The sequence below is a fragment of the Suncus etruscus genome, chromosome 15 (genome assembly GCF_024139225.1).
Source record: "Suncus etruscus isolate mSunEtr1 chromosome 15, mSunEtr1.pri.cur, whole genome shotgun sequence".
Lineage (NCBI taxonomy): Eukaryota > Metazoa > Chordata > Mammalia > Eulipotyphla > Soricidae > Suncus > Suncus etruscus.
In genome coordinates, this window is record NC_064862.1 from 53798407 (window position 1) to 53869841 (window position 71435).

Here is a 71435-nt window from a genome sequence, read left to right on the forward strand (position 1 = left end):
AACCAAAAAAAAAAAAAGTCACTCATGAATGGGGAGGCTATTTTGGAAGGAGAGGGGCTCAGGAAAACTCCCACAGGGGATCCAGAGGGAGGAAGTGGTTTGAGCCCAGATGTAGAAGCTGAACTAGCCGGCTGAGGAGGAAGGCAACGTTGTAGACCTAGACAGTTGGGGGGTTCTGAGTCCCAGACTCATCTGCCCAGTGAGAAAGCAGCCATCTAGGGAGAGGAAGACTCTCAACCCTCAGACAGTATCTACTGGAGTCCAGCCCCATGCACAGTCCTGCCTCTCTGGGTCTCAGTTTCTCTGCCAACACCCATCTCATTCCTTGCTCCACCTTTATTCAAGGCAGCAGCATCTTCCTGACCCAGCAAGACACAGGATCCCCTCCCATGCACAGGGGTGAGACTGGAAAGCTCTGAGGGGCGTGGGGCTGACCTAGCAGACCCTCAGTGTCTGAAGTCAGAGGTTTGAGTTGAGCCTTTACTCCCAAATACACAGAACCCCTCCCACTTTTTGGATGTATCTTTGCCCTTCCTGTTTGGGAGCAGAGTGCAGTTGCTTCCAAGATGCCACTTCCCGAGATTCTTGGCTAATTGGAGGTTCAATGTGGGGGCCAGGAGTGTGGTATTGCTTGGAGCCCACAGTTGTGTTGACACCTTTAGGGCCACACAGAGCAATGCTGAGAGTCTCCAAACCCCCCCTGGTGGTGCTCAGAGATGACAGGGTTGTATCCACAGTACACTTGGGTCACAAATTGCTGGAGTCCACAGGAAGATAGGGGACATGCAAAACATGCCCCTAAGCCCCTGTACCTGTCTTCCCATCCCACAGCTTCCCATACTAACAGTAATAGTAATAGCAGCAGCAGTAGTAGTAGATGTTGTTGTTATTGCAGTTACCAGAGACATACACATTGGGTTGCACTGCTCACCTCAGAGTTACACCCGCAGCAGTGCCAGACACATATACACACACACACCAGAAATCACATTTCACATTGGCACCAGGACTTTATTCCAGTTCCCCACAAGGTAGAGCTCAGTGCCTGTGGAAGCACATCACCCCTGTGCCCTCCTGCAGCCCCAGGGTGAGCAGCTGAACTCTTTCAAGCTCAGCCCCGACTGCTATGCCCCATTCAGCTAGAAGGTTCTGAGTCAGAGTCCCCTGGTCTCTCTGTCTCTCCTCTCTCTGTCTCTCTGTCTCTGTCTCTATCTCTATCTTTCTCATTCTCTCTCTCTCTCTCTCTCTCTCTCTCTCTCTCTCTCTCTCTCTCTCTCTCTCTCTCTCTCTCTCTCTCTCTCTCTCTCTCAGACCAGCCTTGTCAGCCACCACTAAGGTCCTATACAGTAGGGCTACTTCCTTTCATCTCAAATGCAGTTCCCTTTACCCCGGCCCAGACCCCCATCAGTCCTGGCTGTTAAACTGATTAATTGATCGACCGTCTCCCCTCTGCTCCCATGTCTCCAAATGCATCCTGAGGACTCAAAACGCAGCCTCTGATTATGTAACCAACCCCACTCTGACTCCCCCATGATACTCCCACTATAACTCATATAATCACTTTCACAAGGTTTGGAGTCCAGACACTCTGCCCAACCCAGAAGCTCCTGTCTGGAATGCTGCTCCCTCTCCTGCCTCCACGTCTCTCCAGTCTCACTCCCATGTGCATTGCGCCCACTGGTCTCAGGACCTTTGCATACACTCTTTCTCTGCCCTGAATGTCCTGTCCTCCTTTGCCACTAGTTAATCCCCGCTCACTTTTGGGCCAGTCTTCCAGCTGTAACTTTCTTGCTTGCCCTGTCCACCCTAATGGCTTCAACCTCCCTGCTGTTGCTCTGTCTTTGCCTCCTTCACACACTTCTGGCTGTGTGCTGTGCCAAATCTGTGTGATTCTTAGATTAGCCTGTTTCCCTCAACCATGAGTTCTCAGGAAACTAAATCCTAGTCTGATTTTTCCCCTTCATTCTATCCTCTGCCATGTGTTTGGTACTTACAAATGACATTACGTTCACAAATTATTATTTGATTATTCATTTGAATGGGAGTTGGAAAATGAACAGCCCATGGAAAATGGGGCAGCAAAGCCTTTCCCAGCATGGCTGTTCCAGGGGAGATCTTGAAACTCTCCCTTGAAAGTGCTGAGATACCCCCTATCAGCCTGTCATGGAAACCCCAGTGGGCTGATTTCAGTGGGGGAGAGTTGCCTTCAGCTGCCCCAAACCTTGCAATGCTATTTTTAAAATGCCAAACCCCATCGCAGCTGCCACTTGTTGCACTTGGTAATCTTCTGCTGCCTCCGCTGCCTTGCAGCCAACATCCTTTGCACTTTCTGACAGTTGTGGGGTCGTGGCCAGAAATGCCAGCAGGTGGCACCTGATTCACAAAGAACCCCCCCAGAGGCCAACACACTGGCTGGTCCCACCCTCATCTCTGAGCAACCACATCGTCCTTTTTGTTTTCCTCCATAATGCTGAAAATGTGTTTGTTGTCTGAGCAATACGTAAAGTGTCAGATGCTCATTTGAGGAGGGATAAACTGAGGCCCGAGAACTGGGGTGACATACCCCCTCTTCCTGTGTCCTGGCTGCCAGCCAGGATGTTATATGGCATCACCCACCACTCTTGGCCACAGTAGAAGCACAGAGATACCTTCTGCCTGCTTCCCCAGCTTCCTATGGAATCTTAATAAGCCTATTGTGCTGAATGGGGTTCCAGGCCAGCTGGGTTAGTACTATCCACAGATGTCTGCTATGACTGGGACTTCTCATCCTAGGGGGACCCAGGCTTACCCAACCAGAAACTCAACCATTCCTATGCTGTGAGCCAAGCCTGGCACTTGAGTGCCTGCTCCAGGCAAAGCACTACCCTTAGGAGCAAAGGATCGACCAGCCAAGCCCAGTAAGGCTGAGATCAAACGCAAATGGTCTCTGTGAGCTGTTCCTGGGAAACAGTGTCTGCCGCCCTCCCAGCCAGGATCAGGGATCAGAAGAACTCTGCTCAGGCAGAGCTCCAGGAGATACATCTGTGGCCATTCTCCCTGGCCTTCTCCTGCTCCACAGTCATCCAGGGCACTCTGCAGGCTCCCTTAAGCACAGGGATTTGTCCTGCATTACAGAGCAGCTGCTACCCCTGAGAGCTGTGAGCCATGAGATCAGGTAGAAGTTACACCAGTTCTGCCTGCTGGGGACAGCATTCATTGGAGAGGTGCCAAGGACCTCCTTATCATGCCTGAGTGCCTGGAAGGCCTTTGGTCCTTGGGGAGCAGTCTCTATTATTGCCTCACCCGAAACTCTACTTCTAAGATTGCAACAGCAGCTTCTCAAAGCCAAAGACCGCTGTGCCCCCCCCCCCCCGCCCTACGTCTCTGGAGTGAAGAGAGGCAGAAACAAGAAACCTGCTGTCTCCTGGAGCCCCCTAGGTGGACAGACAGGCTCCCAGAGAGCTGAGAAAAAGCTAGTTCCCACCAGGTTTTGCCCTTTTAGATGTGGGCAGTGGGTATATTGGAAGGGAGGGGCAGGCATCTTTCAAGAGAGGCAGGTCTCTGTTCTGATGATCTTCTCTCTGGATCAGTCAGGTTACGTGTAACCAAACCTAAATAAGTAAATAAGCAAATAAGTGCATTGCCCTCTCCTGGCAAGGGCCCCTGGCCCTGGATGGAAACCCAGTTTTTCTCCCACTCCCCACTCCCAGAGTCACCCAATAGCCCCATTTCTTCATCTTTTTACTCTAATACATTGGGTGGTTCAACTCCCCCGTGTCTGCACTATTATCTGGCCCATGTGTTCACCAGGTGCAAGGGGGAAAGGGGAGTCTTTTCTTGCACCTCCTTTTTTGGAGGGGGCCATACCTGGCAGGACTCAGGGGTTACTCCTGGCTCTGGACTCAGGAATTAATTCTGGCAGGCTTGAGGGACCATATAGGATGTCAGGGATCAAACCCAAATCAGCCATGTGCAAGAAAAATGCCCTCTCTGCTGTGCTATCACTCTAGCCCCATTGCTCCTTTTTTTTTTTAAAGAGCATATTATACAGATTTTAAACCTAGGCAAAAGGAAGATAAGAGCAGAAGACACTCTGCCTATTTCCCTGTAGCCCACCACCAAGCACTAGCCTAGCACATGGGCCATCTGTTTCATTTTACCCTTCCCCTCACATCACTTCCCCTCGTAATGGTCACTGGAGAGCAAAGCCAAGACACCAACTGCTGCATAGTTACAGTAGCGAATAGATCAAGGTTCTTTCATCTGTGGAAGGCCCACAGCATGGAGGGTGTGTGAATGATGGTGGGACTGCAGTGTGGGGTGCAATGTGGGGGCTGCAGACCAGGCTCTCAGCCTCACCCATTCCAGCAGTACCCATATACCCAGACCCACCAAGGTGTACAAATTGGGGGTTAAATAGCAGGACGCCATGGAGAGCCTGTCTGCACCATAGCAATAAGAGTAGGATTGAGGCACATATGTGGTGTTGGGAGCTGCTGTCATGCCTGGCTGACCCCACCAGGGGTATCATGTCCTTTCTTTAGGGCTCAATGCCAACATGAAGCAGATCTTCATATCTTTTTACTAGAACCCCTGTGAGGAAGGTCTTGGCCACATTTGGAGTGTGAGGTTCAGAGAAGCTACGTGACCAGACAGAAGTCGTGGGGACAGATAAGTGATAGGCCAAGGACTTGACACCCCAAATCTGCACACTACCGGGTCTGCAATCTAGAGATGCAGATGGCGCCTCACAGCACAGCACATATTGGGTCAAGTCTGTGACCACAGACCTAAGAGGGCAGAAAATTCTTTACCACCACTTCTCCCCACTGGGCACTTGGGTAGCAAGTGAGGCTGATTCCCATCAGCTCCCCAGTCATTCTCGGTGACAAACATGGGGGTCACTCCCGCCCCACCACAAACACTTCTCCTTTTATCACTAAGTCCCAGCAGCTGGAGCCAGCTGGGATCCACATCACCTCACTGTCACCCCCACAGAGCATGACTCTTGGCAGAGCCTCTGGTTCAATTAGCCAAGTCCGAGTTAGGAAGTTTGGGGAGCTGAAACAGTGTTGGAAGTTGCTCCTGGGGTACTGACTCAGTCAACAAATGGTTTCTAAGGGCACAGAAAGCAGCTGGCCCTTGTGAAGGGGGTGCATAACATAGCGGGGACAGGGTCATGGAGAGAACAAAGTGCCTAGAGAATGAGCAAGCACCAGGAGGGCCAAGTTCCGGAGTAAGCTAAAAATGAGACCTTAGATTGAAGGTTAATGTAAATTTAAAATAAAACCCACAAGTTGTGAGATTATCCTGGGCACCATATTTCTAACCCCCATACAGCCATGCAGATGGGTCTGAAGAGCAGCGGTGAAGGATTAATAAACCAGGACAGTCAGGAAAGAATAATGGAGTCAGTGGCTTCTCATGTAATCTCAGCCCGAGCCAAAAGCCAGAACTCCTCTTTCTTTATTAAACCCAGTACAAAATTGACCAGGAGGGGGACAGTCAAGAGAGAGAGATAAAAAAGTACCTATCCAAAATGAAGCAAAACAAAGAGTGCCTTCTCTCCCATCCTCAAACGTGGAAAGTCAGCATAGAATACTGGTTTAAAATAAGACTCTTAAGTCAGATGGTCTGGATTTGAACCCTTCACTCTGCCACTCATTATCTGAATGCCATGTGCTAGTGATTTGCCCTTTCTGTTGTCCCCCTCCCACCTAAATGAGTATAATAAAATGAAAGAAATAAAAAAAAAAGTACCTATCCAAAAGATAGGTTTTAAGGAAAGAGGAACGTGGGGGGAAATGCCTTTATTTTGGGTTAATTGCTAGGTGATATCTTACAAGTTCACCCTTTTTGTTTAAAGCAAAAAAAAAAATTGAGAAAAGCTATGAAAGCTTTGTTCTACAGTTCTCTGTCAGAGGCAGTAAACCCAAATCAGAACTTATAAAAGTGGTTTTTATTTTGCAACAGGCACAGTGAAAGCTGGCTATAAAAGGCATCAAAGACCAGATTGTGCATACATATCCTCAAAACAATCAGCTTTTTCCATACCTTTATTTTATACCTATCACAAAATATTTTCATAAACTGTTCCTATGAAGTCTAAACATTAGAGCCTTTTTGCAGATACACATAATTAGAAATTTTTTAAACATTCTTACACCAAGCACTGTAACACGAGTCTAGAATGCCCAAATTACTTTTTCATAAACTTCTCTAAACAAAATTATAAGAACATTTCTACAGATATATATGCAGTTTAAAATTAAGTTTGCTAAAATATTCTTATAATGAACATTGTAAAAAGAGTTTATAGTACCCAAGTTCCTTTTCCATTGACTCCTTTGGATGAAGTCACAGAACATTTTTACAGACATAATTTGAGAATATATTGCTACATAACATACATAATAAAGCATCACAGCAATTAGGAAACATTCACTAGGATAGATAGCTGAGATCTATTAAAATCTAACAACATTATGCATCACCCTGGAACTGTGCAAACTAATATTAAACCACTAAAGTTGGATACAAACTTTTCTGTTTGCAGTGGGCATAGAACAAATGAGTAGTTAACTATTAAGAGCTATACAGGTAGAACACACTATTTAACCAACAATATAGTGACCCATGCAAAAAGGATTGAGATATTAATCTAGAAGAAAGTTACAGGAGGTTCTGAAAGCAGCTACTCGGTTGTATTTCAGCTGGGCTTGAATCCTCCATCTTCTCCTTCTGTAGAAGGCTGCTGAGGTCATCTGGGGTAGAAAGACCTTTGGTTCCTGAGCCAGAATCTGAGTGTGGGCCCCGCTCATCTCTCTGCTGTTGTCCTTAAGTGGGGCTTTCTCTTGGCTTCTACCCCATCAGTGACCTTGATAAGTTGCTACAGGTTGGGGGGGGGGCAAGATCCTCACACAAAGCACCTTTGGTAGAAGAAAGGTGGTGGCCATCAGCCACTGCTCAGAGTCTTCATCTCTCCCGTCACTGCCTGCTTCTTCCCACATGAGGGGACCTCTGCCATGTTCAGAACAGGGGCCATGTGCACCAATGTTCCAGTGAAAAGCATTGCACGCTCAGTCCTGTGGAAGGAGGCTGTCATAGTGATTAGCCACCAGAGGGTCAAGGCATTCACCATTAATGGAGTCTTCTTGGGTTCTTGGGTCCTTGCTTGGGTGCCAGTTGTAAAATAAAACCCACTAGTTGTAGGATCACCCCAGGCACCGTATTTCAAACCCCTACTTATACAGACAGGTCTAAAGAAGCAGGGTTTTTGGCGAAACTAATCAAGAAAGAATAATGGAGTCAGTGGCTTTTCATGGCTTCTCTCTTGTGGTTTCTGCCAGAGCCAAAAGTCAAAACTCATCTTTATTAAACCCAGTACAAAATTCATCAGAAATTGTCTCTTTCAAGAGAGAGAGACAGAGAGAGAGAGAGAGAGAGAGAGAGAGAGAGAGAGAGAGAGAGAGAGAGAGAGAGAGGTACCTATCCAGGTGGGCTTTTATATATCAAAAGATAAATTTGGGGGCCAAAGAGATGGTATGGAGGCAGGGCATTTGACTTCATGCACAAAGACGGTGGTTGGAATCACGGAATCCCATATGGTCCCCCGAGCCCGCCAGGAGTGATTTCTGAGAGTAGAGCCAAGAATAACCCCTGAGTGCTGCCTGGTGTGATCCAAACCCCCCCCCCCAAAAAATACAAAGATAGATTTTAAGGAAAGAGGAAGATGGGGGAATGCCTTTATTTGGGGTTAATTACTGGGTGTCATCTTACAGGTTGGAAGCTGCAAAACCGCACCTCCCATGCACTGAGCCTGCCTGAGTCAGGCCAGCTGGCCTGGGCTGAGCATCCTCCCACTCCCAAATGACCAGCCTTGCTTCAGGTTCCAAATAGGGCCTTAGGACTCTCCAACCATAGGCCTGTGAAGCAGCTGAAGCTGGGCCCTCTCTGGGGGTGACCACATTCCACGGTGAGCCAGCTACCTCTCTGCAGGACACGGGAAGGTCGGAGCTGCCTCCACCTGTTTCTGTGGTGCTGCCTTTTTTGGTCCATGCCTGTCACAAAGCACATGGTCCAACTGAAAAGGTTGGAGTATTCTATATATGCAGGGGCCCCAAGTTCAAGCTCTAACAAGGCATATCCTTCTCCACCAGCACTACCAGGAGTGATCCCTGAGCACTGATTTGGAAGTAGACTCTGAGCACTTATGCCACCAGAGTCATGTGGATTTATCTATCACCTACAGGACAAACTGCCACAGGATCAGGTCCTCTGCTTTGGGCACCCAGTAGTGATCTGGGCTCCAATTGCACCCTCCTCCCCCAGCTATCAGTGTTAGAGACCCCTTGGACCCCTCCTCCTCCTCCTCTTGCTATGTGAACAATAACCCCAATGATAACACACACCCCCATGATCTCATGAGTAGGAGAATACTTCCTAAAAGCTTGGAGGAGAATATTAGTCTATGGGGATTTTTCTTGTTGCTGCCCCCACCTGACGGTCCCCCTTTCCTCTGCTAGAAAGTCAGAGCACCATGCTGTGATGTTTCTGGAAGGGCTCTGCACTCCCCATTTCTGTGTCTCAGGGCCTCACAGCAGCTAAGCACCACTTTCCAGGGACAGTGCTGAAGAGACCAACAGATGCTATGGTTTGTGTCACCACCAAAGGATCCCAAGTCTAGGAACTGCCTAGCAAGCAGGTGTCCCTCTGATCCAGGACTCTAGATCTTGGTCTTTCCTGCCTATTGGCAAAGCAGTTTCCTGGGATTTAAGTGTCTCTTAGTGGAACCTTCCATGGGCCTAGAGACAATCTAACACACACACACACACACACACACACACACACACACACACACACTACATCTTGGGGCAACCCACAAGGATTTCTTGGCCAAATTTCTCTACCTCACACTGCCCTCTTTTGGTGCACTAACAAAATAAAATGGCCCTGTGGTTTGAGTCTATCCTTCCCAAGCTCCTCTGTCCTCCCCTCTACAGCTGCAATTCTGTTCCCACCCATTTCCTTTGGCTCTTGGGATCTTTGTCTGAAAAGACAAAGCTGTTTGGCTGGTGAGTTTCATGGTTGTATAGGGGTGTTTCACGGGTTATGGAGAGAACTCATTTGCTTCTGGTTTAAAAGGCACTCTCCAGAATGCATGGCAGATAGCAAGTGTTAAACTGGGGATAGTTTTATTTTAACAATTATTGTTAATACCTACCCACTTTGTTATTCCTAGACACAAGCTATTTCCTTGATTAGACTCTCTCCTCTTCCTCTTCCTCTTCCTCTTCCTCTCTCTCTCTCTCTCTCTCTCTCTCTCTCTCTCTCTCTCTCTCTCTCTCTCTCTCTCTGTGTCTCTAGGTGTGTCTTTCTTTTTTTTGTTTTTGTTTTAGACACTGTGGTTTGTAATGCTGTGACTTAAACAATATCATGCATCTCACGTAACCTGCTTCAGCATTCAGTTCTTGTCAAGAGTGATTATTTCCCACTATCATCGTCATTGCACTTTTTTTTGTTTTTCGAGGTTTTTTGTTGTTGTTGTTGTTGTTTGGTCACACCCAGCAGCGCTCAGGCTCTACGCTCAGAAATCGCCCCTGGCAGGCACCGGGGATATGAGATGTTGGGATTCGAACCACCGTCCTTCTGCATGCAAAGCAAACGCCTTACTGCTGTGCTATCTCTCCGGACCCGAATATCGCACTTTTTTTTTTTTTTTTTTTTTTTTTTTGGTTTTTGGGCCACACCCGGTAACGCTCAGGGGTTACTCCTGGCGATGTGCTCAGAAGTCGCTCCTGGCTTGGGGGACCATATGGGACGCCGGGGGATCGAACCGCGGTCCGTCTCCTAGGCTAGCGCAGGTAAGGCAGGCACCTTACCTCCAGCGCCACCGCCCGGCCCCCGAATATCGCACTTTTTAATTTAGATCTCTTACTTCACGCCAAGATCTTTCCATATCTTTTATCATTTCTTGTCTGTTGCAAAACTCCAATGATAAACATGGTTGGGTAGATATTACTATCTGCTTTATGTTTGTGGCTTCTGAGGCTACAGAAAGCAGACATCCTCTGTCTCAAGTAGCCAAAGCTTATTAAGCGATAAGCAATACCAGCAGAGAGATACTGGTGCAGTTTGGCTTCTAAGATGGACACCTCATGCCTGGGGCTCAGACTTCTCTCTTTTAGGGTAGACTCAGGACAAACTCCTGCACTCTGTATTCCCTGGAGCTCTCTGGCCCCTTCAGGACTTGGCAGTTCCTGCACATGGTGCATTCCTAGCACAGACTATATCACTAAGTCACATACACACAACAGAAGAAAGGTCAAGGCCCATGCAGGACTCTGGGTGTTAGGAAGAAATGTTTCAGCTACAAGACAGATGGAAAAATCTCAGGCACGGCTCAATTTCTTCCAAAGGAGCATGAGTCAGCTTCTTAGTCAGAGATTGTTTGGCCCTTTTTCCATTCAGGTTGGAGCTCAGTGACACATTGATGTTTTCACAAGCCCTTGGCCACTAAGAAGCCCATCGCAAAACTTCCATGCATGGCCAAACACAAACCACAGAACATTCATAAAACCCACATTTATTTTCAAACCTCCTTCTTCTGAGCTCTGCCCTCCTGCTCTCTTGCTGGACATTCAGATCTGTTGTTCTTGATAGAAATATCAGATCACATGGCCTATAATTGCATTTCCAGATGCTGGAATTTCACTGTCTGTGAATTACAGGGTAGCTATATGTGAAGTGGCTGCCAAGGAGAAAACTGGTCTTGCACTCCAGTGCTGGTCTGGGTCCCTGCTTTGCCCCCTTGCTCAGTCAGTGATGTCAGACAAATTCTTCTTTCTGGGCCTCAGTCTTTCCAGGAAATCAAATGATTCTGCTTGTGTCCCCAGACTGTTAGTTGTACATGGAAGAACATGGAAAAGGGCTGGAGCCGTAAGACAGTGGGCAAGGCACTTACTTGCCTTGCACACATTCGACCTGGGCTCAATCCCCAGAACCCCCACATGATCCCCTGAGACCCACCAGGAGTGATTCTTAAGCACAGATCCAGAAGCAAACCCTGAGCACAGCTGGGTGTGGCCTCCCCCATAAAAAATAATGAGACATACCAACATTCGCCAATCTTGGTATGATATGATGTAGAAGTTCTAATAAATATGTTTAAATATTATGAATTTTTCAGATATTTCATCATGAAATTTGGAAAATGAAACAAAGAGTTTGTTGTTGTTGTTTTATATAAAAAAAAAAAGAACACATTGTTGAAAGGAAAAATTAACTAAATAAAATGCTAGTTGTTTGACCACATAGTCTAGTAGAGGGAAACAGATTCACCCAGGCATTGATGGCAGGAGGAAAAATTGGTTTCATGCTACAGAGGCATGTATGTATGTATGCACTTATAGGTGTATGTTGTGTGTATACAAACATGCCTATATGTAAATTTGTGCAAATACAAATTAAACTTGCATCAAGTGTTTTCCCCAGAAATTTAACTTCAGCAAATTGCTAGATAAACCTATGTTTCCCAAGTGAGCTGTCCTCAAGTGACTCAATAACAACTTTGTTAGAATAAAATATGAAAGCCACCCAAAAATATCTATCACTAGGAGGCTGGTCAAAACAACTATGTTTCCTGCAAATAATGAAATATTAGACCATAGTTTATTTTATTTTATTTGGTTTGGGGGAAGCATCTGGCAATGTTCAGGGCTTACTCCTGGCTCTGCACTCAGGAATTACTCCTGGCAGTGTTCAGGAGTCCACATGGGATGCCAGGCTGGATGCCTGGTTGGATGCTTACAAAGCAAGTGCCGTACCCTTTGTACTGTTGCTCCAACCCCTAGACAACAGTTTTAAAAAGTAGATAATAAAGTGCTGATATGAAAAGGTATCCAAGGCACATTGTTTTATAACAAAATCATATACCAGGCAAGAGTATAATTAACTTTCTTTTGTGTGATAAGGGAGAAAATAAAAAAAAATTGCACTCAGTATTTGTTCATATTGTGTGAAGAAAAAAACGCACAAAGATAGCCAAAGAAACTAAAAAATTAAGCTGAAAGTAGCACCTGTGTGAGAAGAGACCTCATGATATACCATGTTTGGGATGCATGTGACATCCTGGTTTGATTTCTGGTATTTCATAAAAATAAAATTAAATAAAAGGGGTGCCTGTGGAACGGCCCGTGGGAACAGGGGCATGACCAAGATTATTTATAGCAGCTTTTTAAAAATTCCACATGGTTCTCTGAGTCTTGCCTGAAGTAATTCCTGAGCTCAGAGGAAGAAGTAAGCCCTGAGCTATAGCTGTGAGTGGTGAAATAACAACAATAACAACAACAAACAAAAAATTAACAACACAGAAAATAAAAGTTCAATGAATAGACTAAATAGTAGACTAGACACAACTAAAGCAAGAATTGGTAAACTAGAAGAAAGAACTGGTCAGAGTAAGAATCTAGTACAAAGCCAGAGCCATAATATAGTGAGCAGAGTGTTTGCCTTGCATGTGTTCAATCCAGGTTCGCTCTCAGCCTCCCAGAGAAGCCCCGAAACCCCATCAGAAGTGATCACTGAGTACAGACCCACAAGTAAACCCTGAGCACAGTTGGGTGTGGCCCCAAAACAAACAGACAAGATTAGTATTAAAAATGCAAGTGGGGGTGGGCAGGAGAAGAATATATACCAAGAGAGAAAATGTAGAAGAATATAAAAAGAGTTTAGTAGATTTGAAAGAGAGAATAAAAGGGCCTTTATATTTCTCAGTTGGCCTTCCCAAAGGCCAAAGTAGAGAGAACACAGGAGATGGGAGAGAGAAAGGCAGAATGACCAAGCTTTTTTAGAATGATATTAGATGTAGGCCATCAAATTCAGGAAGAGCCAGCCCTAACAAGATAAATGAAAAGAAATGCATATCTTGACACATGTAAGGCAGAAAATTTTGGAAAATCAAAATGAAAATATCTTTAAAATGCTTTCTTGGGACCAGGGTGTTAGTATAGTGGTTAAGGCACTTAATTTGCTCTTTGCTCATCGTAGACCAATTCTTTTTTTTTTTTTTTTTTTGGTTTTTGGGCCACACCCGGTAACGCTCAGGGGTTACTCCTGGCGATGTGCTCAGAAGTTGCTCCTGGCTTGGGGGACCATATGGGACACCGGGGGATCGAACCGAGGTCCGTCCAAGGCTAGCGCAGACAAAGCAGGCACCTTACCTTTAGCGCCACCGCCCGGCCCCTATAGACCAATTCTTGATGCCACATATGGCCCCTGAGCATCACTAAGAGTGAGCCCTAAGCACAGAGCCAGGAGTAAACCCAGATCACTGCTGGGAGTGGTTCCCCCCAAAAAATTTTAACAAAACACTGTCTTGATTTCTATCAAAAGACCTACCTAATTGTCTATAATTAGAATGACAAGCAGCAGAAACAGTGGAGGCCCAACTACAATGAAATTAAACCAACGTGCTGAGAGGTGTCAACCATGAACATCTTCAGTGTTAACCCACTGAAATTGATGGTTCCAAACAAGAAGAAATAAAGAAAAAACAAAAAACAGAGCATGCGTGTTGTCAGGAACACTGCTAAGAGCTCTTCTGATGGTAGCTTTTCTGATGCAAAAAAGGGAGACTGGTCCCCAAAGGAAGCTTGAAGCATAGTGAAAGAACAGTGAGTAAACACATTGGAGCTAGCTGGAGCAATATAGCACAGCAGGTATGGTCCCTCACATACTGTCAGAAGTAACCCCTGAGTACAGAGTCAGGAGTAATTCCTGAGCACAGAGCCAGGAGTAACCCCTGAGAGCAGAGCCAGGAGTAACCTCTCAGTACAGACCAGAAGTAACCCCTGAGTATCAACAGGTGTGAACCAAAAATCACATAAATAAATAAATATTTGTAAAAAAAATTAGTAAACATGTATATAAATGTACACAGATGTTGATTGTACCAAGAAACAATATCAAAAAATTATTTAGTAAAAGAAATATACTATAGAACTAAAATGCAGGCCAAAATTAGCCCTCGGCATAAGAAAAGATGTTTATTTTACTATCAAACAACTTTTTTGCTCCCAGGAAGGGAAACAGTAAATAGCAAATGAGTGGACACCTTGTGAAGAAAGTCTTGTGAGTAGAAAGCCTGGGACAGGTAGTAGCAAAGCTCCTGCTTTGTAAGTATGCTGAGAGATATATTCCTAAAACCACCCCACAGGTGCCAAGCACCATCCCAGAAGCTCTGATATTTGGGAGTCCCCCTGGCACCACCACAAAGCATGCCAATCTCCACACTATCTCCAGCATGCCGCAGTGATTGTAACTTAGTGCCTATGTCTTCTCCTTCCCTGCCTCCCCTTGCTCATCACAGGAACAAGTAAGGGAAGGGAATTAGGGGGGAAAGAAGAAGGAAAAGAAAATGCTTGAAGTCTGTATGTTCAATTTGTGAAAGAAAATGCTTGAAGTCTGTATGTTCAATTTGTGAAAGTAATCTCCAGATTTCAACATCTAGAGAAAATAATGAAATCATTAAAGAGTTCAGTTCATGTTAAAAAATTAGGCAGGTAGGGGCCAGAGAGATAGCATGGAGGTAAGGTGTTTGCCTCTCATGCAGAAGGTCGGTGGTTCAAATCCCGGCATCCCATATGAACCCTGAGCCTGCCAGGAGCAATTTCTGAGCATAGAATCAGGAGTAACCCCTGAGCGCTGCCGGGTGTGATTGAAAAACCAAAAAAAAAAAAAAAAATAGACAGGTAAACAATGTAGGCAGAATGCTCACTTCGGCAGCACATATACTAAAATTGGAATGATACAGAGAAGATTAGCATGGTCTCTGCACAAGGATGATACACAAATTCGTGAAGCGTTCTATATTTTTAAAAAAATGTAGGCAGACAATGGGGGGGGGTGAGAAAAAATATCACAATAAAAACACAATGTAGGGAGCAGAAAGAAATTTTAAGGAACAGGGTCCCGAGAGATAACACAGCGGTGTTTGCCTTGCAAGCAGCCGATTCAGGACCTAAGGTGGTTGGTTCGAATCCCAGTGTCCCATATGGTCCCCCGTGCCTGCCAGGGGCTATTTCTGAGCAGAGTCCCCTGCTGAGTGTGGCCCAAAAATAAAAAAAAAAAAAAAAAAAAAGAAATTCTAAGGAACATTAGCCATCATCGATGTAGTGATCTTCATGCACAGTTTACAATTACTCAGACTGGATGGCAGATATAAAAATGACATTTAACAGACACCCATCAAAGTGCAAAAACACAGGGAGTCTGAAATGAGCTGGAGGAGAATGACAGGAGGACTGAGAGTCACGGGAATATTGACACTGTTGGAGAAATAGGCAGAGCATTTGATGACATTGAATCTACAGGCATCGTCCATGATTCGATGCCCTTAACCATGCCAGGCAAAGCAAAGATAAATCAATGAATGGGACCACATCAACCTGAGAAAGAAGTTTCTGCACTGCAAAAAGAAACAATGACAAAAAGAGCCCACAGGCTGGGAGAGAATATTTCCCTACCATTCACATGATAAAGAATTAATATCCATGAGAAAGAAAACACTGGTAGAAACAGAGAAGAAAAAGGGCCAAGTGGTAATACAGAAGGGAGGGCATTTGCTGTGCACTAGGCCGACATAACTGTGATCCAGGCGTTTCATCTAGTACCCTGAGCACTTCCAGAAGTGGTTCCTGAATACAAAGTCAGGAGTAAGCACTAAGCACTGCCAGATGTGGTCCCCAAATCAAACAAAACAAAAAAGAACTATTGAGACTCAGAAGGTCCAAATCTACATACTTAAAATTAAGTTTTGTCAATCTTCTACCAAACTGAAAAACAGAAAAAGGAGTGAGACTTTGATTCCTTTTATAAGACTAAGGTCAAAACTTGGAGAAACCTGGATGTCATTGTAGGTCAGACATTTGGGGGGTGAGGAAGAAGCATCTTCCAAAATTTCACAGACTCATGAAGAAAAGGAAAAGAAGAGGGACACCAGGGACAAGGGCATCCCCATTGTGCCTGCACAGTGACCTCGAGAACATGTACAGGACCATCATGACAGCCCAATCCCTTGTTGAAACTCTTCTTGGACTGCAGTAGGCACTAGGATTGCAGTAGTTTCTTTCTTTTTTCTTTTTTTTTTCTTTTTTTTTAGTTTTTGGGTCACATCCAGCAGCACTCAGGGGTCACTCCTGGCTCTATGCTCAGAAATCACCCCTGGCAGGCACGGGGGACCATATGGGATGCCAGGATTCCAACCACCGACCTTCTGCATGCAAGGCAAATGCCTTACCTTCATGCTATCTCTCTGGCCCCGGATTGCAGTAGTTTCTGTAGGAGATATCATCTATGCAAAGAGGTTTCTTGGATTTATCTTGGGTGATGTCTGGGTAGAATATCCATGTGCTTCCCTGCCAAGAGTATTTTGTCAACTCAGAAATAAGCAAACACAGAAAGTAGGGAGAGAGCCCAGGAGTTTAGGCAAACCTCTGCCAAAAGTTCCATTCCTAGTGCTATCTTAGACTTCTCTGAGCACACACCCAACTGAACTGCTGAATTTCTGGTCCCGGAAGTGGGTCAGTGGGTCCAGGTCACACCACAAAATAAGGAGTGGGGTGGTGAGCACCATCACTAAAGGGTGTGAGCCCCAGAAGCACTGAGCAATCACCCCCAAGTCAATGGAGTGTGACCTCCAGGGAGTACCACACCTAAACATGTGAAGACCACAACCAGAAGTATATGAGAATCATAGTAATTTCAAGAACAGGGCTGGAAAGTGGGGGACAGAAGGGTAAGAGAGGGGAAATGAAACCATATTGACACACAAAAGAATGAAATCAGGGGCACAGGGAGAGAGTACAGCAGGTAGGGCTGTTGCCTTGTGTGTAGCTGACTTGTGTTTGCTTCCCAGCACCCAATATAATTCTGGGAACCCCACCAGGTTTATCACTGAGTGAAGAACCAGGAGTAAGCCCTAAGCACCTCTGGGTGTGGTTCAAAAACCAACCAAATAAAAAAGAATGAAATTGGAAACCTATGGAGGTACAGAAATAAATTCCAAAGTGGCTCATAGACCTAAACATAAAAGTGAAAATTATAAACTATTTAAAAAATTAGAGGTGTAACAGAGTTAGGAGAGTGCAGTTAGGGCAGAGAAGGAACCATTATGATATATTATAGTGAAAGATGGAAATGTTGAGAATGGTCACTATGGACAAGAACCAGGTGCTGAAAGGAGGGAAAGTACGCCACGTTATAATGATATTGAAAACAGTGTCTAAAATGGGAAAAAGGAGAGAGAGGAGAAAGGGGAGAGGGAGAGGGAGGGAAAGGGAGAGATAGAGAAAAAAAATGTCTGGCAGGGACCAGAGCAAGAAGGAAACTGTGGACATTACTGGGAAAAATGAGCCCTTGTAAAAGATGTTGGACTTTGTATGAATAAAACTCAATCATCAACAACTTTGTAATTGTGATTTAATAATTTATTTAATTAATTAAAAATAATCCAAAATTGGGCCAGAGGGATAGCATGGAGGTAGGGCTTTTGCCTTGCAGGCAAAGGCATGATGGTTCAAATCCCGACATCCCATATGGTCCCCTGAACCTGCCAGGAGCGATTTCTGAGTGTAGAGCCAGGAGTAACCCTGAGCGCTGCCGGGTGTGACACAAAAACAAAATCAAAAAAAACAAAAACAAAAAAAATCGAAAATAGAGGGCCGGGTGGTGGCGCTAAAGGTAAGGTGCCTGCCTTGCCTGCGCTAGCCTTGGACGAACCGCGGTTCGATCCCCCAGTGTCCCATATGGTCCCCCAAGCCAGGAGCAACTTCTGAGTACATAGCCAGGAGTAACCCCTGAGCATTACCGGGTGTGGCCCAAAAACCAAAAAAAAAAAAAAATCCAAACTAGAAATTTTGGAATTTTGAAATTTCATGAGCTTGGTTTAGGCAAAGACTTGACATAAAGTATAAGCAACTGTATATTAAATCATGATGTTTCAATTAAAATTATTAAAAATAAGAGAATGAGGGGCAGGAGTGATAGTACAGATGATAGGGCATTTGCTTTGCACATGGCTGACCCTGAATTGATCCCCAGCATTTTATGCGATTTCCTGAGCCTGCCAGGAGTAATTTCTGAATGCAAGAGCCAGGAGTAACCCCAGAGCACTACCAGGTGTGTGGCTCAAAAACAAAACAAGAAGAAAAAGAATGAGGTAAATTGCTCTTCATCAAAATAAAAGACTTTTGTTCTGCGAAGTAAACTACAAAGAAAGTGAAAGACCATTCACAGAATAGGAAAAAATAATCACAAGCACATATGAGCCTAGAATGCAAAATAACTACTAAAGCTCAACAAGATACAGAAAAACAACTCCATTAAAAAATAAACATAAGAGTTGAAAAGATATTTCTCCAGGCCCGGAGAGATAGCACAGCGGCGTTTGCCTTGCAAGCAGCCGATCCAGGACCAAAGGTGGTTGGTTCAAATCCCGGTGTCCCATATGGTCCCCCGTGCCTGCCAGGAGCTATTTCTGAGCAGACAGCCAGGAGTAACCCCTGAGCATCGCCGAGTGTGGCCCGAAAACCAAAAAAAAAAAAAAAAAAAAAAGATATTTCTCCAAAGAATATACACATGATCCAAAAGGAACTGAAAAGATGTTCAACATATTCAATATAAGTAGCCTTTGGTTGATTCCAGTTCAAAACCAAGGGAGATCCCACTTTACAAGTTTAAAATTTAAAAAGTCAGAGAGGTTGAAATGATATGGAGAAGGGGTTGGAGAAATTGTCCAGTGGGTAGGCCATTTGCCTGACATATAGCTGACCTGGATTTGATCCCCGGCATCCCATACCGTCCCTTGAGTCTGCCAAGAGTGATCCCTGAGTGCAGAGCCAGGAATAAGCCCTGAGCACTACGAAACCAAAATTATATGGAGAAATTGGAAACCTCATACAGTACTGGAAGTGCCATCATTGTTATTTAATGATTGCTAGGAAATTAAACCTAGAGCCAGCAATTTCATTTCTAGATCTATACCAAAAAAAAAAAAAAAAAACCTGAAAATCTTTGTCCACATAAAAGAATACACTTGGGCTGGAGAGATAGCATGGAGGAAGGCATTTGCCTTTCATGCAGAAGGACGGTGGTTCGAATCCCAGCTTCCCATATGGTCCCCTGTGCCTGCCAGGGGCGATTTCTGAGCCTAGAGCCAGGGGTAACCCCTGAGCACTGCCAGGTGTGATGCAAAAACAAACAAACAAAAAAAAAGTATATACTTAAGGGACTGGAGGTATAGCACAGAAGGGAGGGCATATTTGCCTTCTATTCAGCCAACATGGGTTCAATCCCCTGCATTCCATATGGACCCCAGAGCCTACCAAAGGTTATTCCTGAGCAAAGAGCTAAGAGTAACTACTGGGCAATGCTAGGTGTGACAAAACACACACACACACACACACACAAAATAAGCATAGACATGAATGCTCAAGCTGCATTGTTTCTAATAGCCCCCAAATGAAAGCAACTCATAATATCTATCAATTGGTGAAAGAAAAAATCTCATTTTACATTTCTTTTTCATTTCTAGCAAGTGAATATTTGAAGTAGAAGCCTCATGCCCCAATCCCACAGGTCTGGAAGCAAGCACCAACACAGGAAATAATCCACACAAGATTGAAGAGAATAAAACAAGTTCAGGAAAATTCCACCACAAGCTTTCCACTCTCTAGCAAAAAAATATCAGCAGTCAGGGAGACTAGCTGTGGAATCCGAAACTGCAAGTAGCTTCTCCCTGTGACCAGAAGTCTTTATTGGGAAGAGAAAGCCCCCCCCCCCCCCACACACACACATACTTTGGATGGAGAACAGGTAGGATAAGGGACCAGATGTACTTCTAGTCACTTCTAGTGACAAGCACAAGCAAAGAAAAATTATCCTGAATAGAATGAAAATCGCTACTCCAACAACTTCCCCTTCTTAATTTTAAAGAAAACACATAAATATGAGGTAAAACACGGGGCCGGAGAGATAGCACAGAGGTAAGGCATTTGCCTTTCATGCAGAAGGTCATTGGTTCAAATCCTGGTGTCCCATATGGTCCCCATGCCTGCCAGGAGCAATTTCTGAGCCTGGAGCCAGGAATAACTCCTGAGCACTAGCCGGGTGTGACACAAAACACACACACACACACACACACACACACACACAAATTGAAAAAGTAATTCATGTCCTAAGAATTCATGCAAGGGACAGGAGCTCCTATCTGAAATGTAAAAAAGGGTGACAGTTTCTTGCATAGGCACAACAAAAGTTGGATAGAGAGAAAAAAGTCTTTGGCCTAAAAACAGGATGTGCTTATCCATAAAGCATCCTGCCATAAGACCAACTATAGGCTCTAGGCAGACTCATTTGTTCTGACCCCAAGAACTTTCTTCACAATTCCAAGAAAATTCTTCCTAAATCACAATTTTCACAGTCAGGCTTCAGTAAATAGAGATCTTGGTTTTTGCACAAATCCTATGTTGAAGTCAGGGCATCACAAAACATCTCCTGGTATCATCCCACTGTTAGTTGGTGTAGCAAGAAAATGCACACTTGAAGCAAGGCTTGCCAACGTAGCTCTAGGACCTGCCCTAGTAGATGGTCATTTTCTAGTGAAGTAATGAAGGCCTTTACCTCCCAGGCAACCCCAGCAGCCTACCACAGAAGATGCAGGGTGTTTGGCTCTTTGATGGTGGTGCAGAAACCATGCCAGTTCCAAAGATAGGACCCAAGGTTCAAGGGTGAATGGTGGATGTCCAAGCAACTGAAACATAAATCAAGTCTCTATGACAAATGTCCAGGGTGGAAGGCCTCCATGCAACAAAAAATTTCAGAGTTCCTATCCCTGGTAGATAGAAACTTCTCTCTCTACCTAAGGTTCCCCCCATTTTATTGAGCCTATGCAAAAAGTAACAATGCCACATGATACTATTGGTATACATGGGTGTAATAATAGCAAGCTAAAAAATCCATATAACCTGGCACTAGCACAAACACAGAACCCAAGATATACATATCTACTAGAGTTTCCTACTAAACAAATAAAAAAGGGGTGGGGGAAACTACATCTACATAAGGAAGAACACAATAAAGAATTATACATGGGGCCCGGAGAGATAGCACAGAGGTGTTTGCCTTGCAAGCAGCCAATCCAGCACCTAAGGTGGTTGGTTCAAATCCTGGTGTCCCATATGGTTCCCCATGCCTGCCAGGAGCTACTTCTGAGCAGATAGCCAGGAGTAACCTCTGAGCACCAGGTGTGGCCCAAAAAACAAACAAACAAACAAACAAAAAGAATTATACATTTCAGGGCCGGAGAGATAGCACAGCAGTAGGGTATTTGCCTTGCATGCAGTGACCCAGGACGGATGGTGGTTCGAATCCCGGCATCCTACATCCTACATCCCCAAGCCTGCCAGGAGCAATTTCTGAGCACAGAGCCAGGAATAACCCCTGAGCACTGCCGGGTGTGACCCCCCCCCAAAAAATATACATCTCAAAGAAATACACCTAAAGAAATATACAAAGAAAATATACATATCCCCTATAAGTATTTTGAAATAGTCTGGAGGGATAAAATACAGAGTACAGCTTCAGCCAGAGACATGGTATTGTGGCAGTCTGAAAAATGGCTCACAGCACTCATGGATCAGGATATGTCCTAGAACTAAGGTTCTCTCAAAAGCAGAATCCGGTTGCAAGTAAGTCTTCAGAAGGGAGGTGGAGAAATAGGCCACCAAAGCGGCAGCTTCTTCCCAGGGCCTGGGCGAGAGGAAGACAGGGATGGGGATAAGGAGACTGTTCCAGTTCTTGGGGAGTGAAGAAACTGAAGGTTAAAAGAGTTAAATTGGAGTAATAACAAAATCAGGGAGGAGAGAGCAAAAGGAAACAGATTTGTAAAGTGGTAAGCAGGGAAAGGGAAAAAGAGAAGGGCTATATACAACAGAGGGGAGGACTATATACAAAATAGACAGACATTATGTACAATACAGACAGACATTAGACAGACCTAGACATAGCCACCACACACACACACACACTCACACACACAGACAATGAAGATAGATCCATAGGTTGTAGTTATAAAACTGATCCAAGTGGAACGGGTCAATCACAACTGGTGAGGGTAAACTCGGCTGAAAAAACTTCATAGGTTGGAATGAGTATAGAATATTCTCAAAACAATCATATTTTCATATTTAGTATTTTCTAGAATATTAAGTAATATGGTAATGAGCACTGTAAAAGGAGTCTGCACCATGGAGTATTGTATAACAGGTCTTGAGCATCTAGGTTCTTTTCCTGAAGGCAAACTGAAAACAAAGTTATTATGATATGATAGTAAACTAGGTTGAATCGAAAATAAGTTGTAAAGACATAATAAATGAACACTGTCACAGTAGTTTATGGCATGCAAATGCCTCTTCCAAAGATATCTGTGAACAAAAATATTAGATCATATTAGTAAGCATAGTCAAATAGAAATGAATAGTTTAGAATATTTGTTAAGACATAGTAATGAGCACTGTATTAGGAGTCTAGCAGACTATAACACAATAATGAAAAACTAGGGCATCCAAACTATTTCTACAAGGACCACTGTGAACAAAAACATCAAAAACTTATTATAAACATATTAGGAGGCAAGCAGCGCTAGCCAAGGAAGAATGGCGGTTCAATCCCCCGGCACCCCATATGGTCCCCCCAAGCCAGGGGTAATTTCTGAGCACTTAGCCAGGAGTAACCCCTGAGCATCAAATGGGTGTGGCCAAAAAAAAACAAGAAAAAAAAACAAAAAAAACATATTAGTATTAAAATTAAGACACTAAAACATTTTTATAGTAAGTACTATTGTGGGAGTCCATGGCTCCAAATGTATTCTGCAGCTGTTTCTGTGGGTAAAAGTATTAGAACATCATTATAGATATCCATAAAAAGCAGTTAGTTGAACACCTGCTTAATCTAAACAGCTGTATTCATTGATGCAGGTCTCTGGATTATAAAAAAAAAAAAAAAGAATATAAGCTACTGAAGATTTCAGAGATGAGGTGGAGATTTCTGAAACTTCTTGATCATCAAATTTAAACTAATGTTGTGTTGCTGCATTTTTACATTTTTACATGCCTTGCATGTCGCTTTTCCATTTCATCATATGGTTTAAACAGAAAGTAAGTTGTATTCTTCAGGATTATTCCTAGAATCCTTAGTGTACTATGACAAGTCAAGATTTTCTAAGGGAAGTCTACATAGGTCTGTAGTTTTTTTATCCGCTTGACATTATAGGAAAAGCACTTCAGATGTATTAGAAGCAAAGGTAGCAGTTTTCAACTTTCTATTCTTTTAAAAGAATCTAACTGTGTGTTGCAATGACTGCAATAAAAGCTAATATTCTCTCTCAGTTCTTTAAAAAATAACTTAAGGCAATTTTGATATGCATTTATATGTAGATGTCAAAGGCAAAGATAAATGCATAAAAACTCAAATGTCCAAGATTCTTGGTGACAGGTAGGGCACTGGACTGTGGTCTTGCACTGGCCTTGGAAAAGTGTAACAATAAAAGACTCATCAACCTGCTTGTGTCTCTGCCAAGCTTGTGGTTTCTTTTTTTTTTTTTTTTTTGGTTTTTGGGCCATACCCAGCGGTGCTCAGGGGTTACTCCTGGCTGTCTGCTCAGAAATAGCTCCTGGCAGGCATGAGGGACCATGTGGGACACCAGGATTCAAACCAACCATCTTTGGTCCTGGATCGGCTGCTTGCAAGGCAAATGCCGCTGTGCTATCTCTCCAGGCCAAGCTTGTTTTGCAGTTTTTAAGTCAATGAAATGATCACTATTTTCCTCTTTATGTCTTTTCTGCTTATCAGCTTTGTTCAAGTCCTGAGTAAGACCATTCATCAGAAATAAAACCAGTTCCTGTAGCTTTATTGACTATGGTCTGAAAACTGATCATTTAGCTTCCCAATTTTTATATTTAAAGTCTTTTGGGTTGACATACCTGTGTTGTCATGCCCATAGGCTTTTATAACTACCAAATTCTTCTGTCACTTTGCCTTTATGTCCCAATGAATTTGACCTACTAATATTCTCCTTGTAGTGATTCTGGTTGAAATAATCAGCCAAACATGGAATATTACACAGACATTGTAATACTGAGTTCATGTAACAAGTGTTTCCTAGATTATGAAGTACAGTGAGAGACAAATCCCCTCATCTACGAAACTGAGATCATTTTCAATGCCAGTAATCTCTCCCTCAGTGTGAGCTGTTAGCTTATTTCCTGGTTAGCTGTTAAGGTCACAATTGGTTTTCTACTCTCATCCTCTTAAGTAGTTTCTGTTGTTCTTAGGGAAAGGCATGCAGTCTTAGATTTGGAGGGTTCCTTATCGTGTACCATGTATCATGTCTGAGTTTTATCATTTGTGAGAATTCTGCTTCTGACAAGATGTAGTGGAACTCAGAGTTTCTTGGCAGGGTTGCCATTTCTAGAAACATAAGCATATCTTTTTCCTCATATGAGATTACCAGCAATCCATTCATTATCAATTTTTATCCAAATAGATGAATTATTTTTGTACCTGTGAATCCTCTTTAAAGTGTCTTTCTGCAGCTGTGTAGGGCTTTAAATAGTGTTAAGGATAATAGGTCCATTGGTGGCATGCTTCTTTTGCTATATTTTAATAATTGAGTTTTGAGGGTTCTGTGAGCTCTTTCAAATATGCCTTGTCCTTGAGAGGTATAGGGGATACCAGTGATATGTTGATCTGTTTGATTTGTCATTCTTCACAAAATGATTGAAATTTTTTACTAGTGTAGGCAGGGCCATTGTCTGTTTCTATGGATTGGGGAATGACCATGACTGAAAAACATTGTAGCAAGAAGGTGCAAACAGTTTTAGCTCTTCCAGAAGTCATCAGAATTGCCCATATAAAATGAGAATACATGTCTAACACCACATGGAGAGAGGGTTTGTTTGGGAAAAAGTTAACATGTGTAATATCCATTTGCTATAATTCATTTGTCTGCAAACCTTGGGGGTTGACCTCAACTACATATGTTCTTTTATGCAAAAGTGTACAAATGGTACATTTATCAACATTTTATCTGGCTTGCCTCCATGAAATATGATAGCTTACGTGAAGGTGGTGGACATTTGTATGAAGGGCCACATGTTCTTCTGCAGGTGATTTAAATATTGGCATGGCAACCAGTTCACAGTTTCATTTCCTTGAGCCATCGACCTTGTGGCCAGAATGAGATCTTATAAGAGTAATGAAAATTGGCTGAGAATAATTTTGTAAAAGGGCTTGTAATTGCAGAAGCAAAATTTTGAACAAACTGGTTGTGACCATTTAAAGCAGTAGTAATGATTCCTGGAAATAATCCCACAACATATGCTGAATCACTTATTACATTGCATGGTTTTGAAACATGAGAGAGCAAGTAAATTAAAGTAGCAAGTTTCACTTGTTAAACAAACTTTTAACTTATAGACACTGTGTGATCAGTGATATCATCATTTCCTGATAATAACCCGCCAATGTCAAACACAGGCATCAGGTATTGGGGGAGGAATAGGTTATTGAAGAGATTACAAAATGTGTCCTTCTGAAAATAAATCCCAGTCCTTTTCAGCAGGATAATGAGAGGATTTGTCACATAAAAAATCCAATAGGGAGCCCGGAGAGATAGCACAGCGGCGTTTGCCTTGCAAGCAGCTGATCCAGGACAAAAGGTGGTTGGTTCAAATCCCGGTGTCCCATATGGTCCCCCGTGCCTGCCAGGAGCTATTTCTGAGCAGACAGCCAGGAGTAACCCCTGAGCAACACCAGGTGTGGCCCAAAAACCACAAAAAAAAAAAAAAAGTTCGATAGGCTCTTTGAAGGGGCTCACTAAGAGGTAATATACGTTCTGCTTCCTTTTCTGGAATTGGCAGCGCTATAATTTCAGGATTAAAACCTAACAAAAAAATCACTCTGAGCCTTGCTTTGACGATAAGAGCAGCAATCTATTCTAGATAGGGCACAAATGTGTGAGGTTGTTTGTTGTGTAAATAAACCTATTCTAAATGTCCCTGACAACTGAGCAATAGCTCCTGTTTGAGATACAGGAGTCATGGGGCTAAAGAGATAGCATGGAGGTGGGGCGTTTGTCTTGCATGCAGAAGGATGGTTGTTCAAACCCTGGCATCTCATATGGTTTCCAGAGTCTGCCAGGAGTGATTTCTGAGCATAGAGCCAGGAGTAACCCCTGAGCACTGCTGGGTGTGACACAAAAACCAAGAGAGAGAGAGAGAGAGAGAGAGAGAGAGAGAGAGAGAGAGAGATACAGGAGTCATGAAAATTAATAGTCACACTTTATCTCCAGTCATGAACCAGGAAAGATAGGACTTCTGGAGCTGATACATAAAGAAATACAATACCTTTTGGAATTTTTGAGTTATATATCTGGGGCTCTTGAAATCTGGATTTCCTTCCAGGATGCAGAATAGGTTGCTGAGTTCAGAATTTGGAATCCTAAGGGAAGGACGGATCCAATTTATGTCACGTAAGAGTTTTTGAAAGTCATTGAGAGTTCTTGGATTTTTTCTGATAAATATATATTTTGGGGTGTACTGATGGTGTACTGATATCTAAAATAAAATCTAAATATTGAAATAAGGCAAAGTCTGAATTTTTCTATGACTATTTTTAAAATAGCAGCCTGCAGGCAAGTGATCGCATATTCATACAAACATTGTAATTCTCTGTCCATAGAGCAGGCAAGCAATATGTCATTCATATAATGTACCAAATATGATGAGCTAAACGTAAGACCACATCAACAAAATATTGACAAATTGTGGGTGAGTTCGCCATGCACTGAGATAAAACAGTCCATTGAGGAGACAGAGAGATACCACATTAGTAGGGCATTTGCCTTGTATGCAGCCAACCCAAGACAGACGTGGTTTGATTCCTTTTATCCCATATGATCCCCCAAAATGCCAGGAGCGATTTCTAATTTTTTTTTGTTTTTGGGTCACACCCGGCCATGCTCAGGGGTTACTCCTGGCTCTACACTCAGAAATCACTCCTGGCAGGCTCAGAGGACCATATGGGATGCTGGGATTCAAACCACCATCCTTCTGCATGCAAGGCAAATGCCCTACCGCTTTGCTATCTCTCCGACCCTGAGGAGCAATTTATGAGTGTAGAGTCAGGAATAACCTCTGAGTGCTGCTGGGTGTGATCCAAACACAAAACAAAACAAAACAAAACAAAAAAAACAGTCCATTAAAACTTCCACATAGTAGCTTTATTTTTGAGAGAAAAAACTGAATAGGTGAAATGCTATCTGCCCTTTGGGTGAATGAAAATGTTATTTTAAAAAATACTCACAGTCTTTTAAGTCAATTACAATCAAAGGCCAGTCTTTGGGGATTCCTACTGGTGAAGGGAGGCCATTCTGTAATTCCCCTATAGGAACCATGCTCACAGATAAAAGTCTCCAGCTACCTGACTTCTTTTGAATAACAAAAACAGGAGAATTCCAGTCAGAAAATGAAGTTTCAGGCCCGGAGAGATAGCACAGCAGTGCTTGCCTCGCAAGCAGCCAATCCAGGGCCAAAGGTGGTTGGTTCGAATCCCGGTATCCCATATGTTCCCCTTGCCTGCCAGGAGCTATTTCTGAGCAGACAGCCAGGAGTAACCCCTGAGCAATGCCGGGTGTGGCCCAAAAACCAAAAAAAGAAAAAAGAAAAGAAAAAGAAAATGAAGTTTCGATGTGTCACAATTTTAGCTGTTCTTCAATTAAGCTTTTTTAGCATCTCTAATTTTGTATTGTCCATGGGAATTCATGATTGGAACATTTTATTTCCATTCATTTGGAATGGGTACCAGGCACTGAACCCTAGCAGCCCCAATAAAAAAGGTGAAACCTTTGAGCTGGTATTCTGAAAGGGGATTGGGAGAGAAGGAAAACCTCTGAGCTGGTGTTTGGGGAGTGAGTTGGGTGAGTAATGTCGTATTCCACTCCTAATTGTTATGTAATTCAAGCCCCAAAAGGTTCAGGGAAATTGGAGCCACATATGGCCAAAAAGCAGCTTGCTGGTTTTCTGGCCCTATGCATTTTTAAAGTCTTGAGTTCTGTTGGACAGATGCTGAAGCAACACACTTCCTATTTCTTCCAAGCCCAATTGTATATCTTGTAATACCCAATCACTGAGCCAGTGTTGTGAAGCTATCACAGATTCTTCAGCACCTGAGTCAAATGTGCCTTCAAATTTTTGCACTGAATTTCAAGGGTTAACATTGGCTGTTATTATGCAAGCTTAGCAATAAAGGCTATTAAAGGACTAACAGAGGCATTAGGGTTTATACTTCTTTTTTTATAATTTTTATTTTAATTATAGTGGCTTACATATTTTTCACAGTAATATTTTAGGTACATATTAACATTGAATCAGGGGAATTCCCATCACCAAATTTGTCCTCCCTCCACCCCCATTCCCATCTTGCATCCCATATCCCCCACTCTCACCCCCCGGGCTGCTAGAATGAGTGGTCCCCTCTGTGTCTAGCTTACTACATAGTGATCATACAACTGTTTGGTCTTGGTACCCTCCATTATTTCCCCCTCTATTTGAGAGGCGGAACTAGATAGTTCAAGTTATGTAGTTTTGTTTGAAGAAGAGGAAAGCAATAAAATGGGGTAAAAATCAAAAATGCTGAAAATGGGCGGAGTTCTTCTAGAGACTCTTATTCTCAGTTTGAGAGACCAAAGGGGAAAAAAAGTGAAACACCACAACAATATAAAAAGAAATATCAAATAAAATATCCAGTGAGCACTACAGCAATAAAGATAAGCACCACATAATAGCCATGGTCTTAAAATAAAAAACATGACAGAGCGCAAAAAGAAAGAAAAAAAGAAAAGAAAAAAATTGGAGACAACAACTTCAATATCCACGCCAAAACAAAGAAGTCAAAAAATATAGATAAATAAATAAAATAGATTATTTTGTACCTTTTTTTCCCCTCCTGTATAGGCACAGTAAATATTGGGGTCATTAGAAAAAGAATTCCCTTGGCTTAAGAGATACAGAGTTTTTCCTCCCTTAAAGTATACTGTCATGGAATTAACTATAGACTCCTGTCATGTTCATTTACTCTCCCCTTGGTGCTTTTGTGTTGTATGGAAGACTTCTGCTCCTTCATGGGTGATAAAATCAGACCTCTATATCTAGATCTCAGTATCTGCACATGTCAAGGAGTGGAGCTTATGATGAAGTCTTTCTTTGTGGTTCTAGAAGTTCTGTTCCTTCAGTGTCATTTTAATCCGTCTTCTCTTGTTGGTGATCTTGATCATTGCACTGATCCTAGGGTGGTGCCTGGGATAGAGTCTTTCGTTATGTTTCCAGAAGACCCATTCAGTTGCAATTGTCTCAGTCAGATCTCTGGAATTAGAGATCATGGTTGTTGTACAGGTCGTAGATCAACACATAGACTAGGGCTTTTTTATTGGTCCCGGGATACATACTGCCCAGTTATGGTTGTATCAGCCAGTCATCTGTAGATAGCGATCTTGGCTTTTGCACAAAGGGTGAGACGTCTTCTGCTTTTTGTCTTATCAAGGTTTATACTTCTGAACCCTCCTACCCTGATTGGTCAAGCACAACATAGGAAGTAATAAAATTTGAGCTATGTTCTCACCTTTTTTTTTTGTTTGTTTGTTTGTTTATGGGTCACACCTGGCAGCTCTCAGGGGTTACTCCTGGCTCTGTGCTCACAAATCTCTCCTAGATGGCTCGGGGGACTATATGGAATGCTGGGATTGGAACCACCATCAGTCCTGGGTTAGCCACTTGCAAGGCGAACGTCCTACCACTATGCTATCTCTCTGTCCCCATGTTTTTACCTTTTTAAAAGTCCAAACTGTGGGCACAGGAATAAGACATGGTCAGAGTCTATAATTCCTAGATGAAAAAGAAATGCCTTTAGTAGTCAGACTGCTTCTCCCCATTATGAAGCACACAGTTCATTAAGGAATAAACCCTTCTATGTCAGATCTTAACTTGTAAGGGCACTGGGCTGGTATTATTATCATTTTTTTTCAGGGCATGGAATATCCAGGGCACAGCTTTTTGAAGAGCAGGCTTTAATGAATTTATGACTTGGAGCTCTCTTGGCCAGGGTGTGATGGTTAATTGTTGACAAAAATGGTTCCCTGATTTTGTGGGGTCTGGGATCAGCCCCTGACCCAGTTTTCCAAGACTGGATGATTAGATCTTGGCCTTGAGGGAGCAGGTCTAGGAGAAATCCTGCAATCTCTGTAAATGTCCCACTTTGTCACAGTTAAAGCATCTGACCTGAACTTGTGGTGCTGAGTTTATACCTCTTCCCCAATTACTCAAGACATACTAAGAAGATAAGAATAAGTCTCTGGATCAATGGAATTCCTTGCCACACCCTGAACAAAGTGCAGGTGGTCTCTTTGGATGAGGGTGGTATCCTCTAAAAGAACAATCACATCCGTTTTGGTTCCCTTTATACAGGGCAAGTCACTAAACTGAGCTCTGAAACTGAATGACCTGACATTTCTACAAGCCTATAGAAATTCCATGAAATATTCTCTCTCTAATGGGATATTAGACAATTTTCACAAGTTAACATTTTGTCAGGAATTGTTGTATTTTCTTGCCTTTAACCTGCCTCCAGATAGCATCTGTCAGTTTCTTCATAAATTCTGTGTACAGCTCAGAAGTAGCCTGAAAGAGTTTTGTAAAACTATCCTTAAACAACCCCATCACTATTGAGGAAATTAAAACGGTAATCAACAGTCTGCCTAAAAACAAAAGCCCAGATGGTTTCACTAATGAATTCTTTCAAACCTTTCAAGAGGAACTACTAACAATCCTGACCAGGCTCTTTCATAAAATTGAAAAAACTGGAACACTTCCAAATAGCTTTTATGAAGCCAACATCACCTTAATATCAAAACCAGACAGAGATACTACCAAAAAAGAAAATTATAGACCAATATCCCTGATGAACACAGATGCAAAGATCCTCAACAAAATCCTGGCAAATAGGATCCAAAGCCTCATCAAGAAGATTATTCACTACAATCAAGTAGGTTTCATCCCAAGAATGCAAAGGTGGTTTAACATCCAGAAATCTATCAATATAATACACAACATCAACAAGAAAAAATAAAATCACATGATCATATCAATAGATGCAGAGAAAGCATTTCATAAGGTCCAACACCCATTCTTGATCAAAACTCTCAGCAAGATGGGAATAAAAGGAACCTTTTTCAATATGGTTAAGGCCATCTACCACAAGGCAATGGCAAATATTATTTTCAATAGAGAAAAACTAAAGACTTTCCTCTAAATTCTGGTAGAAGACAAGGCTGTCCTCTCTTACCACTCCTATTTAACATAGTACTGGAAGTACTTTCAATAGCGATTAGGCAAGAAAAAGATATCAAGGAAATCCAGATAGGAAAGGAAGAAGTCAAGCTCTCACTGTTTGCAGATGACATGATACTATACTTAGAAAACCCTAAAGACTTTACCAAAAAGCTTCTAGAAACAATAGTTGCATATAGCAATGTGGCAGGCTACAAAATTAACACAAAAAAATCAATGCCCTAAACAGATGGGACTATATTAAGCTGAGAAGCTTCTGCATCTCAAAGGAAATAGTGCCCAGAATACAAAGGCCACCCACTGAGTGGGAGAAATTATTCACCCAATACTCATCAGATAAAGGGCTAATATCCAAAATTTACAAGGTACTGACAGAACTATACAAGAAAAAAACAACTAACCCCATCAAAAAATGGGGAGAAGAAATGAACAGACACTTTGAAAAGGAAGAAAGGTGGTCCGGGCGGTGGCGCTAAAGGTAAGGTGCCTGCCTTGCCTGCGCTAGCCTTGGATGGACCGCGGTTCGATCCCCCAGCGTCCCATATGGTCCCCCAAGCCAGGAGCAACTTCTGAGCACATAGCCAGGAGTAACCCCTGTGCATTACCAGGTGTGGCCCAAAAACCAAAAAAAAAAAAAAAAAAGAAAAAAAAAGAAAAGGAAGAAAGGCAAATGGCCAAAAGGCACATGAAAAGATGCTCAACATCACTAATCGTTAGGGAGATGCAAATCAAAACTACTATGAGGTACCATCTCATGCCACTGAGATTGGCACACATCACAAAAAAAGGAAAACAAGCAGTGCTGGCAGGGATGTGGAGAGAAAGGAATTCTTTTTCACTGCTGGTGGGAATGCCGTCTAGTACAACCTTTATAGAAAGCGATATGGAGATTCCTTCACAAACTGGAAATTGAGCTTCCATACGATCTAGCTATACCACTCTTAGGAATATACCTGAGGAACACAAAAATACAATACAAAAATCCCTTCCTTACACCTATATTCATTGCAGCACTATTTACAATAGCCAGACTCTGGAAACAACCAAGATGCCTTCAACAGATGAGTGACTACAGAAACTGTGATACACAATGGAATTCTATGCAGCCATCAGGAGAGATGAAGTCATGAAATTTTCCTATACATGGATGTACATGGAATCTATTATGCTGAGTGAAGTAAGTCAGAGGGAGAAAGAAAGACGCAGAATGGTTTCACTCATTTATGGGCTTTAAGGAAAATGAAAGACATTTTTAACAGTGTCTCAGAGACAAGAGAGATGAGGGCTGGTAAGTGCAGCTCATGACATGAAGCTCATCACATAGAGTGATTAGTGCTGTTGGAGAGATGACTACACTGAAAACTATCATGACAATATGAATGAATGAGGGAAGTAGAAAGCCTGTCTCAAGTACAGGTATAGGGGGGTGGGGAGGAGGGAGATCTGGGAAATTGGTGGTGGGAATTAATGATGTGGAGCATTTTTTCATGTGTCTTTTGTCCATTTGTATTTCTTCTTTGTCAAAGTGTCTGTTCATTTCTTCTCCCCATTTTTTTGATGGGATTAGATGTTTTTTTTTTCTTGTAAAATTCTGTCAGTGCCTTGTATATTTTGGAGATTAGCCCCTTATCTGATGGGTGAAGGGGGGTGTTCTTTACATGACTGTAATCATACAACTATAATCATGTTTGTAATCACGGTGTTTAAATAAAGATAATTATAAAAAACAAACAAATGAATGGAGATTGGAAGGATAAACTAACATTGTCTATTATAAAAATAACCTTATTTATTTTGGTTATCCAGAAATCATGTAAGAAAGAAATAAAAACATATAAGAATGTAAAAAAAATCAATGCCCTTTTTATATACCAATAATGATAGGGAAGAAATGGACATTAAGAAAAGACCCCATTAGTGCCACACAAATTCAAATATCTTGGAGTCAACTTGACTAAAGACATGAAGGACCTATATAAAGAAAACTATAAAACTCTGCTCCAAGAAATGAGAGGACACGCGGAAATGGAAACACATACCCTGCTCATGGATTGGCAGGATCAACATCATTAAAATGGCAATACTCCCCAAAGCATTGTACAGATTTAATGAGATCCCTCTAAAGATACCTATGACATTCTTCAAAGAAGTGGGTCAAAACTTCTGAAATTCATTAGGAAAAATAAACACCCTCGAATAGCTAAAGCAATCCTTGGGAAAAGGAATATGGGAGGCATTACTTTCCCCAATTTTAAACTGTATTACAAAGCAATAGTTATCAAAACAGCATGGTATTGGAATAAAGACAGACCCTCAGATCAGTGGAATAGGCTTGAGTACTCAGAGAATGCTCCCCAGACATACAATCACTTAATTTTTTATAAAGAAGCAAGAAATTCTAAATGGAGCAAGGAAATCCTCTTCAACAAGCGGTGTTGGCACAACTGGTTAGACACTTGCAAAAAAGCAAACCCCCAGCTAACACCATGTATGAAGGTAAAATTCAAATGAATTAAAGACCTTGATATCAGACCTGAAACCATAAGGTATATAGAACAACACATAGGTAAAACACTACATGGCATTGAGTCTAAAGGCATCTTTAAGGAGGAAACAGCACTCTTCAAACAAGTGGAAACAGAGATAAACAGATGGGATGATATAAAGCTGAGAAGCTTCTGCACTTCAAAGGAAATAGTGCTCAGGATTCAAGAGCCACCCACTGAGTGGGAGAAACTATTCACCCAATACCCATCAGATAAGGGGCTAATCTCCAAAATATACAAGGCACTGACAGAATTTTACAAGAAAAAAAAAATCTAATCCCATAAAAAAAATGGGGAGAAGATGGGGCCGGAGAGATAGCATGGGAGGTAGGGCGTTTGCCTTTCATGCAGGAGGTCATCGGTTCGAATCCCGGCGTCCCATATGGTCCCCCGTGCCTGCCAGGAACAATTTCTGAGCCTGGAGCCAGGAATAATCCCTGAGCACTGCCGGGTGTGACCCAAAAACCACACACAAAAAAAAAAAAATGGGGAGAAGAAATGAACAGACACTTTGACAAAGAAGAAATACAAATGGACAAAAGACACATGAAAAAATGCTCCACATCATTAATCATCAGGGAGATGCATATCAAAACAACTATGAAGTACCACCTCACACCACAGAGATTGGCACACATCACAAAGAATGGGAACAAGCAGTGTTGATGGGGATGTGGAGAGAAAGGAACTCTTATCCACTGCTGGTGGGAATGCCATCTAGTTCAACCTTTATGGAAAGTGATATGGAGATTCCTCCAAAAACTGGAAATCGAGCTTCCCATATGATCCAGCTATACCACTCCTAGGAATATACCCTAGGAACACAAAAATACAATACAAAAATCCCTTCCTTACACCTATATTCATCGCAGCACTATTTACCATAGTAAGACTCTGGAAACAACCAAGATACCCTTCAATAGATGAATGGCTAAAGAAACTGTGGTATATATATACAATGGAATATTATGCAGCTGTCAGGAGAGATGAAGTCATGACATTTTCCTATACATGGATGTACATGGAATCTATTATGCTGAGTGAAATAAGTCAGAGAGAGAGAAAGATGCAGAATGGACTTACTCATCTATGGGTTTTAAGAAAAATGAAAGGCATTCTTGCAATAATAATTTTCGACACAAAAGAGAGAAGGGCTGGAAGTTACAGCTCACCTCATGAAGCTCACCACAAACAGGGATGAGTTTAGTTAGAGAAATAACTACATTTTGAACTATCCTAATAATGAGAATGTACGAGGGAAATAGAAAGCCTGTCTAGAGTACAGGCGGGGGTTGGGTGGGGAGGAGGGAGATTTGGGACATTGATAATGGGAATGTTGCACTGGTGATGGGTGGTGTTCTTTACATGACCGAAACCCAAACACAATCATGTATGTAATCAAGGTATTTAAATAAATATATTTTAAAAAGGCACTGACAGAACTTTACAAGAAAAAAAAAACACCTAACCCCATCAAAAAATGGGGAGAAGAAATGAACAGACACTTTGTCAAAGAAGAAATACAAATGGCAAAAAGGCATATGAAAAAGTGCTCCACATCATTAATCATCAGGGAGATGCAAATCAAAACAACTATGAGGTACCATTTCAAGCCACAGAGATTGGAACAATCACAAAGAATGGCAATAAGCAGTGCTGGCGGGGATGTGCGAGGTATAGTCACCTGTATATGAGGGTCCAATAAAAACCCTTTCCCTATCAAAAGTTCATAAAATAATTAAACTCCTGCAACCATACTTCCAGAATTTCCTAGGTTATTAAGCTTGCTTTTGAACTCCATCAGAAACCCACATATTCCACTGCATCAGCTGGGAGAACTCAGTGGGTCTTGGCAACAGTATTAAAGTCCTGAGGGGTCCAACACTCACCTTTATTCCAGGTAGTAAGGAATTCAACACAAAATGAAGGAAGTAGATCATAATTTGAGCACATCTTAAATAAATAAAGATTCCATGTTTAAACCCACATAGGTTGAAATTTGGATGTTTCCCTGATGGAAAGGACCCTATTTTGAATCTGTACTCATCCTGCACTCCTATGGAGTTGCAGTGGGGAAGGTGAAGGGGGTAACTCTACACAGACCTGCTTTCTGACTCACCATCTGGTTGGACTATGGCTGGGTCTTTTCTGGCACTTTTTTTCCATCTGGTATTCATCTCAGTGACTGGCAATTCTTCTGGCCTAGTGCTAGTGGAGAGTGGCAAGTTACCAGCCTCAGGGCTTTTAGCTTGACCATGTATCACTACTGGGAAAACACTTTTGTTTTCTGAAGGCATTTAGGAAAAGTTGAAGGTGTTTTAGAAAGCTTGGACTTTATGCATGGTACATATAAATTATAATGCCAATTAGAATTAATACCAAAATGACCAATATGTAAATTGCTACTTCAGTAATTTTTATCTTGATTTTTGTAATAAAGAAGGTAGCAATATATGTGAAGAAAGGTCAGGGTCTCTCAATCCAAAGCCAAGTATTGTCATAACTTTGAACCAAATAGGAACTAGCATGTTTATCTAAGTTGAAATTATCCACTTGAGTAACCATGAAATCACCCCCAGAGAATATCTCACCAGTTATAGAGGATGTCCCTATTCCAGAATCCAGGTGAAGCAGAAACCTCATGCCCCCAATTGCATGGGTCTAGAAGCAACCGCCAACACAGGAAATAATCCACACATTATTGAAGAGAACAAAACAGGTTCAGGGGACCAGTGAGGTGGCGCTAGAGGTAAGGTGTCTGCCTTGCAAGCGCTAGTCAAGGAAGGACCGTGGTTTGATCTCCCGGTGTCCCATATGGTCCCCCCAAGCCAGAGGCAATTTCTAAGCGCTTAGCCAGGAATAACCCCTGAGCATCAAACAGGTGTGGCAAAAAAAAAAAAAAAAAGGCAGGTTCAGGGAAGTTCCACCACAAGCTTTCTGCTCACTAGGGAAAGATACCAGCAGGCAGATAGACTAGTTGTGGAAATGGAAACTGCAAGCAGCTTCTCCCTGTGACCCAAGGTCTTTATTGAAAAGAGAAAGACCACAAGTTGGGTAGAGAACAGGTATGGGTAAGAGACCAATCCAGAGGTACTTCTAGTCCATGAGTTACAAGCACAAGCAAAGAAAACTAATCCTAAATAGAATGCCAAACAGTTACTCAACAAATATTACTAATCATGAAAAAAGAATCAAAGTTCCGATACATGCTACAATTTGGATGAACCGTGAAATATTGTGCTACATTAAAGAAGATGGTGTCTTGTATGATTCCATTAGTATGAAATGTTCAAAACAGGAAAATTCATCAAGTCAGATCAAAAGAAACAATAACACATAATAGAACAGGTTTTCTCCTGTGGAGGGAGACTGTTCTAAGCATGATACTAATCATACAGCTCTGTGAATACAGAGATGATATCTTTCTCATTGGCCTGTATCCTTTAAATAAATGTGCTGGATGCTATGTGAACTATATCTTTTTTTTTTTGCAAGAGGTAGGGAATGTCTGGCCCACAGATGACAGTGCTCAGGGCTTAATCCTGGCTCCACATTCTCAGATCATTTCTGATGGGGTTTAAGGAATGAAATGAGCAGCCAGGAATCAAACCTGAGTCAGCCACAAACTTGGCAAGCATTATTCCCACTGTACTATCATTCCAGCCCCTATGGAATATATCTTTTTTTTTTTTTTTTTTTTTTTTTTTTGGTTTTTGGGCCACACCCGGCTGTGCTCAGGGGTTACTCCTGGCTGTCTGCTCAGAAATAGCTCCTGGCAGGCACGAGGGACCACATGGGACACCGGGATTCGAACCAACCACCTTTGGTCCTGGATCGGCTGCTTGCAAGGCAAACGCCACTGTGCTATCTCTCTGGGCCCTATGGAATATATCTTAATAAAAGTATTACTAATAAAACAAAGATAATATCTAGCAATAGAACCAATTATATATATTGGGGGGCTTGGGGTCACACCAAGCAGCGCTCAGGGGTTACTCGTGGCTCTGTGCTCAGAAATTGCTCCTGGCTTAGAGGACCATATGAGATAACGGGATTCGAACCACCTTCCATCCTAGATCAGCTGTGTGCAAGGCAAGTTCCCTACTGCGGTGCTATCTCTCAGCCCCAAACCAATTATATTCTTGTTCAAAATGTGTCTGTCTCTTGGGTTGGTTGCACACAGCCAACCAAAGTTTGATTCCCAGTAACAAATATGGTTCCAAGGAATAATTCCTTATGCTACAAGTAAGTTTATTTGTAAATAAGGCTGCAAGTAAGTACGACTGTGTGTTCCCTAAAAACCAAAAAATAAATAAATAAAATTTAAAATGTGTGTCTGGGAAAGAACATGCTGCACTGGTCACATTTGGAGTGTTAACTTTTAGCTGAAGACAAAAACTGTCACCTGTTAAATGGCCAGAACCAGTAAGTGGTCACTATGCTTTTTAATTGACCACACATTAGTCCAATATCCCATGGGATTAGCCCAGGAGCCCCTGAAAATGTGCTAAACACATTCTTAGCGAGCTCAAGAGTCCTCCCTTTGACCAGGACCTTCACAAGAGAGACCTGATGTTGAAGGAATTAAAGCTGTGACTGACCCAAAACACATGCCAAGTTACTCCTGAGTGCCTACTTTCATTCGGCAGCACGACTACACCCCTCACCCTGGTCCTGGGGCCTGGCAAGCCCCTTCCCCCACCTCAGCCTCAGACCAGCAGGACCTAGAAGGGGGCCAAGACTCTGCTATTTCTGAAAAAATGGAAACTGAGTTCGTTTCTGAGAAGCAGCATGAGCCCCCGCATTCCCGGACTCACGGGGACACGTGTTCATGAGCAGACACATGAACTCAAGGACTGAGCCAGTGCTGGTGTCTGCCACATGTGGTCTGGGTTCTGTGGCCGCTAGTTCAGTCAAGCACATAAATGAGATTATGTGAAAGGTCTTCTCACACACCTCAGGCCAATGTGATTTGCCCCCCAAAAGTTGCCGAGTGAGTCATTCAAATCTTGAAAATTTGGGCCCCCTAATATCAAAGAAGGCAAAGAAGGAAGACTCTGGATCTCCATCTCTCTCCCCACACCACCCACCAGGTGGCCCGTCTCAGATTAGGATTTGGGAACCAAGCTGAAAGTCAGCACCTTCTGCTTACAAGTTCTCTGAAACTTGCGAGCAGAAGCGGGAGAGGAGACCCCCCACTCGGCTCAGAGCCTGGGCTATTCTGGTGTGGGCAGGAAGTGGGCATGGAGGTTTGAACTCTGTGAATTTTTTGTCCGTTCTTGGGGAGAAGGGAATGATAACGTCTTTGCACCTACTGGGGGCAGGCTCCGTTTCCCGGATTCACACCTACTGAGGGATAGGCTCTGTTTCTCATATTCACACCCAGTGACTCTTCACAACCACACTAAAAATTAAGACACACTCTTCAACATGGAAACCGAGGCACAGAGAGAGACCAAAGAAGTGCTCAACTGGGCCGGCTACCTGCTGAGTCCTCCCCACAGAAGGGGAGCCCTGCCAGACATAGCATCCAAGCAGGGAGAGGGCCCCCTTTTGGCTGGCTCCACACCCCTTCAAGCCCAGCTTGTGTTGTGCCTTATTTCTGGGTCCCCAAAACCACCCCTCCCCAGACTCCAAACTGCTCTGCTTGGCTGAGGTGACTCTAACACTCAGTCTCCCTCCAGAGGGTTGTCAGTGGGACCGGATGAGGGGGTGAGTACTAAGGGGTGCGGGTGGGAGGGCGGAGAGAAAAGGTGACCACAGCTGGGGGGCGGGACAGGAAGCAGAAGAGTGAGATAAACAGGGCCCACCAATGTGGTAGGTAGTGAGTCGACTGGAACCGACACCTCCTTTCAGAAGCTGCTGGCATGGCAAGGATGACTGTGTAGGAACAGATCTGGACTTCAGGTAGGGAGGCCGGGGAGCAGGTACCGAGGGCTCCTTTGAGTAGGGAGCTTGAGATGCAGAAGGCAGACCCCTGTGTGGCCTCAAGTCCACTGGCCACTTCCTCACACACACAGTGAAGAGGTGTCGGTGCCTTACAGACACTCAGGGCTGCCAGGGCAGAGAGAGGACAGGAGGGCTGAGACGGTAACCCAGCTCCTGTTGACTAGGAGAGTACTGACTCTCCTAGCACTGGGAGATGAAAAATGGCTGCCCACCTCCTTCTCCCCTCTCCCTCCTTGAAGTGCCCTGACTCTGCTCAGGGTTGACTCCTGTTCAGGACCTCATACACCACATCTCAAAGAGTCCAGGAGGGCCAGGATGGGAGAGGCCTTGGGGGGTGGGGGGTTATGTGACCAGAGGGGATGAATCGTCAGTAAATTTGGAGGAGACTCGAGAGCACCCCAAAAGGAGGAAAAAAATGTTTGGCTTGGGCTAGATCGGGGGTCTCAAACTCAATTTACCTGGGGGCTGCAGGAGGCAAAGTCGGGGTGATCCTTGAGTGCAAAGTCAGTAGTAAGCCTTGAACATAGGAGGGTGTGACCCAAACAACTAAAACAAAACAAAACAAAAAAAGATTCCTCTAGGGCAGGACCTAGAGGGAGGGTGAGTTTGTACGGAGGGCAAGTTTGAGACCCCTGGGCTAAATCAATAGGACAGCAGGGAGGGCACTCACCTTGCTTGTGGCCAGTCCAGGTGCTGTCTCAGGCATAATCTAGAGTTCCCTATTCCTGGCAAGAAGTGATCCCAAGGTGCAGAGCCAGGAGTGAGTCCTGAGTGTCTCTGTATATGACTCAAAAAGAAAAATAGAGGCTGAAGCAATAGCACAGTGGTAAGGTGTTTGCCTTGCACGCCCCAACACAGAACAGACCCCGGTTCAAATCCCAGCATCCTACAGGGTCTTTGGAGCACAGAGCCAGTAGTAACCTGAGTGACGCCAGATGTGAACCAAAAACCAAAAGAAAAGAAAAGAAACCTCAGGCTAACTGTCCAGTAGTTATAGGGGTAGGGGAGACAGTTACATGAGGTGTACCTGCCAGTGTGGCCCAAACAAATCCTGTACCAGATTGCTTGCACACATGGCAAAAATTTCAGAGTAGCTTTCCCTTATTTATTTATTTTTTGCTTTCAGGTTTGTTTTTCTTGCTTGTTTGTTTTTGGGTCACAGCAGGCAGCACTCAGGGGTTACTCCTGGCTCTGTGCTCAGAAATCGCTCCTGGCAGGCTCAGGGGACCATATGAATGGGCCGGCTGCATTGAAGCAAATGCCCTACAGCTGTGTTATCTCTCCGGTCCCAAGGGGTTGCTTTTTGATTTTTGGTCACAATAAGTGGCAACAGTGTCACTCAAGGGTTACTTCTGGCTCTCCACTCAGAAATCACCCCTGGGGCCCGGAGAGATAGCACAGTGGCATTTGCCTTGCAAGCAGCCGATCCAGGACCTAAGGTGGTTGGTTCGAATCCCGGGGTCCCATATGGTCCCCCGTGCCTGCCAGGAGCTGTTTCTGAGCAGACAGCCAGGGGTAACTCCTGAGCACCACAGGGTGTGGCCCAAGAACAAAAAATAAAAAATAAAAAATCACCCCTGGCAAACTCAAGGGGATCTAATGCATATGGCAATCCAATCCAGGTTAGCTGTATGCAAGAAAATCGCCCTATTCGAGGTGCCCCTTTGAGTGCTTTTTTTTTTTCTTTGTTTTGAGGGGAGCTGGATTTGGGGAAGCCACACCTGACAGTTCTTGGGAAAACATCCCTGCTCTGTTCTGGAGACCTTTTTGGATACCAGGGGTAGAACCTAACTGGCTGCTTGCAAGCAGCCAGCCAGGCCCCCCACACCTGCCCTGTCTCTGCAGCATCATGGACGCCCGCCCGCTGCTTCGAGGGGTCTTCCTCTTGCTGCTGCTGCCCGCACCGGTGCCCGCGCCCTGCTTCACCGCCACGCGCTCCGAGTGCAGTAAACACAAGGCCTTCGTGCCCGGCACGGAGCTGGCTGGGGAGGGCATAGACGTGACGAGCCTCAAGCGCTCCGGTTCCTTCCCCGTGGACACACGGCCCTACCTGCGGCCCGATGGCACCTGCACGCTGTGCCGCAACGCGCTCCAGAAAGGTGCCCCGCAGCGCCTGCCTCTGGCACTCACTTACTGGCGCGCGCACGCCCAGGGCTGCCAACACAAGGTGGCACAAGTCAAGCTCAGCTCCACTGAGGATGTGGCCCACGACACCGCCAGCACCATCAAAAACAACTGGAAGGTTGGGCTCGAGGTAAGCCCCCGGCCTGGCATGAAAGCAAGCGTGACCATGGCTGGCTCCCATGCCCAGGCCACCAACTTCGCAGCCTCCAAAGCCCATCAGGACCGGTATCAGTTCAGCCGCGACGAGGTGCAGTGTAGCTTCTATCAGTAAGTTCCGGGGCATGAGTAGAGTCTGGGGGCTGAGAGGGCTAGTCTGCAACCTGGAATGGGGTAAGGGGTCCAGAGAGGACATGTACTGGGAGAAATTTCACCCCCGAGGATTTAGGAATGAATTTCCTGCCTGCTTGGTCAGGAGCCAGGGCAGAGCCAGTGTCGGAACAAGGCACCAGAAAAGATGCCTTGCATGCGTCCTCAGGTGAGGTGCCAGGGATTGAATCCAAGTTGGCTGCGTGCAAAGCAAACAATTCAATGAAAAATTATTGATTTATTTTGGGAACTGTTGGGGCCACATCCAGCAGTGCTGAGGGATTGATCACGTACAATGCTGGAGATTCAAACCAGGCTCACATCCAATATGGACTCATGCAAGGCAAGTGCTCACTCACCTCTTTCGCCTCTACTTTTTCTTTTTTTTTAGTTTTGGTTTTTGGGCTACACCGGCGACACTCGGGGATTACCCCTGGCTCTGCACTCAGAAATCATTCCTGGCAGGCTCAGGGGACCATATGGGATACCAGGGATTGAACACAGGTCTGTCTCAGATCAGCCACATGCAAGGCAAATGCCCTACCACTGTGCTATCACTCCAGGCCCTCTGCCTCTCATGTTTATCATCTAATTCTAGAATATCAGGACTGGAGAACTAGTATAGCAGGGAGGATACTTGAGTGTAGAGGCAGGAGTAAGCCCTGAGCAAGCTCCAGGTGTGGCCCCAAAACAAACCCCCAAAAGTTTAATATAAAAATAAGTAAATAGGGCCCGGAGAGATAGCACAGCAGCGTTTGCCTTGCAAGCAGCCGATCCAGGACTAAAGGTGGTTGGTTCGAATCCCGGTGTCCCACATGGTCCCCCGTGCCTGCCAGGAGTTATTTCTGAGCAGACAGCCAGGAGTAACCCCTGGCCCAAAAACCAAAAAAAAAAAAAAAAAAAAAAAAAAGGTAAATAGGGGCTGGAGCAATAGCACAGCACAGCAGTAGGGCATTTTTGACTTGCACGCAGCTGACCCAGAAAGGACTGCAGTTTGGTCCCCAGTGTCCCATATGGTGCCCCAAGCCAGGAGCAATTTCTGAGCTCATAGCCAGGAGTAACCCCTGGGTGTCAACGGGTGTGGCCTCAAAAACAAAACAGTGATAATAATAATTAATAAAATTAAAATAAGTAATGAAATAAAAAAAGGAAAGAAAGAACTCATTAGGAAAAGTACAAAGATCTCTATAGAGCACCCAAAGGAGTACCAGACGGGGGAGGAAGAGGGGAGGGAGGAAGAGTGGGGGGAGGAAGAGGGTGTCTTCCTGCCTTTGAGAGGGTCTGAGCTGGGACTTTTAAGCAGGTAAAATAGGCCCTATTTCTGCCCTTTACACATGCTCTGGGCCAGCCTGAGAAGTTGCGTTGGTATCCTTTAATTAATATTATAATTAATTATTAATTATATTATATTAATATAATTATAATTAATATTAGAGTTTAGTCACATGTTGATCATAGTATGAATGTTCATGGTCTTGGGGTACAATTATAACATTTCACCAAAGTGCCCAAGACCCTCCAAGAAGGTCTGAAGTCATGTGCAGTTCACTCCAATACCCCAATGGCCCCTGTTTGATAATTTCAGTTTTGTGATCCGGGTCCAAGGGCTGACCAGCACTCAGTACTGTCCGCTGTAAGGGTGTCACTGGAGGGAGGTTAAACACTCATCCCATCACATTGTTACCCTCAGTTTTCGCCTGGTGCACGCCCCTCCGCTTCACCCAGAGTTCAAGAAGGCCCTCAGGATGCTGCCGCCCTACTTCAACAGCTCTAGTGAGCCTGACTACCTGCGGTTTATCTCCAGCTTCGGGACTCACTTCATCCAGTCCATGGAGTTGGGCGGCCGAATCTTGGCCCTCACGGCACTGCGCACCTGTCAGCTGGCCCTGAGTGGGCTCCTGGCTAATGAGGTGGAGGACTGCCTGCAGGTGGAAGCTGAGGCGAGCATCGGCATCCCAGTCAGTGCCATCGCAGGCTACAAGAAATGTGAGGAGACGAAAAAGCAGCACAAGATCACTAACGCCTTCCACCAGACCTACCGGGAACGGTACACCGAAGTGTCAGGCGGTAACCACAGCACCTGGCATGACCTGCTGTTTGGGAAGGAGGCTGGAGCCAACCACTTCTCGGCCTGGATGAGCTCCTTGACACACAGCCCTGACCTGCTCGACTACAGCCTGGAACCCCTGCACATGCTTCTGAGAAGCCAGGACCCCAGGCAGAATGCGCTAAAGGCAGCTGTGAGCAAGTACATCCTGGACAAGGCTCGCTGGCGGGACTGCAGCCGGCACTGCCCCAACGGCCAGCATAAGAGCTCCAAGGACCCTTGCCAGTGCACATGCCAAGCCTCCTCAGCATACAACCGGGACTGCTGCCCCCGCAAGGCAGGTATGGCCAATCTGGAGGTAATGAACTTACGAGCACACGGTTTGTATGGAGACTGGATCACCGCCACTGACGCCTACCTGAAGGTCTTCTTCGGAGGCCAGGAGCAGAGGACAGCGACGATATGGAACAATAACAATCCCCAATGGGCTGGGAAGTTGCACTTCAATAATGTGCTGCTGGCCACAGGGGGCCCCCTGCGGGTCCAGGTGTGGGATGCCGACTATGGCTGGGATGATGACCTTCTGGGGACCTGTGACTACCAGGCAAAGTCCGGCAAGCACGACGTGTCCTGCCACCTCTCCCATGGCTCCTTGCACTTCTCCTACAATGCCACGTGCTTGTCCCATCTCTCAGGGGATACCTGCATGGATTATAGCCCCCATGGGCTATTGGGGGAGCCTCCAGGAAACCGGAGTGGGGCGGTGTGGTGAAAACGCCACCCTGAGATGGTTCTGTATGCCCTGTTTAGAGGCATTTTCAAAGACCATCTCAGGTCTTGAGATAGTCTCATTAAATAAGTAGGAAATGGGCTTTTTCTCTCTTTCTCCCCATGGACCAGCTGAGAATTGCTTTCTAGCTGCCTTCACACACATACACACACACACACACACACACACACACACACACACACACACACACACACACACCTAGTGTTCTTGGCCTCAATGCCAGCCAGTTTAGGTTGACCCAGCCCTACGTTTATTGCAATTCAGAGGGCAGCCAGGCCCAGCTGCTGTTTACTGTCTCCTAAGATCTTCTTCCTGGTGGAGCCAGAATGATAGTACAGCAGCGAGGGCATTTGCCTTGCAGTGCATGACCAGGGTTCATCTGAGCGCCACCAGGAATTTATATATGAGCAGAGCCAGATCTGGCCCTTTCCACTCCACTCCCAAAATGATTAAGATCTTCCTCATGGGGCCAGAGAGCTAATATAGCAGAAAGGAAGCTTACCCTGCATACGGTCTACCAGGTTCTGATCTCCAGCATCCCAAATGGTCCCCCCAAACCCTGCAGGAGTGACCCCTGAGTGTAGAGCCAGGAGTAAGTAAACCCTGAGCACTGCCAGGTGTGGCCCAGAACACAACATTCCTCTTTCACACCTTTTAGTTGGAAAACTCTTTCTCTTCACAGACCAGCTCCCTCAGCCCCAGCTGCAGTTTGCTCTGTCTTCTTTGTCCACTGAGCTTGGCTTCCCCCAATGAAACAATGACTCTCTGGCCTGTCTGCATACAACCCAGCAAGGAGACCCATGAAAGATAACATTGATGGTTGGGGAGGAGGAGGGACCAAACACAGTTCCAGAGACAAACTTCTCCTTGAGTGAGTGGTGACTGCAGTCCTTGAATGGGGTATCTCCACTCCATGGGCCTATGAAGAATGTAAATAAAATGTGCATTGTGGTTGGTTTTTGTTAGGTGTATTATTTTAATTGGTTTTGTTTTGTTTGGGGGTTTGGCCTTTGTTTGCTTGTTTTTGTCATCCCTCTTAGATTTGAGAAATAGCAGCATCTATTCTGTAAGAAGTGGCATTGGACATGCAAGTCATGGCTGGCTAGGTGACCACAGGGGCTGATGAGGAGTGAGTGGGAGGGAAAACATCTCACCTATGAGCTTTCAGATTCAGAGTCTCATGTGGAAACATGAGCCCAAGGCTGCCAGGCCTTCTAGCTTCTGAAAAGGACCAGAAATCCTGACTGGAATAGTTGTTACCTTGGTAAAAAAAAAAAAAAAAAAAAAAACTGGAGCCCGAAGCAATAGCACGGTGGGGAGGATATTTGCCTGGCACATGACCCACCTGGGTTCAGTCTCTGTTGTTCCACAAGGTCCCCCTGCCCCCAAGCCTGCCAGAAATGATTTCTGAGCTCAGAGCCAGGAGTAATCCCTGAAGGCCACCAGGTGTGGCCCTAAAACAACAAACAAAAACAACAAAAAGAACCCAGAATGCAAAACAGGGAACTGACCAAGAGAACATATATGTTTGGCCAGAATGATACATTTAAAAATTCTAATTTTTACCCATTTGACAGGCTGTTAAGGTGTCCCTACCCCTCCAATTACAGGAGAAACAGAGGCTCCAATAAGGGAGTTCTGGGAACTCCTGGCGTTGGTCCTGTTATGGGAATAAACAGTCTTTGCTCACAGGCCATGTGCAGATATCAGAATAAACACAGGCCCCTGGGGATAGGTGAAGAGAGAGGGGTGGCTCCTGTATGTGTGGCTGTGAGTGTCCAATTTCAGAGGGATTCCTTCCCAGTTGTCTTTGAAACCTGCTACATAGAAAGGCCCTTGAGGCCTGTGTGGCATCCTGAAGGGCCAGTGGCTACAGGGTGCCAACTGTTTGTGCCCACATGGCAGTGGAACAGGCCTGAGTGAAGCCACATCTGTCCCAAGTGTCTCTCCAGAGCCTACATACAAATGAGCACAGAGAAGACTTGAAACTTCGTGATGGCCACTGAGTTTCTAGAACTTGAGGAGGGAAAAGGGGACAAGGCCTGACTGGTTCAAGGATAGCCCTAAAGAAACAGAAGTCCTGATCCAGCACCGGTCTGGGCATGACCCCCAACAAAACCCTCCATCCCCAAAGCTTTGGCTTTTCCCAAAAGAAGCATCTTGGTTTGACTAAGGTCTATTTGGCAGGGGAGCCAGGTGTCTTTGTAGATAGTTCTGGAAAGGGCCTATTTAACCCTGTTGGGTTTACACAGGGAAATGAGGCAGGAAAAAAGAAATTAAGTGAGCTCACCATGGCAGGATGAGCCTGAGTCTGAATAAAGCTCTGGAGGAGCCAAAGAACAGAGGGTTCCCCCCTGGAAAGGGGGCCAGTGGGCCCCGAAGGCCTCAATCTCCAGTGTGCCATGGTCACACCAGAGACACCTTAGGGAAAAAAATCCCCCAGAGAGCTTCAGGGGGTTCTTGCATTATTGTTTTCTGCCTGCAATGGGTTGGGAGACTGGTTGGTGGGAGCCTGTCAAAGGGGTTAAAGGAATATTCAGACATTCCTTTCCCTCAGTGTCTGTCAGAGTTCCTCAGACGATGTCCTGAGGAGCCTGTGTCCCACTTCCTCATGGGAGTACTCTGCCCTGTGTCTGCTATATTCTGGCAAAGGTCCCCTCCGTGGCTCTGTCTGCAAGGGCCACTCCTTGCCATGCCCAGAGAAGCTGTTACTCATTCAGACTCAGACTTGCTACCCCTCCAACTTCTGGCATCCCTGGGCTGATAAATCAACCCTGCGCTGGTGACTGCTGTCAGAGAAATGCCTTTGGCTTCTTCTACTATTGGGTCCCCCACTTCCCACCATTCTCTGTTGAAACTGGAGCTTTGAGGAGGCTTAGGAAGTGACGGGGTCTAAGGTGAGGCCCTCATAAAGGGAATTAGTGCATTTGAAGGAGGTTGTACTCGAAGCTGACTAAACTGTTTTAATGTGGTTGTGGTTGTTTATGAGCCCCAACCCTGGGTATTTCTTCACAGCCACCAGAATGTACCAAAGCCTCCTGCTTTAAGATAGAACAATCTGCTCCCAACAGCTGGCATTGCCTGGTCTCATGCCTTCCCTATATCATGTGGACATGATGTGGACATGTAGCTGGATCTGCCCCTGAGACGCCCCCACCCTAGTGTTTCTTCAGAACAGGACTGTAGCTCAGGGACTGTGTGACAGGAATCCAGGGCACTGTGAAGTGGGCAGAGCAGTGCGAGGTGCCAGGAAGGGGCTTACCAGCACAAACACCACTGTTGCCAAGCCAACAGCACAGACAAGTTAGCCCAGTTCAGGGCTAAAGGGCTCAAGAGGATCTGTCACAGTTTCAGGCTGAGTTCCTGACCAGCTGATTCCATCCAGACAATTGCAGCCCTTAGTGGTAGCACTTACTTATTTCCCTGTATCCATACCATCCCTGCCTGACTTTCTGACCACCCCACAGTAACATGAGGGGTTACTGAGGGAGGGAGGGAGGGAGGGAGGGAGGGAGGGAGGGAGGGAGGGAGGGAGGGAAGGAAGGAAGGAAGGAAGGAAGGAAGGAAGGAAGGAAGGAAGGAAGGAAGGAAGGAAGGAAGGAAGGAAGGAAGGAAGGAAGGAAGGAAGGAAGGAAGGAAGGAAGGAGGGAGGGAGGGAGGGAAGGAAGAAAGGAAGGAAGGAAGGAAGGAAGGAAGGAAGGAAGGAAGGAGGGAGGGAGGGAGGGAGGGAAGGAAGGAAGGAAGGAAGGAAGGAAGGAAGGAAGGAAGGAAGGAAGGAAGGAAGGAGGGAGGGAGGGAGGGAGGGAGGGAGGGAGGGAGGAAGGAAGGAAGGAAGGAAGGAAGGAAGGAAGGAAGGAAGGAAGGAAGGAAGGAAGGAAGGAGGGAGGGAGGGAGGGAGGGAGGGAGGGAGGGAGGGAGGGAGGAAGGAAGAGAGGGAGTGAGGGAGGATGGAAGTAAAAAAGGAGGGAGAAAGGGAGTGAAGGAGGGAAGGAGAAAGGAAGGAAAGAAGGAGAAAGCAGGTAGAATGGAGCCACAAGTATTTGGAGGACATGAGGAGTGACAACACCCTCGTGTCCCCCTCCCTCCTTATCCCCCTTGTCCCTTGCCTCATCACTAGCCCTCCCAGCAGGCAGCCCAGAGCAGCTGCCCAAAGCCTCCCTGCCCTACTGGGAGGGGGGGATGGGGAGGGTCTCGCCACTTCCAGGAAACCCAGAAAGCAGCCTGGTTTGGAAGGCACTTAAGGAGGGCTTAGTACTCCTGCCAGGCTGTAGACTTGTCTTCACCCCTTCCAGAGCTGGGTGTGGCTCAAAAAATTGGGAGGGTCCAAAAACAATATGGTAGTTAAAATGTTTTTTTCTCCTTCCTTCCTTCCTTCCTTCCTTCCTTCCTTCCTTCCTTCCTTCCTTCCTTCCTTCCTTCCTTCCTTCTTTCCTTTCTTCCTTCTTTCCTTCCTTTCCTTCCTTCCTTTCTTTTTTTTTTTTTTTTTTTGGTTTTTGGGCCACACCCGGTAACGCTCAGGGGTTACTCCTGGCTATGTGCTCAGAAGTCGCTCCTGGCTTGGGGGACCATATGGGACACCGGGGGATCGAACCGCGGTCCGTCCAAGGCTAGCGCAGGCAAGGCAGGCACCTTACCTCTTGCGCCACCGCCCGGCCCCTCCTTCCTTCCTTTCCTTCCTTCTTTCTTCTTTCTTTCCTTCTATTTTTGGGCCACACCTGTTGACACTAAGGGGTTATTCCTGGCTCTGCACTTAGAAATCACTCCTGGTAGGCTCAGAGGACCATATGGGATGCTAGGGATTGAACCCAGGTAGGTCCTAGGTCAGCTGTGTGCAGGCCAATGCCCTACCACTGTGCTACCACTCCTGCCCCTAAAGTGTTTTTCTTGCATATCACCAGCCCCAGTTGATGCCCCAGCACTGCATATAGTCTCCTAAGATCTGCCTGGGATCACTTCAGAGCCAGAGGCTCTGAGAAATACTGGGTGTGATCCTCAAGTCTGGAGGCGTGTACTCCCACCACTGCTCAGGGTGCACTCCTAGATCTGTGCTCATGGGTCACTCCTGGCAGTGCTCAGGGACACTTACACGATGCTGGGGATAAAAACAGGGTCAGCCTCATGCAAGGCAAATTGCTCATCCTCTATATTCTCTCCCGAATCCCTGAAAAATGTCCTTTACAATATGATTATGGTTAAGTTTTAGAGGACTGCTTTGTTCTTTTTTTTTGGGGGGGGGGCCACACCCGGCGGTGCTCAGGGGTTACTCCTGGCTGTCTGCTCAGAAATAGCTCCTGGCAGGCACGGGGGACCATATGGGACACCAGGATTCGAACCAACCACCTTTGGTCCTGGATTGGCTGCTTGCAAGGCAAACACCACTGTGCTATCTCTCCGGGCCCTAGAGGACTGCTTTATAAAATACATTCTTCCAGTTTGAATCCCTGGCATGATAGCTGGTGTCCAGAGCATTACCAGAGCTATACTATTCCTATTCCTGAGCATAGACAAAGCCCTGAGCACAGCTGGATATGCTTAAAAACCAAAGGGGGGAAATGAAGTGGGGGTGAATAAAATGAAAAGAAAGGAGGAAGGAAATGCGGAAATTGAAGGGTCAGAGAGATAGCATGGAGGTAAGGCATTTGCCTTGCATGCTGAAAGGTGGTTCGAATCCCGGCATTCTAATCAATGGTCCCCTGAGCCTGCCAGGAGCGATTTCTGAGCATAGAGCCAAGAGTAACCCCTGAGCACTGCCGGGTGTGACCCAAAAACCAAAAAAATAAAAAAAAAATACCAGTGGAAGGGCCAGAGAGATAGCATGGAGGTAGGGTGTTTGCCTTGCATGCAGAAGTACAGTGGTTCGAATCCCAGCATCCCATATGGTCCCCGAGTCTGCCAGGAGCGATTTCTGAGCAGAGCCAGGTTGTGACCCAAAAACAAAACAAACAAGCAAGCAAAATACTAGTGGAAGAGATAGCACATCCATGGATGCAAGGCTTGTACAGTGACAGAAAACATCATCCAAACACATAAGCTCAGAACTTAGGCATCTGAGTCATTAATTCAGTTCTGGAACAGGAACACTCAGTTCTTCACATTTGTGACGCAGAAGCTCCAAGTCAGATGCTTTCACTTAATTCTGCCTGCCTGTGCTGCTTTCGCTTTCAATTATTTTTGTTTGTTTTCTGGGGGACCACATCCAGCAGTGTTCAGGGTTTACTCCTGGCTCTGAACTCAGAGATCACCCCTGGAGTAGCTCAGGAGACCATATGTGGTAAAAGGGATCAATCCCAGGTCAGCTGCAAAGCAAGCACTCTTCCCTCTGTCCCATTGCACTGGCCTCGTTTTCAGATTTCTTTGTACCCCATAGCTGTGTGACAATATAACTGGATCCAGCCTGTAAATTCAACCAGAAGAAAAGATCTTCAGGGACAGAGAGATAGCATGGGGGTAGGGCATTTGCCTTGCATGCAGAGGGATGGTGGTTTGAATCCTGGCATCCTATATGATCCCCTGTTTGTTTGTTTGTTTTGGTTTTTGGGCCACACCCGGCGGTGCTCAGGGGTTACTCCTGGCTGTCTGCTCAGAAATAGCTCCTGGCAGGCACGGGGGACCATATGGGACACCAGGATTCGAACCAACCACCTTTGGTCCTGGATCGGCTGCTTGCAAGGCAAACACCGCTGTGCTATCCATCCGTAGGCCCCATATGATCCCCTGATCCTGCCAGGAGTAATTCCCCTCTCTCTCTCTCTCTCTCTCTCTCTCTCTCTCTCTCTCTCTCTCTCTCTCTCTCTCTCTCTCTCTCTTGTTTTTGGGTCACACCCAGCAACACTCAGGGGTTACTCTTGGCTCCATGCTCAGAAATCACTCCTGGCAGGCTCGGGGGACCATATGGAATGCCAGAATTTGAACCAATCACCTTCTGCATGCAAGGCAAATGTCTTACCTCCATGCTATCTCTCCAGCCCCAGAAGCAATTTCTTTTTTTTTTGTTTTTGTTTTTGTTTTTGGACCACACCCGGCGGTGCTCAGGGGTTACTCCTGGCCGTCTGCTCAGAAATAGCTCCTGGCAGGCACGGGGGACCATATGGGACACCGGGATTCGAACCAACCACCTTTGGTCCTGGATCGGCTGCTTGCAAGGCAAACGCCACTGTGCTATCTCTCCGGGCCTCAGAAGCAATTTCTAAGCATAGAGCCAGGAGAAATCCCTGAGCACCGCCAGATGTGACAAAAAAAAAAATCTTTAGGTCACTCGGGCCAGTGCTTTGGCAAAGTCTGATTGGATGTAACTGGACAGGCATGAGCCCATAGCAGGGCTCAGGAAAAGACAGATAACTGGGCTCAGCCTTGGTCCCTGTTGGTTTCTAAGGATAGACTACACTGATTACTACAAGATGAAAGGAATGTTATGGATGATGGTCACATGCCTGCTCTACAGAGGACACATGGCATCTTAATGTCTGAGGAAGATCTTCTTTTCATTACTCAATAAAAACTGGATTCCCATTTGGAAAAAAAAACTCAGTTATAATCATTACCTTGTGATATTCACAAAACATGTGTATTTAAAAAACTAAATTAACTAGGGGCCGGAAAGATAGCACAGCGGCGTTTGCCTTGCAAGCAGCCGATCCAGGACCTAAGGTGATTGGTTCAAATCCCAGCATCCCATATGGTCCCTGTGCCTGTCAGGAGCTATTTCTGAGCAGAGAGCCAGGAGTAACCCCTGAGCACCACCAGGTGTGGCCCAAAAAAAAAAAAAAAAAAAAAACTAAATAAATAAACACTTTAAGTGCATTTTTGTTTGAACCATAGGAAATAGGAACCAGAAATGGAAAAGGGTTAATAAGGCACTTGCCTTGCAGGTGGTCATCCCTAATTTGATCCCTGGTACTACATATGGCATCCCTGTCACTTCCAGGAGTGAACCCTGAGCATAGAGCTAGGAGTGACCCCAGAGCACAACTGAGTGTCCTAAAAACTACCTACATTAAAGTTTAGTCTTAAAGTAAAATAAAACATAGGAGATAGACCTATTCCTTGGGCAGGGGAGTGTCTGCCTTCATAGGACATAAAATGCAGGCATTTGATCACATGCTAACTCACATAATACGTCTTCTCAGTGACAAAACACACATTCCCGAAGTTATTAAATCAGGGGCAGGGACCTGGATTAAATGAGAGAGCATACACCTTGCCTGTGTGAGAGCCTTGTTTCCATCCCAGCACCATAAACCCTCCCTCTGCAGCACACACAATAGTCCCCTAATACCCCAGTGACAACATTCAATATAAATAAATAAATAAATAAATGGCAGAGAAAAGAATGATTGCACCTGGGGCCAGAGCTAGAGCACAGTGGGTAGGGCATTTGCCTTGCACGTGGCTGACCGAGGTTCCATCTCTAGCATCCCATGTGGTCCCCTGAGTCAGGGGACCAGGAATGATTTCTGAATGCAGAGCCAGGAAGAACTCCTGAGCACCTCCAGGTGTGGCCCCAAAACAACAACAAAGGGTTATTACATCTGGTAAGCTTTGAAAAAGTACTGGCTGTATGTAGTGTCTATCTGTGTCTGGGATGTTTTGTTTTAAACGTGCGGATTAATTTAAAAGTCATGCCTGAACAATAGAAAAGAGGGAAAATCCAAAAGTCTGATGCAGATAGAAACTAAAGGCTTTTCTTCCTTGCCAGATAAGGTGAAAGTTAAAAACATTAGTAACCTCACCTACTGGAGTGTGGACAGGAAAGGGACGTTTTTATCAATGGCTGATGTTCACCAAACCCAGAGGCAGCCTCACTCACTCACAGGTGAAGGGAAATGAGTTTCCAAGAGCAGATCCATGGCTGGGCAGTGCCAGGCCTGTAAATGGGGAGGTGGGCGAGTCACTTTCCTGGGGAAAGACCAAGTGAGGGGAAAAGATGCAAAACAGAAGCCCCATCAGATACTCCGCTTGTGACTCATCGGAAACTTCGTTTCTTGTGGGCAGCGGAGGGAACCTCTTGAAAGGACACAGGGGTTAAAAAAAAAAAATCCAGTCTCAGAACCACAGGTTGTGGGGCAAGAGCTTCAAACTGATGGCTCTTCCTCACAGCCCCCTCCCCAATCTTGCTCTCTCTCTCTCTCTCTCTCTCTCTCTCTCTCTCTCTCTCTCTCTCTCTCTCTCTCTCTCTCTCTCTCACACACACACTTTTTGTGTGTATCTCTCACACACACTTTCATACATTTACAATATACTCACATGAACAACTCCTCATACATATACTCACACACTACACACAACTGCTTACTCACAATCATTCATGCTGGCTCCTGTTTACTCCTTTGTTGGGTATTTGTTTATCCGCAAAGAGTTCCCAGAATGAGAAATTGATTCCCATCCCTTTGTCCCCTTTTGGGGGAAAATCTTGGTAATATTTATCTGCAGCAAATAATCCACAGAGACAGGAGGGTTAAGGGGTTGGGTGAAGAGAGAGAGTCCTTTGTCAGCCTGCTGCTAACTCCAAAACACACCTGGAGACAGCCAGAAAATTCTCCAAAAGTCCCCCCCCCATACCTTGCTCCCAAAGTATTTATTCGGCTCTCAACAGTGCCCCCACCTGGAAGGTCAAGGTGGGACTACAGGCAAGGAATACTCTTATGGAAATGTTTTCATATACAACTCATTCATTCACACTAACATTCAGATCCATACATCGTTCACACTTATGATCTCATGCTTGCATATATACTCTGACACATACTTTCTCACATCTTTAACACGCACACACACCACACACACATTTCACACTCCCAAGACACTCCCTACCCCTTATCTGAAACAGACAGAGGACCTCAAGCCCTAGATCTGGCTCCATCCTGGCCTCCAAATCTGACCTCCATGCTCTGGACTATTGGAAAACCTTGTTTTTACCCAAAACTAAGACATTCCCCAGCTTCCTCTTTCTTTTTCATCCATCCTTTTTGACATGTCAAAGTCTACCTGGACTAGATTAGCTTATAAGGTACTTTGTCTCATTCAACCCTCCCTCCCCCTCAGGCCTGGAGATGATAAGGCTAGACAACACCGGACTCCATGCTTTTCTCCCTCATGACTGACATGACTCATTAATTCGCACTTTGACCTTGCTACAGACCCATTCACTTGGGGTTGGGAATACAGTGTGAGAGGCATTTATACCTGGTGCCCAGAACTGGGACTTGAGAACAAAGACCTCAAAAATGGTGAGTGACATGACCCTCTGGTGGATCATCACCATGATGGCCCTCTTGAGCTGGACTGAATGTGCTGTGCCATATCTGAAACATAGGTCCACACCGCCTACCTTCTGAACTGCTTCATGTTGCTCTGATCCATCTACCTGCATTTCTCACTTTGGACTGTACATGCCAGGTTCTGTAGAGATTCTCCCAAACACAAGCCCCAAGAGGAGAGGTGCCTTCTCATCTAAAGGCCTTCCCAGGGTTGATATTTTATCATTCACTACTGGCATCAAAACCAGAGAGATCCCCATTTCCCTAGGATGATGAGCCAGCTACTGCCTCTGCAGACTAAAAGTCTACAAATGGCTCAAGCAGAAATAAATACCCTTGTGCTCCAAGCCTGGAGTTAAGTGGACAAGCTAGTGTTGGCATTGTCAAGTGGTTCTACGTCTGGAAATGTTATGGATTCATCAATAGAAATGACACAAAGATTGGTAAGTGGGCCGGAGAGATAGCATGAAAGTAAGGCATTTGCCTTGCATGCAGGATGGTGGTTCGAATCCTGGCATCCCATATGGTCCCCTGAGCCTGCCAGGAGCGATTTCTGAGTGTAGAGCCAGGAGGAACCCCTGAGCACAGCTGGGCGTGACCCAAAAAAATAGGAGGAGAAGAAGAAGAAGAAGAAGAAGAAGAAGAGAAGAAGAAGAAGAAGAAGAAGAAGAAGAAGAAGAAGAAGAAGAGGAGGAGGAGGAGGAGGAGGGGGAGGAGGAGGAGAGGAGAAGGAGGAGGAAGAGGAGAAGAGGAGGAGGAGGAGGAAGAGGAGAAGAAGAGGAGGAGGAGAAGAAGAGGAGGAGGAGGAGGAGAAGAAGAAGGAGGAGGAGGAAGAGGAGAAGAAGAGGAGGAGAAGAAGAGGAGGAGAAGGAGGAGAAGAAGAGGGGGGAGGAGGATGAGAAGAAGAAGAAGAAGAAGAAGAAGAAGAAGAAAAAGAGGAGGAGGAGGGGGAGGAGGAGGAGAGGAGAAGAAGGAGGAGGAAGAGGAGAAGAGGAGGAGGAGGAGGAGGAGGAAGAGGAGAAGAAGAGGAGGAGGAGAAGAAGAGGAGGAGAAGGAGGAGAAGAAGAGGGGGGAGGAGGAAGAGGAGAAGAAGAGGAGGAGGAGGAGAAGAAGAGGGGGGAGGAGGATGAGAAGAAGAAGAAGAAGAAGAAGAAGAAGAAGAAGAAGAAGAAGAAGAAGAAGAAAAAGAGGAGGAGGAGGGGGAGGAGGAGGAGTGGAGAAGAAGGAGGAGGAAGAGGAGAAGAGGAGGAGGAGGAAGAGGAGAAGAAGAGGAGGAGGAGAAGAAGAGGAGGAGGAGGAGGAGAAGAAGAAGAAGGAGGAGGAGGAAGAGGAGAAGAAGAGGAGGAGAAGAAGAGGAGGAGAAGGAGGAGGAGAAGAAGAGGGGGGAGGAGGATGAGAAGAAGAAGAAGAAGAAGAAGAAGAAGAAGAAGAAGAAGAAGAAGAAGAAGAAGAAGAAGAAGAAGAAAAAGAGGAGGAGGAGGAGGGGGAGGAGGAGGAGATGAGAAGAAGGAGGAGGAAGAGGAGAAGAGGAGGAGGAGGAGGAGGAAGAGGAGAAGAAGAGGAGGAGAAGAAGAGGAGGAGGAGGAGAAGAAGAAGGAGGAGGAGGAAGAGGAGAAGAAGAGGAGGAGAAGGAGGAGGAGAAGAAGAGGGGGGAGGAGGATGAGAAGAAGAAGAAGAAGAAGAAGAAGAAGAAGAAGAAGAAGAAGAAGAAGAAGAAGAAGAAGAAGAAGAAGAAGAAGAAGAAGAAGAAGAAGAAGAAGAAGAAGAAGAAGAAGAAGAAGAAGAAGAAGAAGAAGAAGGTGGGCCTGGAGAGACAGCACAGCGGTGTTTGCCTTGCAAACAGCTGATCCAGGACCAAAGGTGGTTGGTTCAAATCCCCGTGTCCCACATGGTCCCCCATGCCTGCCAGGAGCTATTTCTGAGCAGACAGACAGGAGTAACCCCTGAGCACCGCCGAATGTGGCCCAAAAAAAAAAAAAAAGAAGAAGAATGTTAATTATTTAGAGGCTTTTATAATATTTCTCTTTAGTATGTTTTCCTACCTGTATCCCTCCTACAACCTTTTAGGTAGGGGGCGCTGTTTAGATCTGAATAAATAGGAGTTAAGTGGGAGGATGGAGTCCTTCCGCAGCTGGCTAAGGAGCTCTAGAGTCTTGGAGCAGTTAGCGGGTTGGCAAAAGATTTTGTGTCCGACCTTCTTGCCTTTTTTTACCCTCCTGTCTGTGGATTATTTACTACTGATCTCTACAACCAGAACTGCTTCCTCAATCCTGGTTGGACAATCTCCAATCTCCTAGAAAATGTGACCCTACAAACATGTCTTTGTTCACTGGACAGCTATTAAGAGAAACAATCCCAGAAGTTACTGCATAGCATAGGAGATGGGGAAACTGAAGAGTTTGCTGTTGTGGAAGGAGAGAAGGGTACGGAAGCTACTAATGTAACAGGACCTGGGAGTTTCCAGTGAAGTGCAGCCCCTATATTCCCAATTGACATGGGTTCTGCCAATTCATCCACTGGCCTTGTTCAGCTATCCTACCACTCATAAGGCAGAACAGAAGTAGGCAATAAAAGGGAGAGAGCTTAAGACTCTAAGAAGCACCCCAAACACCTATGCCCACGGCCTTTCTTCTACCACTTTGGTAGAAGCACAAGGACCTTGGCCCCCCCAACCTGCAGCAGCTTATCGAAGTCACTATTGGGGTGGAAGCCAAAGAACAGCCCCATTGGAGGGGCAGGGAAAAGAGCAGATTCTGGCCCAGGTACCAAAGGCCTTTCGGTCCCAGGCAACCTCAGCAGCCTACCACAGAAAATGGAGATGGAGACTCCAAGCCCAGTTGAAACCCAACAGAGAAGCTGCTTTCAGAACCTCTTGTACCTCCAAAAAATTAACTTTCTTCTAAATTAATCTCTTGACCATATTTGCATTGGTCACTATATTGCTGGTTAAATTGTGTTTTATCTATATAATAGCTACTTTTTTGTTCTATGCCCCATTGCAAACAGATAGTTATGTATCCAGCTCTAGTGGTTTAATATTAGTTTGCACAATTGCAGGGAAATTCATAATGTTGTTATATTTTTAATATTTCTTGGCTATCTTAATGCATGTTTCCCAATTGCTATGATGCTTGTATTTATTATTTAGCAACTTATTCTCAAATTAAATATGTCTGCAAAAGTTAGAGAATAAACTACACTAACAACTAATAACAATGTTAATGAATGAGAGAAGTAGAATGCCTGTCTCGAATACAGGCAGGGGGTGAGGGATGTGGGAAATGGGGGCCATTGGTGGTAGGAATGTTGCACTGGTGAGGGAGGTATTCTTTTTATGACTGAACCCAACTACATTCATGTTTGTAATCATGGTGCTTAAATAAAGATATTATTTAAAAAAAAACAGTATGTCTGCAAAAATGTTTTAATTATTTTATTTAGAGAAGTCCATGGAAAAAGAATTTGGATGCTGTGGACTCACATTACAGTGCTCATAATAAGAATGTTTTAGTAACTTATTCTCAAATTAAGTATATCTGCAGGAAGGTTCTATTTACGTTAGAGAAGTCTATGAAAAATTTATGGTATAGATAGGACAAGGATATAGAAAAAGCTGATTGTTTTGAAAAATATACCATCTAACAGATGATGCTTTTAAAACCAAGTCTACCTCACTAGCAGTGATTCCTAGAAAATAGCTACTGCAGTTATAAAATACAATTTTCTTGGTGCTGGAGAGATAGCATGGAGGTAAGGCCTTGCATGCAGAAGTACAGTGGTTCGAATCCCAGCATCCCATATGGTCCCCTGAGCCTGCCAGGAGCGATTTCTGAGCATAAAGAACCAGAAGTAACCCCTGAGCACTGCCGAGTGTGACCCAAAAATAAACAAACAAAAAAAATACAATTTTCTCTAGAAAACTGGCTTAAAATTTCCTCACTACCTTACTTGCAACTAAGTTTAGTTTTCTTTTTATTTCCCCAAATTTTACTCTGCCTATGGAAGCAAATCAACAGCCACATTTTCTAGCTCCTTCCTGTGATTCCCACCTTTTGTGAAGAACAATAGAACAAGATTTTTTTTTTTTTTTTTTTGGTTTTTGGGCCACACCCGGTGACGCTCAGGGGTTACTCCTGGCTATGCGCTCAGAAGTCGCTCCTGGCTTGGGGGACCATATGGGACGCCGGGGGATCGAACCGCGGTCCGTCTCCTAGGCTAGCGCAGGTAAGGCAGGCACCTTACCTCGAGCGCCACCGCCCGGCCCCAGAACAAGATTTATGTAGGCCTTCTCAATATTTTTATCAGAAAAGGGTGAGTTGTTGGAATATCCTGTTTTTAACCAAAACAAAGGTGTTCTCCAGCTTCCTCTTTCCTTTTCACCCATTTCCTTTTGACATTAAAAGTCCACCTAGACTAGATTAGCTTGATAGGTACTTTATCTCTCATTGACCTTCCTCTTTCTGGTTGGGGTTTGAACTGGTGAATAACTTCGAGCATGCACATGGCAGCCCCCGTGGTACTACCAGGAGGGAACAGATGGGCCAAGGCTTAGTCATGAGTCTAGCCAAAGCCAGAGTCAGGCTGTTCCCCAGTGGCCCCTTGCCACAGGGAAAGCATGGAACTTTGTCAAGTCCAACAGGAAGTAGGGCCACTTTTGAGTACCCTAACTTTGCAATGCTCTCAGGTATGACTCTGAAGCAAACTCAGTCTCTATCCACCAGACTCAGTTGCGCTGACCAGGGGCTAGGGCCAGGGCCTCCCCCAGCCTGCACATGCTACGACAGGGATTGGGAGGGGGTGCCCACTATGAGCAGTGCCTTCCAGGGGCACCATCCCACATTCCAAGAGGAGTGCAAAAGGCCCCAGTCACACCCATTCATGCGCACACGCACATCACATATCTATGCATACATATATTCACACGTACACACAAGGCACTGTGTACACAAATTTATGCACAATTACTGCCACAGTCCAGCCCTGGTGAACAGGCTCGAAGCTGGGGGCATCACAAGGATTAAGGAAACAAGATGGGGGAGGGGGTGGGGAGCCTGAGAGATAGCACAGCAGAGGACATTTGCACACAGCTGATTCTGGACAGACGATTGTGTTCGAATCCCAGCATCCCAGATCTTTACATCTCAGAAAAGGGATGCATGACAAAAGAGGAAGCTGAGGTTAAATTTCTGAGGATTGTCGTCCTCCAGGAGAGGCGGCAGATAAAAGACTGAATACAGGGGCCGGAGAGATAGCATGGAGGTAAGGCGTTTGCCCTTCATGCAGGAGGTCATCGGTTCGAATCCCAGTGCCCCATATGGTCCTCCGTTCCTGCCAGGAGCAATTTCTGAGCCTGGAGCCAGGAGTAACCCCTGAGCACAGCCGGGTGTGACCCAAAAACCACAAAAACAAAACAAAAAACAAAAAAAAAAAACAAAAAAAAAGACTGAATACAGGACTCCTGTCCACAGGTCATTCCCTAGGGATGGCAATATTCTTTTTTTTTTTTTTTTTTTTTTTGGTTTTTTTGGGCCACACCCTGTGACGCTCAGGGGTTACTCCTGGCTATGCGCTCAGAAGTTGCTCCTGGCTTCTTGGGGGACCATATGGGACGCCGGGGGATCGAACCGTGGTCCGTCCTAGGCTAGCGCAGGCAAGGCAGGCACCTTACCTCCAGCGCCACCGCCCGGCCCCTTTTTTTTTGTTTTTTTTTTTTTTTTGTTTTTGGTTTTTGGGCCACACCCAGTAACGCTCAGGGGTTACTCCTGGCAATGCGCTCAGAAGTTGCTCCTGGCTTGGGGGACCATATGGGACACCGGGGGATCGAACCTCGGTCCGTCCAAGGCTAGCGCAGGCAAGGCAGGCACCTTACCTTTAGCGCCACCGCCCGGCCCCGGGATGGCAATATTCTGGTAATTAAGGTCCTTAGGTCACCTTTTTCTGCCCCTCTCCTTGAACTATCAACTATCTGGTTATACATGTTTATTTTTTTCATGTCTTTATATCTAACGGGTACATTTACATGTGTCTATACAGAAGTATGCATTTACACATACATGCCATATGTGCAAGGCATACACATGGGTCACACATGCATCATGTACATGTGATTAGAGACATCATGCAAGCATTCTTACACATGATTACACGTGTCATACACATGTGCTTGCATGTGGACACATGCACACACATGCACAGAGACATCACACACAAGATTATATGAGCAAATATGCATCATGCACACATACAAACACATGAGAGCATATGGGTACACACATTCATACACACTGCTCGCAGACATGCTCCCCAACAGCACACATACCTCTGTGCCCTTGCTTGGAACCATGGACTCTGCTGTCTAATTGATAACCCCAGAGTCCCCATTCCCAGTCTGGGGGATCACCCTGTAAGGGTGTTAGAGCTCGGAGTTCCACTGTGGCCACCTTCTGCTGACATGGGCATTAAGACTCCTAGAGTTCAGTGCCCCGATCTTGGACGTGATTGAGGGCAAGACTTGAGTTCTCTTCCTCACTCTCCAGGTCCCTTTTCTAAAATCCAGCAAGGTGGGAGGAGACAGTAGGTGCTGAGAGGCACCCTGCGGGCAGCCACTGAAAGACCTTTTGCTGCATTCCCAAGTGCAGATAGCTCTCCTCTCCCACTGTGCAGGTGTCTGCCTCCAAGGACAAGGGACCTGAGAGGAAGTCTCCCTTTCTCCCTTTTCTTTTTTTTTTTTTTTTTTGGGGGGGGGGTTACACCCGGCAGCACTCAGGGGTTACTCCTGGCTCTATGTTCAGAAATTGCTCCTGGCAGGTTCGAGGGACCATATGGGATGCAGGGATTTGAACTACCATCCTTACCTCCATGCTATCTTTCTGGGCCCCCTTTCTCCCTTTTCAGTCCCAGAGCTGACTCATTCTACACAACACCACCCTTACCTGCAGGCATATTAGCTCTAGTGCAGCCCCAGACCCATGTGCAAACAAAACAAGCTGGGCTAGGGTCACACCGTTGGAGCTGCTTTTAATATCCAAAAGCTCTGTACAAAAAATAATACAACACACACAAATGAATCCTCACAACACCCTTGTGAGGTAGGTAGGCAAGTTATTATCCTCCCCTTGGTCAGGCGAGGATGTGATAGCAGGGAAGAAATGGCTTGGGCTCCCAGCCCAGCTGAAACCCAGGACACTCGAAAAGACACGGAAGACCCCTCAGTCCTTTCCAAGGCTTACCTCACCCTGAGGGTGCAGACATGAACACTGAACAAGTGAAGTGAAAAAAAAAAAAAGGACAATAAGCCCTCCCCCCCAAAAAAAGGTTGTCAACAAACCAACAGACATTCCACTGGAGAGTTCACCTGAGATGCCAAGCACTTTCCAACATTGGGCAAATATGAATTTCAATCTCGGTCCCCATTTCTAAATACTTTTTTTTTGGAAAATGAGAGAGAGGCACACCTAGTGTCATGGCTCAGGGTCTACTTAAAAAAAAGGGGGGGTCTATTTTCAGTATGCTAAGAGGCCATATGGTACTGGGGAGGCCAACCCCAGTTCCTAAACACAAGACTACCTCTTTTCAAAACTCCTAGCTCACAGCACCCCAATCTCATATACTGTGGAAGTGCAGAGTCCAACCAGGCTATCTGGAGGGCAGCCAGCACCCCCATAGCTCAGAGCTGGGCCCAGAAACTGAGCTGTGTGGGTCAAGAACACACGGCATGTTCCACTGCCTCTCGGATGTTCCCACTTCCTGGGACGGCAGCTCCGGATCACTCCACACATTCCAGGCAGCCACCCCACTCTCTGAGCAGTTCCTGCCACTGCAGCAGGGACACCGGGCTGCGTTGGGATGGTGGGCAGGAAGGAAGAAGATCCAAGACCCCCAGGGGCTGTACCCATCCCTAGGACACCTTCCTCTCTGACAAGTTCTCCCGCCTTCTCCCAGCTCTGGGTTCTGCCAGCACTGAGCAAGAGTGAGAGGCAGGGAGGGAGGCTGGGAGGATGCCCAGTAACCCCACTCCAGGCTTTATGGTTGCCCCTCCTGCTGTCTCAGAGTAAAAGCACAAGAGGCAGGAGCTAGGTAAAGGTGCCTTTAGAGTAACAGTCCACCTTCCATCCCAAGTCCCTGCCAGCAGACCCCATGACCAATGTGCAAGCACAGGGGAGACACTCAGGGAAGGTGGGGAACCCCATATGAGACGCCAAATTGCCACAAACTGACAGATCACACGCAGAGGGTCCAGCCCAGCTGAGCTTGGCAGCCAACAGCTACCAGAAATGAACATGGGCAAAGCGCCCTATTGAAACGATCCAGGTAAGGGGTCGGCTCCATGTCAGTCTCTCTTTCAGGACACCAGGAACTGTTTCTGGGAGCCCTGCTCAGTGTGCTGTCCCTGGGTAGGGAGGACAGACGTTATAGGAAGTCGCCGGCCACGAGGGACTCAGGGCTGCCTCTCTGCTCCTGCCACCGACAGCGCAGCCAGGAGAAGGGTAGCTGCTCCTCTCCCTCGAACTCAGGGAAGCCCAGACAGTTGAGGATCTCGTAAACTCCAGCCTTGGATGCCACCTGAGAGGAGAGGAGAGATAAGGCAGGGTCCAGGGACAGGGGGACCCCCAGCTCACCCCGCGTCCACTCTCAGTGGTACTGCAGGGTGCATAGGGCTATTGGGGAACAAGCAATGCCATCTGTCACCGCACCCTCTTCCTGCCTTCTGGAGAAGGCCCTGCACACACGGGGAGCGCGGGAGAGACACCAGAGTGCCCCTGCACATGCAGGAGCACAATCCACCTGTGTAGAGGGGCAGGGACAGAGAAGGTCCATGATTTTCGGTGACAGGCCAGAAGGGCCTTGCATGAATGTCCCCTTAGCCCAGCCCCCCCTCTACCTCCCTCTGGGGTGGGAATGGCAGCTCCAAGCCCAGACAGCAGGGCTGAGTCCACACTCTGAGGCAGCTCCAAGGCAGCACACCATGTCCACCACTCAGCCCCTGGCCCCCAGACTTTTCCCATTTGAAAACAACTGTAGTACCCATCCACTCTGAGAGCGCAGCTAAGGTGGGACTCGGGCACTCATGTGATCAGTCCTAGCACACAGCCCCCCCAGTGCACTTGCTAAGGACCACGGTAAAGACATGTTCATGGCACAACACCCACAAGCCTTGGCCTGTCCCAATCCAGACTCACAAGGGTAAGGCCCCCGCCCCGCCTACTTGAGGACATTAATCCTAGCTGGTATCCAGGAGAAGAGGCCAGTGGCAGGCAGGCCAAGGGTAATTACAGAGGTCTTGGCAGGGGAGAAGACAGCCCCTTGGTGACCCAGAGACCCCAGTGGGGGCTGAGCAGGGTGCTGGGGGGGGGCCCTGAGACAGACATTGTCCTAGAATCAGCACACACCTCACTTGCCAAGAACAAGGGGTCCTCACCCCACTGTACTTGGTCCCTCCTCTGCTCAGACCAAGCATGGCCTGATCCAGTAGCATCTCAAGGAGCCCAATGACATTCTCTGGGGGGCGCAGATTGCTTTGGCCTTTTGAATATGGGGCCCAGGGGCTAGAAGGTGCAGTAAGGGCCACCAGCATAACCATACTCAGAAGCCAGAGCACTGTTCTCGTCTGCCCTGCCAGAGTCCAGAGAGGGTTGCAAACAGCAATGGCCGCAAACTGTTCAAGCAATGGTGGCTGGGGAGTGTGGAGTGAGGTCTGGCCTAGGCACACACATCCCCACACCACTCCCTGTCCTCACACACCCCTCTATTCCCACACGCCCCATGTCCTTCAGAGGCAACCAGCAAAGACTGTCCAAGACAGCCCATCACAGTCCATCACAGCTTGTCATCACCAAGGGCAGATGAGACAAGACAGGATAGAGTCCTATGTGCCTCTGGGCCCAGAGCCTCCTCACCTCGCGCATCCAGGTGCTGAAGGGCCTCTGCCAAGCGGCTGCCTTCTCCAGGTGCAGGTAGGCATTGAAGAGCACCAGAGACAGGTAGCGCTCCAAGTACTGCAAGCTCCGCAGGTGCAGGCGCTCTGCATCGTGCTCCGTCTTGGCGGCCTTCGCCTGCAGATCGAGGGGTGGTTAGTGTAGGGGCTCCCACCCCGACACCTTCACACTGCCCACATAACCACATCGCTCACACATGCATGATCACATACCCACGAACAGGCTTAACTCACACTGTGCTCTCACAGATGCACACACATGCCCTCACACACTCAGACACACACTCGCATACTCGCATATGGTACTCACAGGCACAGCGCTCTCACATATGCACATGCATATGCACACAAATACACTCACACACATGCACACTACTCACGGGTATGCACGCACACTCACACACAAACTCACACTTACTGCCTACCATGCTAGAGTGGAGCCCTGGCTCTGCACAATCCCTGAGCACCACCAGGCATGGGCCCAAGTCGAAAACCAAAAAGAATCGTGTTTAGAAATCAGGCGGTAGCCAAGAAAGATGACCTGAGTACAGACCTGCCCAGAACCCCGCAGCCCTCCCAGGGATGGCCACTGTCCCAATGGCTGTGCCCAGGCACTTACAGAGCCCAAGCCCTGCACCCCCCAAACACCTAGTTCAGGGCCCTTTTCAAGGAAGGAAGGATGGAAAGGAGGGAAGGAGGGAGGGAAGGAGGGAGGAAGGAAGGAAGGAAGGAAGGAAGGAAGGAAGGAAGGAAGGAAGGAAGGAAGGAAGGAAGGAAGGAAGGAAGGAAGGAAGGAAGGAAGGAGAAAGAAGAAAAAAGAAAGAAAGAAAGAAAGAAAGAAAGAAAGAAAGAAAGAAAGAAAGAAAGAAAGAAAGAAAGAAAAGAAAGAAAGAAAGAAAGAAAGAAAGAAAGGAAGGAAGGAAGGAAGGAAGGAAGGAAGGAAGGAAGGAAGGAGGGAGGGAGGGAGGGAGGGAGGAAGGAAGGAAGGAAGGAAGGAGAAAGGAGAAGGAAGAAAGAAAGAAAGAAAGAAAGAAAGAAAGAAAGAAAGAAGAAAGAAAGAAAGAAAGAAAGAAAGAAAGAAAGAAGGAAGGAAGGAAGGAAGGAAGGAAGGAAGGAAGGAAGGAAGGAAGGAAGGAAGGAAGGAAGGAAGGAAAGAAAGAAAGAAAGAAAGAAAGAAAGAAAGAAAGAAAGAAAGAAAGAAAGAAAGAAAGAAAGAAAGAAAGAAAGAAAGAAAGAAAGAAAGAAAGAAAGAAAGAAAGAAAGAAAGAAAGAAAGAAAGAAAGAAAGAGAGAAAGAGAGAGAGAAAGAGAGAGAGAGAAAAAGAAAGAGAGAGAAAAAGAAAGAGAGAGGAGGGAGGGAGGGAGCCCAATCCTGTGGACACACAGTGGCCACCTGCATGGACTCATAGAGCACTGGGCCTGTAAACACTAGGGTAGAGCCGCTGACACTGGCCAGGGACAGGCCATCAGCTCTAGATCTGACTACTAGCTGCAGGTCAGGCCTGGTATTTGGCATGGTTCTGGACAAGAGGTTCTGGGGCTGAGACTAGGCCCTGGTCCTGCCATGGTCCATGTCCTCAAAGCCACCTGAGGCGGCTGCTGTCCGGAGGAAACAAGGCTGGCCGCCTCGTGTCACTAAAAGTAAGGTTGTGCTTATCCAGGCCCTAGAAGGTCAGGCTGTCATTAGCTGTGTGAAGCCATACAAAAGCTTCATCTATGGAGCCTGAGCCCAAAACAGAAGAATCTGGAGAAAGTTGCCAGGACAACAGGCCTGGCACTCCCCAGCACCTCAGGGCCCTGGCACAGTGCTGCCCACTGTGGTTGCATCAAGGCTGGACAACATGCCACAGGGAGCCCAGCACACTGGATTCTAACCTCACCCGCAGCCCCCCACGAAGGAGGACCCCCACCCTAAAGAGACCTGCACAAAGATCCAGAGCTCTATCCTCAACTCGGGCTTTCTGCCCTCCCAGCCTTTTCTTGGCTTGTCTCAGGCCTGAGTGACGCTAGCTGTCAATCCCCTCCTCTTGGAGACAGGGCTGGACTCCAGCTCAGACCGGTTACATAGATTCTAGTGACTAGAATCTCCTTGGAGCTTAAAGCCTCCTGCTCAGCTTAAGGGGGTCCTCTAGTGGGCATATCTGTGGATGACAAGGATCTTGTGGGTTTTTTTGTTTTTTGTTTTTTGGGCTTTGACTTCACTACCAAGTGGTCCCAGTGCGGACTCCAAGATCCCCATCCTCCCACTGCAGAGTCAACACCAAGATGGCGCATGTGAGAATCCTCTGCTGGCTTTTACTTCCTTCTCTACCTTCATTAAAGCAACCCCACAATGCAAAGGGACCAGCACACGCGTGGCTAAGAACACCACTCTCCCTTAGCTCTGTTCTGGGGATGGACATTCTGACCCTTTTCTGACATCCCCCCAGCAACTGTGGGGACCAAAGCACCTTCATTGACTCTAAATACAGTTAGCACCTCGCAGCTGGAGGCAACGCATGCGTCAGGTCCAAATGACCCAGGCCAGCTCTCAGTGTCTCCACTCTGATGCTCAGGGTTACTCTTGGCTGTATTCAGGAATCACTCCTGAGCCATGTACAGGGATGCGAAGGAATGAACCCGAGTCTGCCGAATGGGCAAGCACCCTTCCCACTGTGCTATGGTTTCAGCCTCCCTTCCTGAGAGGGACTTGGCGACCCTTTTGGATTACGTATGGCACTAGCTCACTGCTGCCACCTTCTGACAGCTCACTAGGGCACAGTGCCTGGTAGACAATTCAGCCAAGTCCTTTCCCCCCAACTCCTTCCCACATCTGGAAGGTTCCGAATGGCTGAGCTCAAACCCCATGTTCTGGCATGCAGAATTCTGGTGCCGGGCGGCAGAGACACAAGGACAGGATGAGGGTCTGCAGAGCACACATGCCACAGAGCATCTCCGAATGGGCTGTGTGTGGGACCTAGTGCTTGGTTCCCCACAAGGCTGTGCACCTGGCGGTAGGAGCAGATGATAATCTCACGCAGATGGTAGTGCATTGGCGTCATGGTCTCGCTGACCGTGTCCAGCGCCGCGTCCACCTCCCGCTTCACACGGTGCCCATCAGGCAGCAGCTGCACCACCTTCATCACCACCTGGGGTCGAAGGGGAGTGTCAGAGAAAGGATGGGAGCCAATGGCACAGCGGGGAAGACATTTGCCTTACATGTGACGGACCTGAGTCCAGTATCCAGTAACTAGCAATCCATAGGGTCCTCCGAGCCTGACAGGAGTTTTTGTTTTGTTTTGTTTTGTTTTTGTTTTGTTTTGTTTTGTTTTGGTCATGCCTGGCAGCATTCAGGGGTTACTCCTGGCTCTGTGCTCAGAAATCAATCCTGGCAGGCTCGGGGGACCATATGGGATGCTGGGATTCAAACCACTGGGATTCGAACCACCGTCTGTCCTGGGTCAGCTGCATGCAAGGCAAATGCCCTACTGTTGTGCTATCTCTCCAGCCCCCAGAAGTTTTCCTGAGAGCAGTCAGGTGTGGACCAAAAACAAAACAAGTGTCAAAAGAGATCTGGGAGATGGAGGACTGAGGGGAGGTTCCAGCCCTACCCCCCAGGCTGCACCCAGCACTGCACCCAGCCCGCACCCAGCATCAGCCTAAGCTGAACCACAGAGCCCGATGGTGCCTCAGCCCTCAGAAGGGTTTAGGGGTGGCTGGGCATCTCTGAGCTCATTGTTTGAAGAAGTTTCAACTACATACTGGTCCAGTGGTCCAGAACCACCATAAAGGATGGTGGACTGTGATATAACCAGGACACTCCACTGTCACTCTCCTATCCCAACAGCTCCCAGACAGTTGGAACACCAGCTGAGGGGTAGGGCTCAGAGGATGAAAGACTCTTTGGCTTCTGGTGAAACTAAGGCTTGTGCAGGGCAATACCTTCCTCTTGTTCTGTGGTCCTGATCATCAGCCCTACCTCCTCTCCTGGTGGTGCTCCCCAGATAGGGCTCATGGGAGCTTGAGTGTGAGTTGGTCCCACTTGGATGGCAAGGGCTCCTCTCCCATCTCTTGAGGGCATAAAGAGAGCTCAAAGATTCTGAGTTGGCCCCTCAGCACCACAAGGTCCCCAAAAAACTGTGAGGTGTGGCCTTCATGGCCTCAGCACTGCATGCAGAGTTTGAACACTGAAAAGTTCAGGCTATAGAATGGGCCCAAGGAGCACAGTAAAATTCCTAAGCCCAGGAGAAGACCTGAGCCCAGAAGGGGTCACCAAGTCCAAGACAGCAGGGCGACAGAGCAGGGCTCAGGGCCAGCCAGACTGCCATGGGCCAGCTGACAGCCACCCTCCCCATCTGTAAACCACGACTTGAGCAAACAGGAAAGGGGTGGGTTGGCCAGGGCCTTGCATTGAGGTTACCACCTTGGGTGAAGCCCAGCTGCTGCAGCCACTGTCCACGGTCCCCAAACGGAGGGTGGCATGTGGCCCTGTGGCAGTGGGTGACCACAGACCCGTAGGGGCCCTCTGCTGGCTAGACAGGTGACGGACGCCATGATGAGGAGCTCTGATGCCCCCACACTCACCCCCTCGCCCCACAGCTGCCCACACTCACCTCAAACTCTCCCTTGGTGAACTTGGCATCAGGCACGCTCACCAGGTCCTCCTCATCCACCTCAGGGAAGCCCTGTGGGAGGACAGCTGCTGAACAGGGAGCACGGAAACCACACCTCCCCCTGTTCTAAGGGGCCCAGAACCTCCCTGCCCTGGGGATCAAGTACCTGAATGTGCCAGAAGGCCAGAACTGCCAGCACCATGGCCATGGTGGTCCGACCCCGGCCGCTGAGGCAACTGAACACAAAGCCTGTGGCTGGCTCATCGCTGAGGGCAACCCGCAGGGTCTCCAGCAGCCGGTCAAAGTCCTGCAGAGATCAGGGGTGAAATTGAGGCCCGATAAATGGGCAACCCAACGGTGCTTCGACCCCTGCTTTGGGCCAGGCCTACACACCCCTCTGTGGGCACGAGCAGGACTGGGACTGTACCTAGGTATAGTCACAGGCACCAAGACTGGGACCACCCATGTGTAAATTCATACTGACACCTGTAAACCACCAGCTTGTGGATGTTGGGAAGGTGAGAAGACAGGGAAGGAGTGGGCAGGCCAGGGCCCTGAACTGAGGTCACCCAGCTCATCTGGGGCCCAGACATTGCAGCCACTGCCCACGATCCCCAGAGGGTAACATGTGATCCCAAGGCAGTGAGTGGCCACAGACCTGTAGGGACCCTCTGCAGGATGAGGCAGGGGTAGGGGATATATATAAACATGTATGTATATGTGTGCACATCTATGTTCACAGGGTGTTTGTATGCACATGTGAACAGTCCCACGGGTGTGTGCAGTTTGTGTGTTTGTCTATGCACACACATGTATTGCACATATACATGCATACCCCCCTCCTAGGCCCCACCCATGGGGTCATTCACCTCCTCTCGGGGTGCACATAAGTCCGGCAGGGGAATGCGGTGGTAGGTGAGGCCCGGGAAGGTCCCCTGCAGCTGGCTGAAGACTTCCTGTGTGGTGAGGCATGACTGGAACTTAGGTGTGTGAGAGGCCTGGGCCCCCATGGGGGGCATGCTTAGGTGGGCCTTCAGCTGTGTCTCCAGGGCCTGGGGGTGGACAGAGAGGATGGGCCATGAGACAGCATCTCCCAGAGCTATTCTGGGAGAGCCTCAGTGTCCCTGCGTGCAGAGGGGAAGGGACTTTGACAGACCCTCCTGGGCCACCCCCCTCCAGGCCTCCAGGAAAGGGTGGTACAGAAGGCGGGGCTCACCTCCAGCTGGTGAGGGGCCAGGGCAGGCCCAGACCAGAGCAGGCTGTGGGGGTGCCCATCGAGCTGAACCACCAGCTCCTCCCTCAGGTTCACCCACATCACTTGCTGCAGCTTCCGCTTAGCACCTGTTAGGTGGGCCAGGATGCAGCCCAGGGCCTGGGGATAGGAGGACAGTCAATTGGGGGCTCTCTCCCCCACACCCAGACCCCCTCCAAGTCCCCTGGGCTGTCACCTTGGAGC

The 71435-nt window shown here is 46.4% G+C and overlaps 2 protein-coding genes and 1 non-coding gene across 3 annotated transcripts in view; 2 read left to right on the plus strand and 1 right to left on the minus strand.

Annotated features, from left to right (window-relative positions):
• Positions 1-14747: 14747 nt before the first annotated feature.
• Positions 14748-14854, plus strand: LOC126031645 (U6 spliceosomal RNA). The gene has a single exon (XR_007503478.1). It is a non-coding gene; the product is annotated as a U6 spliceosomal RNA (small nuclear RNA).
• A 26926-nt stretch (positions 14855-41780) lies between these two features.
• On the plus strand, positions 41781-45180 carry PRF1 (perforin 1). Its single transcript, XM_049789149.1, has 2 exons — positions 41781-42322; positions 44052-45180. Exons 1-2 carry the CDS (start codon positions 41781-41783, stop codon positions 45178-45180), a joined length of 1671 nt encoding a protein of 556 aa, XP_049645106.1.
• An 18405-nt stretch (positions 45181-63585) lies between these two features.
• The window catches only part of PALD1 (phosphatase domain containing paladin 1), a 20027-nt gene continuing 12177 nt past the window's right edge, over positions 63586-71435 (minus strand). Inside the window, exons 12-19 of the mRNA XM_049789263.1 lie at positions 71428-71435; positions 71196-71351; positions 70849-71031; positions 70146-70286; positions 69980-70051; positions 68375-68515; positions 65351-65506; positions 63586-64016 (exon numbers count right to left, since the gene is read on the minus strand). The exon at positions 71428-71435 is cut by the window's right edge and continues 109 nt beyond it. Coding sequence (XP_049645220.1) covers positions 63864-64016; positions 65351-65506; positions 68375-68515; positions 69980-70051; positions 70146-70286; positions 70849-71031; positions 71196-71351; positions 71428-71435 — 1010 coding nt within the window. The 3' untranslated portion in view covers positions 63586-63863. The remainder of the gene's footprint in view (positions 64017-65350; positions 65507-68374; positions 68516-69979; positions 70052-70145; positions 70287-70848; positions 71032-71195; positions 71352-71427) is intronic.

Bases quoted from the DNA above. Each gene is read 5' to 3' on its own strand.
- PRF1 (XM_049789149.1), top strand. From the start codon at position 41,781: ATGGACGCCCGCCCGCTGCTTCGAGGGGTCTTCCTCTTGCTGCTGCTG. The intron at 42,323-44,051 runs GTAAGTTCCGGG...TGTTACCCTCAG, and splicing joins GTGCAGTGTAGCTTCTATCA to TTTTCGCCTGGTGCACGCCC.